Below are 62,271 nucleotides of genomic sequence, written 5' to 3'. Positions count from 1 at the left end.
TCCCCAAAATCGACCCCAAACCCCTCACGGGGGTCTCAAATCCCACATTGGGACCCCCAAACTGGGACCCCCCCAAATCCCAAAGTGACCCCAAACCCTCCATGGGGGGTCTCAGACCCCACTGGGAGTCCCTCACCCCACACGGAAACCCCCAAACCCCACACTGGGACCCCAAACCCCACACTGGGACCCCAAAATCGACCCCAAACCCCTCAATGGGACCCCCAAAACTGACCCCAAACCCCACACTGGGGCTCTGGGGCTGCCCCACATTCAGGGTCTCACACTGGGGGTCCCTCACCCCACACAGACTCCCCAAATTCGGCCTCACCCCAAATCAGGGACCCCCAAACATCTCACCCCAAATCAGGGACCCCCAAATCCCTCACCCCATTCTGAGGCCTTGAGGGTTCTCCCCACACCGAGGGGTCCCCAAACCCCACACAGGGACCCCCAAACCCCTCAAAGCCCCCTCACCCCAAATCAGGGACCCCTAAATCCCTCACAGCTCCTCACCCCAAATCTCTCAAAGCCCCTCACCCCAAATCAGGGACCCCCAAGTCCCTCAAAGCCCCCTCACCCCAAACCAGGGACCCCTCACCCCACAGAAAATCCCCCCCCGAGCCCCTGAGGCCTCCCCAGCCGCCCCCCCCCCCCCCATCCCCATCGTGTTTCCCTCAGCCCTCAGCGAACCCCCCCCCCCCCCCCCCAAACCCGGGGGTCCCTCGCCCCCTCCCCGCTCCCCCGTTACCGATCGCTCCCGGCCGGTCCCGGCGCTTCACGGGGGTTGAGGGGGAGCCGGAGGAGGAGGAGGAGGAGGAGGCGGAAGGACGGTAAAGGAGAGGGGGGGGCCCCGGGGAGGTGCCTCCGCTCCCGCTCCGCCTCCAACGCCAAATGGCGGCCGGGTGCCCCCCTCCCCCTGCTGGAGACCCCCCTCTACACCCCCAGAGCCCCCCCCTGGGCCCCCCCGAACCCCCCTCCGCCCCCTCTCCCTCAGGGCTCACGGGAAATGGAGTCCGGGGGCCTGAGGGAGACGCCGGCAAATGGCGGCGGCCTCGCGCGCGCCCGGCCAGATCTCGCGAGAGCGCAACGCTTCGCCAATGGGCGCTCTCGCGAGATCTCGCACCGCCCCCCCCACTACTCCCGCCTTTCCTCTTTCCCGCCCTCTACACCCGCCCCCCCTCAAATCTCGCGAGATCTCCCATTGAAAGGCATTGAGATCTCGCGAGGTCGAGTTCCCCCTCCAGGTTCCTCGCTCCTCCTTCCCGCCCTCCCGCCACGCCAAATATCGCGAGACCTCCCATTGAGTCGCACTGCGATCTCGCGATATCTCGCTCCTCCTGCCCCCCCCCCTTAACGCCCCTCCACCAAGCCAAGTCTCGCGGGACCGCGGCGCGTATGAATGGGCGCTCTCGCGAGACTTCGGCCCTCCCCTCACTCCGCTCGCCTTCCCGGCTCGCTACTCCATCCCGCCCTGACGCCACGCGAATTCTCGCGAGATTGTAACGATTCCCTATGGGCGCTATAGCGGAATTTTTGCCCCCTCTTTCCTCCCCTCTCTTTCAGGCCTTCCTCCTCCTCCCTCGTCCCCCTCCCTCCAAACGACGTCTCGCGAGATCATACCGCTTTTCTAGGGGCTCCCTCGCGAGATTTCACCACCCCCCACAAAACTGAGGCTCGTCCCTCGCTCCCGCCTCCTTCCCGCCCTTCATGCAAGTCTCGCGAGATCGCCGTGCGTCTCAATGGGTGTTCTCGCGAGATTTCTCCCCACCTTTCCCTCGCTCCCCTTGTTCCCGCCCTCCCGCCGCGTCAATTCTCGCGAGACCTCTGCGCGTTTCAATGGGTTGTCTCGCGAGATTCGACTCCCTCCACTCGTTCTGCCCCGCCAACTCTCGCGAGTCCGTAACGCATCTCGGTGGGAGCTCTCGCGAGATCTTACCCCCTCCTTCCCGCCTTCCCGAGTTTCGCGAGACCCTTAAAACTTCTGAATGGGAACTCTCGCGAGATTCCGCTTTTATCCAACCACCTCCCCTTTCCCACCCTTCCCGCGCGCTCTCGCGAGATTTGACGTGAAGGGAAGGAGCCAGCTCAGTGCCGCGGTCTGCCCCGCCCCTTTGTGGGCGTGGCTTACTGAAAAGAGGCTGTGGCCGACCCATCACGTCATTTGCTTGTCTCCACTTCCGCTCTGCACCGGCACTTCCGGCCTGCAGGCCGCCATCTTGGACCACCGGGCACGCGTGACTGCGCGCCGCCATCTTGGCCCCGCGGGCGCCGCCATCTTGGCCGTACCTCAGAGCAGGACGGGATTCACCCTCCCACCCATCCCCAAATTCCCGAAACGTTTTTTGGGCTTTTTTGATTTTTTTTATCCAAACGGAGCCAAAACGGAGCGGAAAACACAAAAAAAAAAAAAAAAATTCCCCGTTTTCGCCCCAAAAACGCGCGCGGGGGGGGGGGGGGGGGGGGGGGGGGAGGGAGGAGGTGGGGTTGGGGGGGGGTCCCCAAAGGTCACCTGGGGGGGTCACCCTGAAGGTCACGGGGGTCATCAGGCCTCCCCCATGTCCTGGTGACCCCAGGTGAGCTCAGGTGTGGCACCAGCTGTGAGCCCAGGTATGTCCCAGATACCCCCAGGTAGGTCCTAGGTACCCCCAGGTGTGCCCAGGTATGTCCCAGCTACCCTCAGCTGTGTCCCAGGTACCCCCAGGTACGTCCCAGGTACCCCTAAGTATGCCCAGGTACCCCTAGGTGTGGCCAGGTATGTCCCAGGTGTGGCCAGGTATGTCCCAGGTACCCCCAGGTGTGCCCAGGTATGTCATAGGTACCCCCAGGTAAGTCCCAGGTACCCCCAGGTATGTCCCAGTTACCTTCAGGTGCATCCTGGGTACCCCCAGGGTAACCTCAGGTGACTTTGGCTGTCCCCAGGTGTGCCCAAGTATGTCCCAGGTACCCCCCAGGTATGTCCCAGGTACCCTCAGGTGCGTCCTGGGTACCCCCAGGTGACTTTGCATGTCCCCAGGTGTGCCCAGGTGACCCCAGAACAACCTCAGCAGCGCCAGGTGCGTCCCAGGTGTACCCCGGCCATACCCAGGTGCGTCCCAGGTGTGCCACAGGTAACCCCCAGATAGATCCCAGGCCCCTCCCGGTGACCTCAGGTGACCCCCACAGCCAGACCTGGGCACCCCCAGGTGTACCCAGGTGTGTCCCAAGCGTCCCCAGGTGTCCCCAGGTGTGCCCAGGTGTGCCCAGGTGTGTCCAGGTGTGTCACAGGAAGTAATCGGCCACGGGTTTCTTGGCGGGGATCCCGCGCGTCTCCTGCGGCGCCGCCTCGAAGATGATGAATTCCTTCTGCAGGTGCTCGTCCAGCTCCAAGATGGCCGCCACGTTCCCCGCACCTGCCGGGAACCCGCAGCTCATTTGCATCTCATTAAATATTATAATGAAGGGTTTTTGCAGTGTTCTCACCTGTGCCGCTCACCTGGAGGCCACAAACTCAGCCGAGACTCACCTGGCTGCGCCCAGCTCAGCCCCCTTGGTGTCCTGGCCCAAATTTGCATCTCATTTGCATCTCATTTTGCATATCATTTGCATATCGTTTGCATATTGAGAACGATTCTCAGGAAGGTTTTTTGCAGCGTTCTCACCTGTCCCGCTCACCTGGAGCCCCTCAGGCTCACCTGAGCCCCTTCATCGCAGCCCTCTCCAGGTCCCAGCGCACACCTGTACCTCATTTGCATCTCATTTGCATCTCATTAAGAGTTTATAGAGCAGTTTTTAATCAAGGACTCACCTGTGCCGCTCACCTGGAGGTCCCAAACCCAGCCCAGACTCACCTGGCTGCGCCCAGCTCGGCCCCCTTGGTGTCCCGGCCCAAATTTGCATCTCATTTACATCTCATTTGCATATCATTAAATATTCTCATGAAGGTTTTTTACAGCGTTCTCACCTGTCCGGCTCACCTGGAGCCCCTCAGGCTCACCTGAGCCCCTTCATCGCAGCCCTCTCCAGGTCCCACTGCACACCTGTACCTCATTTGCATCTCATTTGCATCTCATTAAGAATTTATAGAGCAGTTTTTAATCAAGGACTCACCTGTGCCGCTCACCTGGAGGCCCCAAACCCAGCCCAGACTCACCTGGCTGGCCCCAGCTCGGCCCCCTTGGTGTCCCGGCCCAAATTTAAATCTCATTTGCATCTCATTAAATATTCTCATGAAGGTTTTTGCAGTGTTCTCACCTGTCCTGCTCACCTGGAGGCCACAAACCCAGCCCAGACTCACCTGGCTGCCCCAGCTCGACCCCCTTGGTGTCCCGGACCTAATTTGCATCTCATTTACATCTCATTTGCATATCATTTGCATATTGAGAACGATTCTCAGGAAGGTTTTTTGCAGCGTTCTCACCTGTCCCGCTCACCTGGAGCCCCTCGGGCTCACCTGAGCCCCTTAATCCCAGCCCCCTCCAGGTCCCACTGCACACCTGTACCTCATTTGCATCTCATTTGCATCTCATTTGCATTTCATTTACATCTCATGTACATATCAAGGATTCACCTGTCCCGCTCACCTGGCGGCCCCAAACCCAGCCCAGACTCACCTGGCTGCGCCCAGCTCGGCCCCCTTGGTGTCCCGGTCCTCATTTACATCTCATTTGCATCTCATTTGAATCTCATTTGCATCTCATTTGCATCTCATTAAGACTTTATAGAGCAGTTTTTAATCAAGGATTCACCTGTCCCGCTCACCTGGCGGCCCCAAACCCAGCCCAGACTCACCTGGCTGCGCCCAGCTCGGCCCCCTTGGTGTCCCGGTCCTCATTTACATCTCATTTGCATATAATTTGCATCTCATTTAGAGTTTTGGACCCAGTTTTTAATCAAGGACTCACCTGTGCCGCTCACCTGGAGGCCACAAACTCAGACCAGACTCACCTGGCTGTGCCCAGCTCGGCCCCCTTGGTGTCCCGGCCCTAATTTGCATCTCATTTGCATCTCATTTGCATATCGAAAGCATTTATAAGGGAGGTTTTTGCCACGTTCTCACCTGTCCCGCTCACCTGGAGCCCCTCAGGCTCACCTGAGCCCCTTCATCGCAGCCCTCTCCAGGTCCCAGCCCACACCTGTACCTCATTTGCATCTCATTTGCATCTCATTTGCATCTCATTAAAGATTGTCATGACGGTTTTTGCTCAATTCTTACCTGTTTCACTCACCTGGAGCTGCAGGTAAAACCCGGCCTCACCTGTCCCCCAGGTAACCCCCAGGTCACCTCCATTGGATCCCGACCCCCCTCATTAGCGGCTAATTAGCATCTCATTAGCATACCGGAAGTGGTGATTGGACACCAGTCCCACACTCCCATCCATCACCTGGGCGCCATCGCTTCCTGTACAGGTGTGTCCGAACCTCACCTGTTCCTGATATAACTGCCATGTAAATCATACTTAATTAGCGGCTAATTAGCATCTCATTAGCATACCGGAAGTGGTGATTGGGCTCCAGTCCCACCCTCAAATCCACCTCCAGAGTCGCTCACCTGCACTCCAGCACTTCCTGTACAGGTGTGACTAAACCATACCTGTACCTGATATAACTTCCACCTAATTAGCAGCTAATTAGCATCTAATTAGCATCTCATTAGCATACCGGAAGTGGTGATTGGACACCATTCCCACGCTCCCATCCATCACCTGCACTCCATCACTTTCCATACAGGTGCGCCCCAACCACACCTGTACCTAATACACCTACCACTTAATTAGCACTTAATGAGGGGTTAATGAGGGGTTAATTATCATCTAATTATCATACCGGTAGCAGTAATTGGGCGCAGACCAGACGGTGAGCACGGTCTCCCCGAAGTGCCACTTGTAGCCCTCCATGACGAGCTGGTGGGCGCGGCAGATCATGGACACCTCGTTGGCCGCGTTGAACTGAGCCACCACGTCGGAGCCGAACAGGTAACCCGCGCCCCGCGGGGACACGCCCCAACCTGTGGTGTCTGACAGGTGAGATACAGGTGAGACACAGGTGAGATACAGGTGAGGGACAGGTGAGACACAGGTGAGACACAGGTGAGACACAGGTGAGATACAGGTGAGGGACAGGTGAGACACAGGTGAGACAGGTGAGATACAGGTGAGATACAGGTGAGAGACAGGTGAGATACAGGTGAGAGACAGGTGAGACACAGGTGAGACACAGGTGAGACACAGGTGAGAGGTGAGACACAGGTGAGACACAGGTGAGGGACAGGTGAGCTCAGGTGAGAGACAGGTGAGACACAGGTGAGACAGGTGAGAACAGGTAACCCGCGCCCCGCGGGGACACGCCCCAGCCTGTGGTGTCTGACAGGTGAGAACAGGTGAGATACAGGTGAGACAGGTGAGAACAGGTAACCCGCGCCCCGCGGGGACACGCCCCAGCCTGTGGTGTCTGACAGGTGAGACACAGGTGAGACACAGGTGAGACACAGGTGAGACACAGGGGAGACACAGGTGAGACACAGGTGAGACACAGGTGAGACAGGTGAGAACAGGTAACCCGCGCCCCGCGGGGACACGCCCCAGCCTGTGGTGTCTGAGATACAGGTGAGACACAGGTGAGACAGGTGAGAACAGGTAACCCGCGCCCCGCGGGGACACGCCCCAGCCTGTGGTGTCTGACAGGTGAGACACAGGTGAGAGACAGGTGAGAACAGGTAACCCGCGCCCCGCGGGGACACGCCCCAGCCTGTGGTGTCTGACAGGTGAGACACAGGTGAGCTCAGGTGAGACACAGGTGAGATACAGGTGAGACACAGGTGAGACACAGGTGAGACACAGGTGAGACAGGTGAGACACAGGTGAGACACAGGTGAGAGACAGGTGAGACACAGGTGAGAGACAGGTGAGAGACAGGTGAGAGACAGGTGAGAACAGGTGGCACACAGGTGAGAACAGGTGAGAGACAGGTGAGACACAGGTGAGAACAGGTAACCTGCGCCCCGCGGGGACACGCCCCAGCCTGTGGTGTCTGAGACACAGGTGAGAGACAGGTGAGAGACAGGTGAGACACAGGTGAGCTCAGGTGAGCTCAGGTGAGCTGTGCTCACCTTGGGGGTGGGACCAGACCAGGTCACACCTGGGGCCGTCGAATTTGGGGATTTTTGGGGGGATTTTTTTAGGCTCCCCCCCTCACCTGTCCCAGCTCACCTGAGCTCACCTGAGCACACCTGGGCACACCTGAGCACACCTGGGGCCGTCAAATTTCGGAATTTTTTGGGATTTCTTTTATAATTTTCGGATTTTTGGGGAGGATTTTTTTCAGGATTTTTCTGGGGTGTCCCCCCTCACCTGTCCCAGCTCACCTGAGCACACCTGAGCACACCTGAGCACACCTGGGCCCGTCGAATTTTGGGATTTTTTGGGATTTCTTTTATAATTTTGGATTTTTGGGAGGATTTTTTTGGGGATTTTTTTCAGGATTTTTCTGGGGTGTCTCCCCTCACCTGTCCCAGCTCACCTGAGCTCACCTGAGCACACCTGAGCACACCTGAGCTCACCTGAGCACACCTGAGCACACCTGGGGCCATCCCATTTGGGGATTTTTGGGGATTTCTTTTATATTTTGGGGATTTTTGGGAGGATTTTTTCTGGATTTTTTGGGGGAATTTTTCTGGGGTGTCTCCCCTCACCTGTCCCAGCTCACCTGAGCTCACCTGAGCTCACCTGAGCACACCTGGGACCGTCGAATTCTGGGATTTTTTGGGGGATTTCTTTTACATTTTGGGATTTTTTGGGAGGATTTTTTTGGGGATTTTTTTCAGGATTTTTCTGGGGTGTCTCCACTCACCTGTCCCAGCTCACCTGAGCTCACCTGAGCTCACCTGAGCACACCTGGGGCCGTCAAATTTTGGGATTTTTTGGGATTTTTTTGCAGATTTTCATTTCTATTTGTGGGATTTTTCTGGGAATTTTTGGGGGATTTTTTGGGAATTTTTTTGGGGTGTCTCCCCTCACCTGTCCCCGCTCACCTGAGCTCACCTGAGCTCACCTGAGCACACCTGGGCCCGTCGAATTTTGGAATTTTTTGGGGGATTTCTTTTATATTTTGGGATTTTTTGGGAGGATTTTTTTGGGGATTTTTTTCAGGATTTTTCTGGGGTGTCTCCACTCACCTGTCCCAGCTCACCTGAGCACACCTGGGCACACCTGAGCTCACCTGGGGCCGTCAAATTTTGGGCTTTTTTGGGATTTTTTTGCAGATTTTCTTTTATATTTGTGGGATTTTTCTGGGAATTTTTGGGGGATTTTTTTGGAATTTTTTTAGGCTCCCCCCCTCACCTGTCCCAGCTCACCTGAGCTCACCTGAGCTCACCTGAGCACACCTGAGCTCACCTGAGCTCACCTGGGCCCGTCGAATTTTGGAATTTTTTGGGGGATTTCTTTTATATTTTGGGATTTTTTGGGAGGATTTTTTTTGGGGATTTTTTTTTTAATTTTTCTGGGGTGTCTCCCCTCACCTGTCCCCGCTCACCTGAGCTCACCTGAGCTCACCTGAGCTCACCTGGGGCCGTCAAATTTTGGGATTTTTTGGGATTTTTTTGCAGATTTTCTTTTATATTTTGGGGAATTTTTCTGGGAATTTTTGGGGGATTTTTTGGGAATTTTTTTGGGGTATCTCCCCTCACCTGTCCCAGCTCACCTGAGCTCACCTGAGCTCACCTGAGCACACCTGAGCCCATCGAATTTGGGGATTTTGGGGGGATTTCTTTTATATTTTGGGGAATTTTGGGGGGATTTTCTTCGGGATTTTTTTGGGAATTTTTCTGGGGTTCTCCCCTCACCTGTCCCAGCTCACCTGAGCTCACCTGAGCTCACCTGAGCACACCTGGGCCCGTCGAATTTTGGAATTTTTTGGGGGATTTCTTTTGTAATTTGGGATTTTTTGGGAGGATTTTTTTGGGGATTTTTGGGGAATTTTTTTGGGGTGTCTCCCCTCACCTGTCCCAGCTCACCTGAGCACACCTGAGCACACCTGAGCACACCTGAGCACACCTGGGACCATCAAATTTTGGGATTTTTTGGGGGATTTCTTTTATATTTTGGGGAATTTTGGGGGGATTTTCTTCGGGATTTTTTTGGAATTTTTTTAGGCTCCCCCCCTCACCTGTCCCAGCTCACCTGAGCTCACCTGAGCACACCTGAGCACACCTGAGCTCACCTTCGGGGTCGGACCAGAGCAGGTCACACATGGGGCCGTCGTGGGGCACCTCCTGCTTGCGGTCGATGGTTCTGATCTGATCCAGGGTCTGGATGGACGGAGAGAGGCCCCCGTGGACACAGAAAATCTGGAAATTTGGGAAAATTTGGGTGAAATTTGGGAAAATTTGGGTGAAATTGGGGAAATTTGGGGGATTTTGGGTGAAATTTGGGTGAAATTCGGGTGAAATTTGGGGGATTTTGGGGGAAATTTGGGGGAAATTTGGGTGAAATTCGGAGGATTTGGAGGGAAATTTGGGGAAACTTTGGGGAAATTTTGGGAAAATTGGAAAAATCTGGGGGATTTTGGGTGAAATTTGGGTGATTTTTGGGGGATTTTGGGGCCAGGGTCTGGATGGACGGCGAGAGGCCCCCGTGGACACAGAAAATCTGGAAATTTGGGAAAATTTGGGAAATTTGGGAAAATTTGGGGGATTTTGGGGGATTTTGGGGGAAATTTGGGTGAAATTTGGGTGAAATTCGGGTGAAATTTGGGGGATTTGGGGGGAAATTTGGGGAAAATTTTGGGAAATTTTGGGAAAATTGGAAAAATTTGGGGGATTTTGGGTAAAATTTGGGGGATTTTGGGGCCAGGGTCTGGATGGACGGGGAGAGGCCCCCGTGGACACAGAAAATCTGGAATTTGGGAAAATTTGGGTGAAATTTGGGAAATTTGGGGGATTTGGGGTGAAATTTGGGGGATTTTGGGTGAAATTTGGGAAAATTTGGGTGAAATTTGGGGGATTTTGAGACATTTTTGGGTGAAATTTGGGTGAAATTTGGGGGATTTTTGGGGCATTTTGGGGGATTTTGGGTGGTTTTGAGGCCCCCGTGGACACAGAAAATCGGAAAATTTGGGAAAATTTGGGTGAAATTTGGGAAAATTCGAAAATTTGGAAAAATTTGGGGGATTTTGGGTGAAATTTGGGTGAAATTTGGAGGATTTTGGGTGAAATTTTGGGGGAATTTGGACTTCAGGACATTTGGGGACATTGGTGTCCCACCCCCCCACCTGCCCCAGGTGTATCCCAGGTGTTCCCAGGTGTCCCCAGGTGTGTCCCAGGTGTATCCCAGGTGTCCCCAGGTGTGTCCCAGGTGTATCCCAGGTGTCCCCAGGTGTATCCCAGGTGTCCCCAGGTGTGTCCCAGGTGTGTCCCAGCTGTACCCAGGTGTATCCCAGGTGTCCCCAGGTGTATCCCAGGTGTCCCCAGGTGTGCCCAGGTGTGCCCAGGTGTGCCCAGGTGTATCCCAATCCCCTCCAGCTGCCCCCAGGTGTATCCCAATCCTCCTCAGGTACCCCCAGGTGTATCCCAGGTGTATCCCAGGTGTATCCCAGGTACCCCCAGGTGTACCCAGGTGCATCCCAATCCCCTCCAGCTGCGCCCAGGTGTATCCCAGGTGTGTCCAGGTGTATCCCAATCCCCCTCAGGTGTCCCCAGGTGTCCCCAGGTGTACCCAGGTGTGTCCCAATCCCCTCCAGGTGCCCCCAGGTGTGCCCAGGTGTATCCCAATCCCTTCCAGGTGTGCCCAGGTGGATCCCAATCCCCTCCAGCTCTGCCCAGGTGGATCCAAGGTGTCCCCAGGTGTCCCCAGGTGTCCCCAGGTGTATCCCAGGTGTATCCCAATCCCTTCCAGGTGTCCCCAGGTGTATCCCAGGTGTGCCCAGGTGTATCTCAGCTGTCCCCAGGTGTGCCCAGGTGTGTCCCAATCCCCTCCAGGCGCCCCCAGGTATATCCCAGGTGTATCCCAATCCCCTCCAGCTGTGCCCAGGCATATCCCAGGTGTGCCCAGGTGTGCCCAGGTGAGCTCACCTTCCCATCGATGATGGCCGACAGGCTCAGGTAGTCGAGAATCTCAGTGCCCCACCTGTCCCAGGTGTATCCCAGGTGTCCCCAGGTGTGCCCAGGTGTCCCCAGGTGTATCCCAATCCCTTCCAGGTGTCCCCAGATGCCCCCAGGTGTGTCCCAATCCCTTCCAGGTACCCCCAGGTGTATCCCAGGTGTATCCCAGGTGTATCCCAGGTGTGCCCAGGTGTGCCCAGGTGAGCTCACCTTCCCATCGATGATGGCCGACAGGCTCAGGTAGTCGAAGATCTCGGTGCAGTAGCGCCACACGGTGACCGAGCCGTACTTGCGCAGGCACTCGTCGTAAAACCCGTACACCTGAGTGATCTGCCGCGACTCGTGGTTACCTCTGATCAGCGTGATCCGGTCTGGGTACCTCACCTGGACAGGTGACACACACCTGAGTCAGGTATAACACACCTGGGCACAGGTAATAACAGATACAGCGTCACCTGTCCAGGTGTGTCCCTACACCTGAGTGATCTGCCGCGACTCGTGGTTACCTCTGATCAGCGTGATCCGGTCTGGGTACCTCACCTGGCCACAGGTAACACACCTGAGTCAGGTATAACACACCTGGGCACAGGTAATAACAGATACAGCGTCACCTGTCCAGGTGTGTCCCCACACCTGAGTGATCTGCCGCCACTCGTGGTTACCTCTGATCAGCGTGATCCGGTCTGGGTACCTCACCTGGCCACAGGTAACACACCTGAGCACACCTGAGCACACCTGGGCACAGGTAAGCATCCATAGATAGAGATACAGCGTCACCTGTCCAGGTGTGTCCCTACACCTGAGTGATCTGCCGCCACTCGTGGTTACCTCTGATCAGCGTGATCCGGTCTGGGTACCTCACCTGGACAGGTGAGACACACCTGAGCACACCTGAGCACACCTGAGCACAGGTAACTATCCCTAGATACAGATACAGCATCACCTGTCCAGGTGTGTCCCCACACCTGAGTGATCTGCCGCCACTCGTGGTTACCTCTGATCAGCGTGATCCGGTCTGGGTACCTCACCTGGCCACAGGTAACACACCTGAGCACACCTGGGCACACCTGGGCAGGTGAGGGGACATTGGGGACACGCCCAAGGTGCGCAGGTGAGGGGTGTTGTCACACCTGGCCTTCACCTGCTCTGAGTCTCTGTCCCTCACCTGTCTCACCTGTCCCAGGTAAAACACCTGTCCCACCCCTATCCCTTACCTGTCTCACCTGTCCAGGTGAGCTCAGACCTGTCCTACACCTGTCCCAGGTAACACACCTGTCCCTTACCTGTGCACACCTGTCCAGGTGAGCTCACACCTCTACCACACCTGTCCCAGGTAACACACCTGTCCCTTATCTGTGCACACCTGTCCAGGTGAGCTCACACCTGTCCCACACCTGTCCGAGGTAACACACCTGTCCCACACCTGTCTCACCTGTCCAGGTGAGCTCACCTTGAGCGTCACCAGCAGCAGGAACATCTCCACACTGACACACCTGTCCCAGGCTACACACCTGACCCACACCTGTCCCTTACCTGTGCACACCTGTCCAGGTGAGCTCTCACCTGTCCCACACCTGTCCCAGGTAACACACATGTCCCTTACCTGTCCCTTACCTGTCCAAGTGAACTCACACCTGTCCCACCCCTGTCCCTTACCTGTCTCTTACCTGTCCCACCCGTCCAGGTGAGCTCACACCTGTCCCACACCTGTCCCAGGTAACACACCTGTCCCACACCTGTCCCTTACCTGTCTCACCTATCCAGGTGAGCTCTTACCTGTCCCTTACCTGTCCAGGTGAGCTCACACCTGTCCCAGGTGGCACACCTGTCCCACACCTGTCTCACCTGTCCAGGTGAGCTCACACCTGTCCCACACCTGTCCAGGTGAGCTCACACCTGTCCCTTACCTGTCCCTTACCTGTCTCACCTGTCCAGGTGAGCTCACCTTGAGCACCACCAGCAGCAAAAACATATCCACACTGACACACCTGTCCCTTACCTGTCCAGGTGAGCTCACCTTTAGGGCCAGCAGCAACAGAAACGTCTCCACACAGACACACCTGTCTCAGGTAATACACCTGTCCCACCTGTCCAGGTGAGCTCACACCTGTGCACACCTGTCCCAGGTAACACACCTGTCCCACCCCTATCCCTTACCTGTCTCACCTGTCCAGGCGAGCTCACACCTGTCCCACCCCTGTCTCTTACCTGTCTCACCTGTCCAGGTGAGCTCACACCTGTCCACACCTGTCTCAGGTAACACACATGTCCCACACCTGTCCCTTACCTGTCCAGGTGAGCTCTCACCTGTCCCAGGTGACACACCTGTCCCTTACCTGTGCACACCTGTCCAGGTGAGCTCTTACCTGTCCCTTACCTGTCTCACCTGTCCAGGTGAGCTCACACCTGTCCCTTACCTGTCTCACCTGTCCAGGTGAGCTCACACCTGTCCCACACCTGTCCCAGGTAACACACCTGTCCCTTACCTGTCCCTTACCTGTGCACACCTGTCCAGGTGAGCTCACACCTGTCCCACCTGTCTCAGGTAACACACCTGTCCCTTACCTATCTCTTACCTGTCCAGGTGAGCTCACACCTGTCTCTTACCTGTCTCACCTGTCCAGGTGAGCTCACACCTCTCCCTTACCTGTCTCACCTGTCCAGGTGAGCTCTTACCTGTCCCTTACCTGTTCACACCTCTCCAGGTGAGCTCAAACCTGTCCCACACCTGTCCCTTACCAGTCTCACCTGTCCAGGTGAACTCACACCTGTCCCACACCTGTCCCAGGTAACACACCTGTCCCTTACCTGTGCACACCTGTCCAGGTGAACTCACACCTGTCCCACACCTGTACCAGGTAACACACCTGTCCCTTACCTGTCCCTTACCTGTCTCACCTGTCCAGGTGAGCTCACACCTGTCCACACCTGTCCCAGGTAACACACCTGTCCCTTACCTGTCCCTTACCTGTGCACACCTGTCCAGGTGAGCTCACACCTGTCCCACACCTGTCCCAGGTAACACACCTGTCCCTTACCTGTCCCTTACCTGTGCACACCTGTCCAGGTGAGCTCACACCTGTCCCACCTGTCTCAGGTAACACACCTGTCCCTTACCTATCTCTTACCTGTCCAGGTGAGCTCACACCTGTCCCACACCTGTCCCAGGTAACACACCTGTCCCTTACCTGTGCACACCTGTCCAGGTGAGCTCACACCTGTCCCACACCTGTCCCAGGTGACACACCTGTCCCTTACCTGTCCAGGTGAGCTCACACCTGTCCCTTACCTGTCTCACCTGTCCAGGTGAGCTCACACCTGTCCCACACCTGTCCCAGGTGACACACCTGTCCCTTACCTGTCTCACCTGTCCAGGTGAGCTCACACCTGTCCCTTACCTGTCTCACCTGTCCAGGTGAGCTCACACCTGTCCCTTACCTGTCTCACCTGTCCAGGTGAGCTCACACCTGTCCCTTACCTGTCTCACCTGTCCAGGTGAGCTCACACCTGTCCCTTACCTGTCTCACCTGTCCAGGTGAGCTCACACCTGTCCCTTACCTGTCTCACCTGTCCAGGTGAGCTCACCTTTAGGGCCAGCAGCAGCAGGAAGGTCTCCACGCTGTAGAAGCCGCGGTCGACGAAGTCGCCCATGAACAGGTAATTGGTCTCAGGTACATCCCCACCCACCTGCACAGGTGAGACACAGGTGAGAGACAGGTGAGACACAGGTGAGACACAGGTGAGACACAGGTGAGACAGAGGTGAGAGACAGGTGAGACACAGGTGCATCCCAGGTGTGCCCAGGTGTCCCCAGGTGTATCCCAGGTGTGCCCAGGTGTATCCCAGGTGTATCCCAGGTGTGCCCAGGTGTATCCCAGGTGTGTCCAGGTGTGCCCAGGTGTGTCCCAGGTGTATCCCAGGTGTATCCCAGGTGTCCCCAGGTGTATCCCAGGTGTATCCCAGGTGTGCCCAGGTGTATCCCAGGTGTATCGCAGGTGTATCCCAGGTGTGTCCCAGCTGTCCCCAGGTGTGTCCAGGTGTGTCCCAGGTGTGCCCAGGTGTGTCCAGGTGTGTCCCAGGTGTGCCCAGGTGTATCCCAGGTGTGCCCAGGTGTGCCCAGGTGTGCCCAGGTGTGCCCAGGTGTATCCCAGGTGTGCCCAGGTGTATCCCAGGTGTGCCCAGGTGTGCCCAGGTGTGCCCAGGTGTATCCCAGGTGTCCCCAGGTGTGCCCAGGTGTGCCCAGGTGTCCCCAGGTGTATCCCAGGTGTGCCCAGGTGTGCCCAGGTGTGTCTCTCACCCTGAAGAGCTCCTTGAGGTCGTAGAATTGTCCGTGGATGTCCCCGCACACCTGGGGGGGCAAAGACACCAAACGTCCCCAAAAATGGCCCCAAAAATGGCCCCAAAAATATCCCAAAAATTTCCAAAAAATCACCCAAATTATCCCAAAAATGGCCCCAAAATTTCCCCAAAATTTCCCAAAAAATATCCCAAAAATCACCCAAAATGTCCCAAAAATATCCCAAAAATTACCCCAAAAATGGCCCCAAAATTTCCCCAAAAATATCCCAAAAATGGCCCAAAAATGACCCAAAAATGGCCCCAAAATTTGACCAAAATATCCCAAAAAATATCCCAAAAATCCCCCAAAATGTCCCAAAAATATCCCAAAAATTACCCCAAAAATGTCCCCAAAAATAAAAAAATATCCCAAAAAATACCCCAAAATCCACCCAAAATATCCCCCAAAATGTCCCCAAAAATTACCCAAAAATGACCCAAAATAAACCAAAAAATCCCCAAAAATCATCCCAAAAAATCCCCAAAAAATCCCCAAAAAAATCCCAAAAAATCCCCCAAAAATCCCCAAAAAATAAAAAAAAAATCCCCAAAAAATCCTCCAAGCCCCCCAAAATTTTCCCTATTTTTCCCCAAAAATTCCCCAAAAATTCCTAAAAAAACCAAAAAAAAAAATCCCAAAAAATTATAAAAAATCCCCCCCAAAAAATCCCAAAAAATCCCCCAAAAATCCCCAAAATCCCTAAAAAATCAGAAAAAAATCCCCAAAAAATCCCAAAAAAATCCGAAAAAAATCCAAAAAAATCCCCAAAAAATCCCCAAAAAATCCCCCAAAAATCCAAAAAATCCCCCAAAAATCCCCCCAAAAAATCGCAAATAATCCCCAAAAATTCCCAAAAAAATCCCCAAAAATCCCCCAAAAAATAAAAGAAAAACATATAAAAAAATCCTCTAAAAATCCAAAAAAAATCCCAAATTTTTCCCAAAAATTCCCCAAAAATTCCCCCCCAAAAATCCCGAAAAAATCTCAAAAATACCCAAAAATTCCCCCCAAAATGCCAAAAAATCCACAAAAAATTCCAAAAAATTCCCAAAAAAATCCCAAAATAAATCCCAAAAAATCCAAAAAAAATCCCTAAAAAAATTCCAAAAATTCTGCCAAAAAAATCCCCAATCCTGAAAAAAATCCCAAAAAAATCCCCAAAAAATCAGAAAAAAATCCCCAAAAATAAAAAAAAAAATCCTTAAAAAACCCTAAAAAATCCCCAAAAAATCCCCAAAAATTCCAAAAAAATCCCAAAAAAATCCCAAAAAAAAAAAAAAAAAAAAAAAAAAAAAAATCAAAAAAAATCCTGAAAAAAATCCCAAAAAATCCCCAAAAAATCCTTAAAAAATCCTAAAAAGTTCCCAAAAAAATCCCCAAAAATCCTTAAAAAGTAAGCAAAAAAATCCCAAAAAATCCCAAAAAAATCCCCAAAAAATCCCCAAAAAAATCCCCAAAAATCCCCAAAAAATCCCAAAAAATCCCCAAAAAAATCCCCAAAAATCCCCAAAAAATCCACCTAAAAAATCCCAAAAAAATCCCTAAAAAATCCCAAAAAATCCCAAAAAAATCCCTCAAAAATCCCTAAAAAATCCCCCAAAAATCCAAAAAATCCCAAAAAATCCCCCAAGAAATCCCCAAAAAATCCACAAAAAATCCCAAAAAATCCCAAAAAAAATCCCAAAAAACCCCCAAAAAATCCCCCAAAAAAATCCCCAAAAAATCCCCAAAAAAAATCCCCAAAAAATCCCTAAAAAATCCCAATAAATCCCAAAAAAATCCAAAAAAAATCCCCAAAAAATCCACCAAAAAAATCCCCAAAAAATCCCCAAAAAATCCCAAAAAATTCCCTTAAAAATCCCCAAAAAATCCCCCAAAAATCCCTAAAAAATCCCAAAAAATCCCCAAAAAATCCCTAAAAAATCCCAAAAAATCCCCAAAAAATCCCCAAAAAATCCCAAAAAATCCCCAAAAAATCCCCAAAAAATCCCCAAAAAATCCACAAAAAATCCCAAAAAATCCCAAAAAAAATCCCAAAAAACCCCCAAAAAATCCCCCAAAAATCCCCAAAAAATCCCCAAAAATCCCCAAAAAATCCACAAAAAATCCCAAAAAATCCCAAAAAAATCCCCAAAAAATCCAAAAAAATCCCCCAAAAGTCCCAAAAACTCCCCAAAAAATCCAAAAAAATCCCCAAAAAATCCAAAAAAATCCCAAAAAATCCCCCAAAAATCCCCAAAAAATCCTCAAAAAATCCCTTAAAAATCCCAAAAAAATCCCAAATAAATCCCAAAAATCCCCAAAAAATCCCCCAAAAATCCCCAAAAAATCCCTAAAAAATCCCAATAAATCCCAAAAAAATCCAAAAAAAATCCCCAAAAAATCCACCAAAAAATCCCCAAAAAATCCCTAAAAAATCCCAATAAATCCCAAAAAAATCCAAAAAAAAACCCCAAAAAAATCCCAAAAAAATCCCCAAAAAAATCCCCAAAAAATCCCCAAAAAATCCCTCAAAAATCCCTCAAAATTCCCTTAAAAATCCCAAAAAATCCCAAAAAAATCCCCAAAAAATAAAAAAAATCCAAAATAATCCCCAAAAAATCCCCAAAAAATCCCCCAAAAAATCCTTAAAAAACCCTAAAAAGTCCCCAAAAAAATCCCCAAAAAATCCCAAAAAATCCCCCAAAAATCCAAAAAAATCCCCAAAAATCCCAAAAAATCCCCAAAAAATCCCCAAAAAATCCCAAAAAAATCCCAAAAAATCTCCAAAAAATCCCTCAAAAATCCCTAAAAAATCCCCCAAAAATCCAAAAAATCCCAAAAAATCCCCCAAGAAATCCCCAAAAAATCCCCAAAAAATCCCCCAAAATCCCCAAAAAATCCTAAAAAATCCCAAAAAAAATCCCCCAAAAATCCCTAAAAAATCCCTAAAAAATCCAAAAAAACCCCAAAAAATCCCCAAAAAATCCCCAAAAAAATCCCCAAAAAATCCCCAAAAAATCCCCAAAAAATCCCCAAAAAATCCCCAAAAATCCCCAAAAAATCCCCAAAAAATCCCTAAAAAATCCCCAAAAATCCCCAAAAAATCCCCAAAAAATCCCAAAAAATCCCCAAATAATCCCCAAAAAATCCCCAAAAAATCCACAAAAAATCCCAAAAAATCCCAAAAAAAATCCCAAAAAACCCCCAAAAAATCCCCCAAAAATCCCCAAAAAATCCCCAAAAATCCACAAAAAATCCACAAAAAATCCCAAAAAATCCCAAAAAAATCCCCAAAAAATCCCCAAAAAATCCAAAAAAATCCCCAAAAAATCCCCAAAAATCCCAAAAAATCCCCCAAAAATCCAAAAAATCCCAAAAAATCCCCCAAGAAATCCCCAAAAAATCCCCAAAAAATCCCCCAAAATCCCCAAAAAATCCTAAAAAATCCCAAAAAAAATCCCCCCAAAATCCCTAAAAAATCCCTAAAAAATCCAAAAAAACCCCAAAAAATCCCCAAAAATCCCCAAAAAATCCCCAAAAAATCCCAAAAAATCCCAAAAATCCCCAAAAAATCCCCAAAAAATCCCCAAAAAATCCCCAAAAAATCCCTAAAAAATCCCCAAAAATCCCTAAAAAATCCCCAAAAAATCCCCAAAAAATCCCCAAGAAATCCCCAAAAATCCCAAAAAATCCCAAAAAATCCCCAAAAAATCCCCAAAAAATCCCCCAAAAATCTCAAAAAATCCCCAAAAAATCCCCAAAAAATCTCAAAAAATCCCCAAAAAATCCCCAAAAAATCCCTAAAAAATCCCCCAAAAATCCCAAAAAATCCCCAAAAAATCCCAAATTTTCCCCAAAATCCCCAAACCCCCCAAAAAATCCCCAAAAATCCCCAAAATTCCCCGCAGACCGTGACGGGCGAATCCACTCTCTGCACGTTGCTCTCCTCCACCAGGATCTCCCTGCAACCACAACAACAACAAAACCCCATCAATCCCTCCATTAACGCCCTAATTAACCAATTAACGAGCTAATTAATGGATTAATTAATGATTAATTACCGGGCCTTGGCGCACAGGGCCTTGACCTCGCTCTCCTTGATGAGCTCGCAGCGTCTCAGTTGCTCGATCTGTCGGTCCAGGTCACTCAGCTCCCCCATGGCCGCCCCAATTAACCCCTAATTAATTCATTAACACCCTCGTTAATTGATGGACCTGACCCTGGGACTAATTAACCCGTGGCAGAGGTAATTAATGAAGCCTGGGGGTAATTAATTATCAATTTCTCATCAATAACTAAGGGAAAAGTGGATTGGAAGGGGTTAAAACCCTCCTGCATGAATTAATTATCCCCTTAATTAATTAATTAAGACCCTCGTTAATTGATTGACCAGATCCTGGGACTAATTAACCCGTGCCAGAGGTAATTAATGAGCCCTGGGGGTAATTAAGCCCAAATTTGCCATTAAAAAGTGGATTGGAAGGGGTTAAAAGGATCCTGGACGGGTTAATTAACCCATTAATTAATTAATTATCACCCTAATTAATTGATTAACCTGGTCGTGGAACTAATTAACCCATTCCAGGGGTAATTAATGAGCCCTGGGTAATTAATTAAGTCTCAATTTCTCATTTAAAAAAGTTTGGAAGGGGTTAAAACCCTCCTGGATGAATTAATTATCCCCTTAATTAATTAATTATCACCCTCATTAATTGCTTGACTTGATCCTGAGGGTAATTAAGCCCTGCCAGGGGTTATTAATGAGCCCTGGGTAATTAATTAAGCCTCGATTTCCCATTAATAAGGTGACTGGAAAGGGTTAAAACCCTCCTGGATGGGTTAATTGTCCCCCGAATTAGTTAATTAAGACCCTCATTAATTGATGGACCTGACCCTGGGACTAATTAACCCCTGCCAGAGGTAATTAATGAAGCCTGGGGGTAATTAATTATCAATTTCTCATTAATAACTCTGGGAAAAGTGGATTGGAAGGGGTTAAAACCCTCCTGGATGGGTTAATTAATCCTTTAATTAATTAATTAAGACCCTCATTAATTGCTTGACTTGATCCTGAGGGTAATTAAGCCCTGCCAGGGCTAATTAATGAGCCCTGGGTCATTAATTAAGCCTCGATTTCTCAATAATAAGGGGACTGGAAGTGGTTAAAACCCTCCTGGATGGGTTAATTAACCCCTTAATTAATTAATTAAGACCCTCATTAATTGATTACCCTGATCCTGGGACTAATTAACCCATGCCAGAGGTAATTAATGAGCCCTGGAGGTTATTAATTATCAATTTCTCATTAATAACTCTGGGAAAAGTGGATTGGAAGGGGTTAAAACCCTCCTGGATGAGTTAATTAACCCCTTAATTAGTTAATTAAGACCCTCATTAATTGCTTGACTTGATCCTGAGAGTAATTAAGCCCTGCCAGGGCTAATTAATGAGCCCTGGGTAATTAATTAAGCCTCGATTTCTCATTAATAAGGGGACTGGAAGGGGTTAAAACCCTCCTGGATGAGTTAATTAACCCCTTAATTAGTTAATTAAGACCCTCATTAATTGATGAACCTGACCCTGGGACTAATTAACCCGTGCCATGGGTAATTAATGAGCCCTGGGGGTAATTAATTATCAATTTCTCATTAAAAACTCTGGGAAAAGTGGATTGGAAGGGGTTAAAACCCTCCTGGATGAGTTAATTAATCCTTTAATTAATTAATTAAGACCCTCATTAATTGCTTGACTTGATCCTGAGGGTAATTAAGCCCTGCCAGGGGTTATTAATGAGCCCTGGGTCATTAATTAAGCCCCAATTTCCCATTCAAAAGTGGTTTTGAAGGGCTTAAAACCCTCCTGGATGGGTTAATTATTCCCTTAATTAATTAGTCAGCACCCTAATTAATTGATTAACCTGGTCGTGGAACTAATTAACCCATTCCAGGGGTAATTAATGAGCCCCGGGTAATTAATTAAGTCTCAATTTCTCATTAAAAAAAGTTTGGAAGGGGTTAAAACCCTCCTGGATGGGTTAATTATCCCATTAATTAATTAATTATCACCCTCGTTAATTGATGGACCTGATCCTGGGGGTAATTAACCCCTGCCAGGGGTAATTAATGAGCCCTGGGTAATTAATTAAGCCCAAATTTCCCATTAAAAAGTGGTTTTGAAGGGGTTAAAACCCTCCTGGATGAGTTAATTGTCCCCCTAATTAATTAATTAAGACCCTCATTAATTGATTAACCCGACCCTGGGACTAATTAACCCCTGCCAGGGGTAATTAATGAGCCCTGGGTCATTAATTAAGCCTCGATTTCTCATTAATAAGGGGACTGGAAAGGATTAAAACCTTCCTGGATGGGTTAATTATCCCCCTAATTAATTAATTAAGACCCTCATTAATTGATGAACCTGACCGTGGGACTAATTAACCCGTGCCAGAGGTAGTTAATGAGCCCTGGGGGTAATTAATTAACAATTTCTCATTAATAACTAAGGGAAAAGTGGATTGGAAGGGGTTAAAACCCTCCTGCATGAATTAATTATCTTTTTAATTAACTAATTAAGACCCTCATTAATTGCTTGACTTGATCCTAAGAGTAATTAAGCCCTGCCAGGGGTCATTAATGAGCCCTGGGTAATTAATTTAGCCTCGATTTCTCATTAATAAGGGGACTGGAAGGGGTTAAAACCTTCCTGGATGAGTTAATTAACCCCTTAATTAGTTAATTAAGACCCTCATTAATTGATGAACCTGACCGTGGGACTAATTAACCCGTGCCAGAGGTAATTAATGAACCCTGGGGGTAATTAATTATCAATTTCTCATTAAAAACTCTGGGAAAAGTGGATTGGAAGGGGTTAAAACCCTCCTGGATGGGTTAATTAATCCTTTAATTAATTAATTAAGACCCTCATTAATTGCTTGACTTGATCCTGAGGGTAATTAAGCCCTGCCAGGGGTAATTAATGAGCCCTGGGTCATTAATTAAGCCTCGATTTCTCAATAATAAGGGGACTGGAAGGGGTTAAAACCCTCCTGGATGAGTTAATGAACCCCTTAATTAGTTAATTAAGACCCTCATTAATTGATGAACCTGATCCTGGGACTAATTAACCCGTGCCATGGGTAATTAATGAACCCTGGGGGTAATTAATTATCAATTTCTCATTAAAAACTCTGGGAAAAGTGGATTGGAAGGGGTTAAAACCCTCCTGGATGGGTTAATTAATCCTTTAATTAATTAATTAGCAACCTCAGCAATTGATGAACCTGACCCTGGGACTTTAACCCGTGCCAGGGGTAATTAATGAGCCCTGGGGGTAATTAATTATCAATTTCTCATTAATAATTAAGGGAAAGTGGATTGGAAGGGGTTAAAACCCTCCTGGATGGGTTAATTAATCCTTTAATTAATTAATTAGCAACCTCAGTAATTTATTTAAGTGATCCCTGGGGTAATTAGGCCCTGCTAGGGGTAATTAATGAGCCCCGGGTAATTAATTAAGTCTCAATTCCTCATTAAAAAAAGTTTGGAAGGGGTTAAAACCCTCCTGGATGGGTTAATTAATCCTTTAATTAATTAATTAGGGCCCTCATTAATTGATTAACCTGACCCTGGGACTAATTAACCCGTGCCAGAGGTAATTAATGAGCCCTGGGTAATTAATTAAGCCCAAATTTCCCATTAAAAAGTGGTTTTGAAGGGGTTAAAACCCTCCTGGATGAGTTAATTGTCCCCCTAATTAATTAATTAAGACCCTCATTAATTGATTAACCCGACCCTGGGACTAATTAACCCCTGCCAGGGGTAATTAATGAGCCCTGGGTAATTAATTAAGCCTCAATTTCTCATTAAAAAAAGTTTGGAAAGGGTTAAAACCCTCCTGGATGGGTTAATTAATCCTTTAATTAATTCATTAACATCCTCATTAATTGATTAACCTGATCCTGGGGGTAATTAACCCCTGCCAGGGGTAATTAATGAGCCCTGGGTAATTAATTAAGCCCCAGTTCCTCATTAACAAGGGGTGGAATCTCCATTAATGCATTCATTAAATCCCCCATTAATTAGTGACGTCATTAATTAACCCCCAACTGCTCCTCCCCCAAACAGAGACCCCAAAAAACCCCAAAAATTCCAACAAAATTCCCCAAAAAATTCCCAAAAAATCCCCAAAAAATTCCCAAAAAATTCCCAAAAAATCCCAAAAAATTCCCAAAAAATTCCCAAAAAAATAAAAAAAAAATTCCCCAAAAATTCCCCAAAAATTCCCCAAATTCCCCCAAAGTTTTCCCAAAATCCCCCCAAAAAATCCCAAATTTCCCAAAAATCCCCCCCTGAACCCTCCCCCAAAAAACCCCAAAATTCCTCAAAATTCTCCCAAAAAATTCCCCCCAAATTCCCGAAATTCCCCCCAAAAAAATCCCAAAAATTTCCCCTAAAAATTCCCCAAATTCCTCCTAAAAATTTTCCAAAAATTCCCTCAAAAATTTCCCCAAAATTCCTCCCAAATCCCCCTAAAAAATTCCCCAAAATTCCCCCAAATCCCCTAAAAAAATTCCCAAAATTCCCCTAAAATTTCTCCCAAATTCCCCTCAAAATTTCCCCAAAATTCTCCCAAAAATTCCCCAAAATCCCCTGAAAAATTCTCTCAAAATTCCCAAAAATCCCCCTAAAAAATCCCAAAAATTCCCCAAAAATTCCCCCAAAATTCCTCCCAAATCCCCTCAAAATTTCCCCAAAATTCCCCCAAATCCCCTAAAAAATTCCCCAAAATTCCTCCAAAATTCCCCCAAAAATTCCCCCAAATTCCCTCAAAAAATTCCCAAAAATTCCCCCAAATCCCCCTAAAAAAATCCCAAAATTCCCCCAAAAATTCCTCCCAAATCCCCTCAAAATTTCCCCAAAATTCCCAGAAAATTCCCCAAATTCCCTCAAAAAAATTCCAAAAAATTCCCACAAAAATCCCCCAAAATTCCTCCCAAAAATCCCCTCAAAATTTCCCCAAAATTCCCCAAAAAACTCAAAAAATTCCCCCAAATTCCCTCAAAAAATTCCCCAAAATTTCCCCAAATCCCCCTAAAAAAATCCCAAAGTTCCCCCCAAAATTCCTCCCAAATCGCCCTAAAAAATTCCCCCAAAATTCCCCCAAATCCCCTCAAAAAATTCCCAAAAATTTCCCAAAAAACCCAAAAAATTCCCCCAAATCCCTTCAAAATTCCCCCAAAATTCTCCCAAAATTCCCCCAAATCCCCAAAAATTTCTCCCAAATTCCCCAAAATCCCCCCAAAAATCCAAAATTTCCCCAAAAAACCCCAAAATTCCTCCCAAATCCCCCTCAAAAAATTCCCAAAATTCCCCCAAAATTCCCCCAAAAATCCCAAAAATTCCCCCAAATCCCCTCAAAATTCCCAAAATCCCCCCAAAATTCCCCCAAATTCCCTCACCAAACCCTCCGGAACCCCCAAAATTTCCCCAAAAATCCCCAAATTTCCCCTCAAAAATCCCCAAAAATCCCAAATTTTACCCCAAATTCCCCCTCAAAAATCCCCCAAAAATCCCAAATTTTCCCCCAAATTTCCCCCAAAATCCCAGCCCGGGACTCCCCCAACCCCCTCAGGATCCCCCAAACCCTTCCCGGAACCTCCCGGAAATCCCCAAAATTCCCCAAATTCCCCAAAATTCGCCCCAAAAAATGAAAAAAAAAATTAAATTTTGTTTAAAAACCCCAAGCCCGGACGCACCGCCGGCCCCGCCGCCGCCTGCGCGCGTCACTTCCGGTCACGCCCACCCCCGGAAGTCCGGAAGCGGAAGTGGCGAACCGGAAGTCGCGAGGGGAGGAGGAAGGAGGAGACAAAATGGCGGCGCGGGAGAAGCGGCGCGGAAATGGCGCTGAAGGGGCGGAAAAAAAAAATCGCAAAAATAAAAGGAAATTTTAATTAAAAAAAAGGGAAAAAATTCCCGGATTTTGGAAATTTGTGGGGAAAGGGATCGGGAAAGGTTCGGGGTCAATAAAATCGAGCGGGGAGGGAAAAAAAAAGACGCAAAATTCAGCCCGGGAAGGCGGAATTGAAGGGGAAAGAGACCAAAAATCATCCAAAAAATCGGAATTTGTGGGGGAAATGAACCCAAAATTACCCAAAATCCCAAAATCCAGGGGGAAAGGGACCCAAAATTACCCGAAATAAAAAATTTGGGGGGGAAAGGGACCCAGAATTATGAAAAATCCCAAAATTTGGGGGGAAAATGAACCCAAAATTATCAAAAAATCCGAAATTTGTGGGAAAAGGGACCCAAAAACCTCAAAATTTGGCATCAACCCCACCAAAATCCCCCCAAAATTTGGGTTGAACCTCCCTAAAAAAAAAAAGAAACCCCAAATTTGGGGTTTAAATGTCCCAAAAAATCCAAATTTGGGATCAAACCACCCCAAAATCAACCCAAAAGCCCCAAATTTGGGGTTGAAATGTCCCAAAATCCCCAAATTTGGGGTCAAAACCCCAAAACCTCCCAAAATTTTTGATCAAAGGTTCCCAAAATCGCCCCCAAAAAACCCAAATTTGGGCTCAAACCCCAAAACTTCCCAAAATTTCGGCTCAAATCACCCCAAAATCACCCCAAAAAACCCCAAATTTTGGATCCAAACTCCCAAAATCCCCAAATTTGGGTTCCAAACCCCCAAAATCCCCAAATTTTGGGTTCAAACCCCCCCAAATTTTTGTTTAAATGACCCAAATCCCCCAAATTTTGGGTTTCAACCCCCCAAAATTTCAGTTCCAAACTCCCAAAATCCCCAAATTTTGGTCCCAAAATCCCCAAATTTTTGGTTTCAAATCCCCCAAATTTCGGTTCCAAACTCCCAAAATCCCCAAATTTTTTTTCCAAACCCCCCAAATTTTGGTTTCAAGCCCCCAAAATCCCCAAATTTTGGGTTCCAAACCCCTCAAGTTTTTGTTTAAATCACCCAAATCCCCAAATTTTGGGTTTAAAATCCCCCAAATTTCGGTTCCAAACTCCCAAAATCCCCAAATTTTGTTTCCAAAATCCCCAAATCCCCTAAATTTTTGTTTAAATCACCCAAATCCCCCAAGTTTTAGTTTCAAACCCCCCAAATTTTGGGTTCCAAACCCCCCAAATTTCATTCCAAACTCCCAAACCCCCCAAATTTCAGTTCCAAACCCCCCAAAATCCCCAAGTTTTGGTCCCAAATCCCCCAAATTTTGGTTTCACGCTCCCAAAATCCCCAAATTTTGAGTTCCAAACCCCTCAAGTTGTTTAAATCACCCAAACCCCCCAAATTTTGGGTTCCAAACTCCCCAAATCCCCAAATTTTGGTTTAAATCGCCCCAACCCCCACAAATTTCGGGTTTCAAACCCCCCAAATTTCGGTTCCAAACACCCAAAATCCCCAAATTTTCTTTCCAAGCACCCCAAAATCCCCAAATTTTTGGATCCAAACCCCCCAAATCCCCAAATTTCGGTTCCAAACCCCCCAAAACTCCAAAATTTTTATTCCAAACCCCCCAAATTTCGGTTCCAAGCCCCCAAAATCCCCAAATTTTTGGTTTCAAACTTCCAAAACCCCAAATTTTGGTCCCAAACCCCCCAAATTTTGGTTCCAAGCCCCCAAAATCCCCAAATTTTGGGTTCCAAACCTCTCAAGTTTTTGTTTAAATCACCCAAATCCCCCAAATTTTGGGTTTCAAACCCCCCAAATTTCGGTTCCAAACTCCCAAAACCCCAAATTTTGGTCCCAAATCCCCCAAATTTTCGTTCCAAGCTCCCAAAATCCCCGAATTTTGGTTCCAAACCCCCAAATTTCGGTTTCAACCCCCCAAAATCCCCAAATTTTGGGCTCCAAATTCCCCCAAACCCCCAAATTTTGGTTCCAAACCCCCAAATTTCGGTTCCAAACCCCCCAAAACTCCCAAATTTTGGGTTCCAAAACCCCAAATTTTGGTTTCAAACCCCCCAATTTTTATTCCAAACACCCAAAACCCCCAAATTTTCTTTCCAAGCTCCCAAATCCCCAAATTTTGGTTCAAAACCCCCCAAATTTCGGTGCCACCCCCCCCCCCCCAAATTTTGGTTTAAATCACCCAAACCCCCCAAATTTCGATCCCAAACTCCCAAACCCCCTAAATTTCGGTTCCAAACCCCCCAAAACTCCAAAATTTTTATTCCAAACCCCCCAAATTTCGGTTCCAAGCCCCCAAAATCCCCAAATTTTGGGTTTCAAATCCCCCAAATTTTGGATTCCAAACCCCCCAAATTTCGGTTCCAAACACCCAAAACCCCAAATTTTATTTCTAAACTCCCCAAATTTCGGTTCCAAGCTCCCAAAATCCCCCAAATTTTGGGTTTCAAACTCCCAAAATCCCCAAATTTTGGTCCCAAATCCCCCAAATTTCGGTTCCAAATTCCCAAATCCCCCAAAATTTCAGTTCCAAACACCCAAAATCCCAAAATTTTGGTTCCAAACCCCTAAATTTCGGTTCCAAACCCCCCAAAACCCCCAAATTTTTGGTTCCAAACCCCCAAATTTCAGTTCCAAACACCCAAAACCCCCAAATTTTTATTCCAACCCCCCCAAATTTCGGTTTCAAATCCCCCAAATTTTGGTTTCAAACCCCCCAAATTTTGGTTCCAAGCTCCCAAAATCTCCCAAATTTCGATCCCAAACTCCCAAAATCCCCAAATTTTGGGTTCCAAACCCCCCAAATTTCGGTTCCAAACCCCCAAAACTCCAAAATTTTTATTCCAAACCCCCCAAATTTCGGTTCCAAACACCCCAAATCCCCAAATTTTGGTCCCCAAATCCCCCAAATTTTGGGTTCCAAACCCCCCAAATTTCAGTTCCAAACTCCCAAAATCCCCAAATTTTGTTTCCAAAATCCCCAAATCCCCTAAATTTTTGTTTAAATCACCCAAATCCCCCAAATTTTAGTTCCAAACCCCCCAAATTTTGGGTTCCAAACCCCCCAAATTTCATTCCAAACTCCCAAACCCCCCAAATTTCAGTTCCAAACCCCCCAAAATCCCCAAGTTTTGGTCCCAAATCCCCCAAATTTTGGTTTCACGCTCCCAAAATCCCCAAATTTTGAGTTCCAAACCCCTCAAGTTGTTTAAATCACCCAAACCCCCCAAATTTTGGGTTCCAAACTCCCCAAATCCCCAAATTTTGGTTTAAATCGCCCCAACCCCCACAAATTTCGGGTTTCAAACCCCCCAAATTTCGGTTCCAAACTCCCAAAATCCCCAAATTTTGGGCTCCAAACTCCCCAAATCCCCAAATTTTGGGTTTCAAATCCCCCAAATTTCGGTTCCAAACACCCAAAATCCCCAAATTTTCTTTCCAAGCACCCCAAAATCCCCAAATTTTTGGATCCAAACCCCCCAAATCCCCAAATTTTGGATTCCAACCCCCCCCAATTTTGGTTCCAAACCCCCCAAAATCCCCAAATTTTGGGTTTCAAATCCCCCCAATTTTGGATTCCAAACCCCCCAATTTTGGTTCCAAACTCCCAAAATCCCCAAATTTTGGATTCCAAACCCCCCCAAATTTCGGTTCCAAACACCCAAAATCCCCAAATTTTGTTTCCAAACCCCCCAAATTTTAGTTCCCACCCCCCAAATTTCGGTCCCAAACTCCCAAACTCCCCAAATTTTGGGTTCCAAACCCCCCAGATTTTTGTTTAAATCACCCAAATCCCCAAATTTCGGGTTTCAAACCCCCCCAAATTTCGGTTCCAAACTCCCCAAACCCCCAAATTTTGGTTTAAATCGCCCCAACCCCCCCAAATTTTGGGTTTTAAAGCCCCCAAATTTTGGTTCCAAACCCCTCAATTTCAGTTCCAAACACCCAAAATCCCCAAATTTTGGTCCCAAAATCCCCAAATTTTTATTCCAACCCCCCAAATTTCGGTTCCAAATTCCCAAATCCCCCAAAATTTCGGTTCCAAACACCCAAAATCCCCAAATTTTGGTTCCAAGCTCCCAAACCCCCAAATTTTGGGTTTAAAATCCCCCAAATTTTGGTTCCAAACCCCCCAAATTTTTGTTTAAATCACCCAAAATCCCCCAAGTTTTCATTCCAAACCCCCCAAATTTTGGTTTCACGCCCCCAAAATCCCCAAATTTTGGGTTCCAAACCCCCCAGATTTTTGTTTAAATCACCCAAACCCCCCAAATTCTGGGTTTCAAAACCCCAAATTTCGGTTCCAAGCTCCCCAAACCCCCAAATTTTGAGTTCCAAATCCCCCAAATTTTGGTTTCAAGCCCCCAAATCCCCCAAATTTTGGGTTCCAAACCCCTCAAGTTTTTGTTTAAATCACCCAAATCCCCAAATTTTGGGTTTCAAATCCCCCAAATTTCGGTTCCAAACTCCCCAAATTTCGGTTCCAAACTCCCCAAATCCCAAAATTTTGGTTTAAATCGCCTCAACCCCCCCAAATTTTGGGTTCCAAATCCCCCAAATTTTGGTTCCAAACTCCCAAAATCCCCAAATTTTGGTTCCAAATCCTCCCATTTCTGTTTAAATCACCCAAATTTCGGTCCCAAACACCCAAAATCCCCAAATTTTGGATTCCAAATCCTCCAAATTTTGGTTCCAAATCCCCCAAACCCCCAAATTTCGGTTCCAAGCCCCCCAAAACCCCCAAATTTCGGTTCCAGCCCCCCCAGTTCCGGCGCCCCTCCCCCACAATGGCTCCGACTCTCGGCGCTGCATCCGCGACTCTTTAATGGGGGAGGGGCCGGGGCCACCGGGGGGGAGGGGACAGTGGCCACCGGGGGGGGGGGGAGAGGACAGTGGCCACCAGGGGGTCACCAGGTGGGCACCAGGTGTTCAGTGAGTTGTCACCAGGTGGTCTCCAGGTGTTCAGTGGTCACCAGGTGTTGTCACCAGGTGTTGAGTGGGTGTTCAGTTGTCACCAGGTGTTGAATTGTCACCAGGTGTTGTCACCAGGTGTTCAGTGGTCACCAGGTAGGCACCAGGTGTTGTCACCAGGTGGTCTCCAGGTGTTCAGTGGTCACCAGGTGGTCTCCAGGTGTTCAGTGGTCACCAGGTGTTGTCACCAGGTGTTGAGTGGTGGTCAGTGGTCACCAGGTGTTGAGTTGTCACCAGGCAGTTGCCAGGTGTTGAGTGGTCACCAGGTGTTGTCACCAGGTGTTCAGTGGTCACCAGGTGGTCACCAGGTGTTGTCACCAGGTGGTCTCCAGGTGTTGAGTGGGTGGTCAGTGGTCACCAGGTGTTGTCACCAGGTGTTCAGTGGTCACCAGGCAGTTGCCAGGTGTTGTCACCAGGTGGTCTCCAGGTGTTGAGTGGTCACCAGGTGGTCACCAGGTGGGCAGATGCCACCAGGTAGGCACCAGGTGTTCAGTGATCACCAGGTGTTGAATTGTCACCAGGTGTTCAGTGAGTGGTCACCAGGCAGTTGCCAGGTGTTCAGTTGTCACCAGGTGTTCGGTGGTGACCAGGTGGTCACCAGGTGTTGAATTGTCACCAGGTGTTGAGTAGTCACCAGGTGTTGTCACCAGGTGGGCACCAGGTGTTGAGTGGTCACCAGGTGTTGTCACCAGGTGTTGAGTGGGTGTTCAGTGATCACCAGGTGTTCACCAGGTGTTGAGTGGGTGTTCAGTGGTCACCAGGTGTTGAATTGTCACCAGGTGTTCAGTGAGTGGTCACCAGGTGTTCTCCAGGTGTTCAGTGAGTGGTCACCAGGTGGTCACCAGGTGGTCAGATGCCACCAGGTGGGCACCAGGTGTTGAGTGGTCACCAGGTGTTGTCACCAGGTGTTCAGTGAGTCATCACCAGGCAGGCACCAGGTGTTGTCACCAGGTGGTCTCCAGGTGTTGAGTTGTCACCAGGCAGTTGCCAGGTGTTCAGTGGTCACCAGGTGTGGTCACCAGGTGTTGAGTGGGTGGTCAGTGGTCACCAGGTGTTGAATTGTCACCAGGTGTTGAGTAGTCACCAGGTGTTGTCACCAGGTGGGCACCAGGTGTTGAGTGGTCACCAGGTGGTCACGAGGTGGTCAGTTGCCACCAGGTGGGCACCAGGTGTTCAGTGGTCACCAGGTAGGCACCAGGTGGTCATTTGCCACCAGGTGGTCTCCAGGTGTTGAGTGGTCACCAGGCAGTTGCCAGGTGTTCAGTGAGTGGTCACCAGGTGGTCACGAGGTGGTCAGTTGCCACCAGGTGTTCACCAGGTGTTGAATTGTCACCAGGTGTTGAGTGGTCACCAGGTGGTCACCAGGTGGTCAGATGCCACCAGGTGGGCACCAGGTGTTGAGTGGTCACCAGGTGTTGTCACCAGGTGTTCAGTGGTCACCAGGTGTTCAGTGGCCAGCAGTGCTCAGTGGGTGGTCAGGGAGTGTCCCCAGGTGTTATCCAGGTGTTATCCAGGTGTTATCCAGGTGTGTCCAGGCAGTCAGCGGATGCTCGTGGGTCAGTAGCCACAAGCCCAGGGTCAGTAGCCACAGGCCCGGGGTCAGTAGCCACAGCCCCGGGGTCAGTAGCCACAGGCCCGGGGTCAGTAGCCACAGCCCCGGGGTCAGTAGCCACAGGCCCACGGTCGGTAGCCACAGCCCCGGGGTCAGTAGCCACGGGCCCAGGGTCAGTAGCCACAGGCCCAGGGTCAGTAGCCACGGGCCCAGGGTCAGTAGCCACAGCCCCGGGGTCAGTAGCCACGGGCCCAGGGTCGGTAGCCACAGGCCCGGGGTCAGTAGCCACAGGCCCAGGGTCAGTAGCCACAGGCCCAGGGTCAGTAGCCACAGCCCTGGGGTCAGTAGCCACGGGCCCAGGGTCAGTAGCCACAGCCCTGGGGTCAGTAGCCACGGGCCCAGGGTCAGTAGCCACAGCCCCGGGCTCGGTAGCCACGGGCAGGCTCAGTAGGCGTGGTTGGACACGAACAGGGACTCGCTGGCCGCCGCCCCCGCTGGCCCACTCGGGGTGTACTTGCCCTGGCACGCCAGAGAGTTCGCCTGGGGACAATGGGGACAATGGGGACAATGGGGACAATGGGGACAATGGGGACAGTTGGGGACAATGGGGACAATGGGGACAATGGGGACAATGGGGACAATGGGGACAATGGGGACAATGGGGACAGTTGGGGACAATGGGGACAATGGGGACAATGGGGACAATGGGGACAATGGGGACAGTTGGGGACAATGGGGACAGTTGGGGACAATGGGGACAATGGGGACAATGGGGACAATGGGGACAATGGGGACAGTTGGGGGCGTTGGTGTCCCCAAGTGTCACCTCCCCAATCCTTCACCTGTCACCCCCATCATTGCCACGAGGTGTCCCCAAGGTGTCCCCAAAGTGTCCCCAAGGTGTCCCCAAGGTGTCCCCAAGTGCCACCTACCAGCGCCCTCTTCACGTGCTCCTCCTGGGCCGCCTTGGTGTTGTGTCCTTGTGTCCCCAAGGTGTCCCCAAGGTGTCCCCAATGTCTTCCCCCATATCCCAATGTCCCCAAGGTGTCCCCAAGGTGTTCCCAATGTCTCAGAACTGTCCCCAGAGTGTCCCCAAGGTGTCCCCAAGTGCCACCTACCAGCGCCCTCTTCACATACTCCTCCTGGGCCGCCTTGGTGTTGTCCCTGTCCCTGTGTCCCCCATATCCCAATGTCCCCAAAGTGTCCCAAAGGTGTCCCCAGGGTGTCCCAAATGTCCCCAAGGTGTCCCCAAGGTGTCCCCAAGGTGTTCCCAATGTCTCAGAACTGTCCCCAAGGTGTCCCCAAGGTGTCCCCAAGGTGTTCCCAATGTCTCAGAACTGTCCCCAAGGTGTCCCCAAGGTGTCCCCAAGGTGTCCCCAGAGTGTTCCCAACGTCCTCAAGGTGTTCCCAATGTCTCAGAACTGTCCCCAGAGTGTCCCCAAGGTGTCCCCAATGTCCTCCCCTGCATCCCAATGTCCCCAAGGTGTCCCCAAGGTGTCCCCAAGGTGTCCCCAAGTGCCACCTACCAGCGCCCTCTTCACGTGCTCCTCCTGGGCCGCCTTGGTGTTGTGTCCTTGTGTCCCCAAAGTGTCCCCAAGGTGTCCCCAATGTCCTCCCCTGTATCCCAATGTCTCAGAACTGTCCCCAGAGTGTCCCCAAGGTGTCCCCAAGTGCCACCTACCAGCGCCCTCTTCACGTACTCCTCCTGGGCCGCCTTGGTGTTGTCCCTGTCCCTGTGTCCCCCATATCCCAATGTCCCCAAAGTGTCCCCAAGGTCCTCCCCTGTATCCCAGTGTCCCCAAGGTGTCCCCAAGGTGTCCCCAACGTCCCCAGAGTGTCCCCAAGGTGTTCGCAATGTCTCAGAACTGTCCCCAAAGTGTCCCCAAAGTGTCCCCAAGGTGTCCCCAATGTCCTCCCCTGTATCCCAATGTCTCAGAACTGTCCCCAAAGTGTCCCCAAGGTGTCCCCAAGTGCCACCTACCAGCGCCCTCTTCACGTGCTCCTCCTGGGCCGCCTTGGTGTTGTGTCCTTGTGTCCCCAAGGTGTCCCCAAAGTGTCCCCAATGTCCTCCCCCGTATCCCAATGTCCCCAGAGTGTCCCCAAGGTGTCCCCAAGGTGTCCCCAATGTCCTCCTCTGTATCCCAATGTCCCCAAAGTGTCCCCAAGGTGTCACAAAGTGTCCCCAAGGTGTCCCCAAGTGCCACCTACCAGCGCCCTCTTCACGTGCTCCTCCTGGGCCGCCTTGGTGTTGTCCCGGTCCCTGTGTCCCCCATATCCCAATGTCCCCAAAGTGTCCCAAAGGTGTCCCCAAGGTGTCCCAAATGTCCCCAAAGTGTCCCCAAAGTGTCCCCAATGTCCTCTCCTGTATCCCAATGTCTCAGAACTGTCCCCAAAGTGTCCCCAAGGTGCCCCCAAGGTGTCCCCAAAGTGCCCCCGAAGTGTCCCCTAAGTACTCCCCTGTATCCCAATGCCCCCAAAGTGTCCCCAGAGTGTCCCCAAGGTGTCCCCAATGTCCCCAAGGTGTCCCCAAAGTGTCCCCAAGGTGTCCCAAATGTCCCCAAGGTGTCCCCAGAGTGTCCCCAAGGTGTCCCCAATGTCTTCCCCCATAATCCCAATGTTCCCAAGGTGTCCCCAAGGTGTTCCCAATGTCTCAGAACTGTCCCCAAAGTGTCCCCAAGGTGTCCCCAAGTGCCACCTACCAGCGCCCTCTTCACGTACTCCTCCTGGGCCGCCTTGGTGTTGTCCCTGTCCCTGTGTCCCCCATATCCCAATGTCCCCAGAGTGTCCCCAAGGTGTCCCCAAGGTGTCCCAAATGTCCCCAAAGTGTCCCCAAAGTGTCCCCAATGTCCTCCCCTGTATCCCAATGTCTCAGAACTGTCCCCAAAGTGTCCCCAAGGTGCCCCCAAGGTGTCCCCAAAGTGCCCCCGAAGTGTCCCCTAAGTACTCCCCTGTATCCCAATGTCCCAGAACTGTCCCCAAGGTGTCCCCAAGGTGTCCCAAATGTCCCCAAGGTGTCCCCAAGGTGTCCCCAAGGTGTCCCCAAGGTGTCCCCAAGTGCCACCTACCAGCGCCCTCTTCACGTACTCCTCCTGGGCCGCCTTGGTGTTGTCCTTCTTGCCCGCCCAGGCCTTGAGGGCCGAGGCCTGCAGGGCTCGCCCGTACGAGAAGGTGAGAGCCCAGGGCCGGGCCAGGGGACAGCGATTGATGGCGTTGAGGTTCAGCGACGCCTCCTCCTCGCTCTGACCCCCCGACAGGAACGTGATCCCTGTTTGGGGACACCAAAGGGACAGTGTGACCTCGCTGTGACGTCACTGTGATGTCACAGGACAGCCCGGGGACGTTGGGGACAGCGATTGATGGCGCTGAGGTTCAGCCACGCCTCCTCCTCGCTCTGACCCCCCGATAAAAACGTGATCCCTGTTTGGGGACATGGGGACATCAGTGTGACGTGGCTGTGACGTCACAGGACAGCCCGGGGACGCTGGGGACATAGTGTGACATTGCTGTGACATTGCCATGACATGGCTGTGACAGGCCAGACACAGCTCGGGGACATTGGGGACATTGGGGACATCACTGTGACATGGCTGTGACGTCACAGGACAGCCCGGGGACGTTGGGGACATCAGTGTGACATCACTGTGACATTGCTGTGACAGCCCAGACACAGCTCAGGGACGTTGGGGACATTGGGGACATCAGTGTGACATGGCTGTGACATGGCTGTGACAGCCCAGACACAGCTCGGGGACATTGGGGACATCAGTGTGACATCGCTGTGACATCGTCGTGGCAGCCCAGACACAGCTCGGGGACACTGGGGACATTGGGGACATCAGTGTGACATTGCTGTGACACGGCTGTGACATCACAGGACAGCCTGGGGACACTGGGGACAGCGATTGGTGGCATTAAAGGAACAGTGACAACAGCAGGGTGGCACCGTGTGGCACACACAGGTGACACACACAGGTGACAATGACACAGGTGACACAGGTGACACACACAGGTGACACTGACCTGGCACGGCGGGTGGCACTGTCCTGCGCAGCGCTGTCACCGTTGCCATGGCACACACACACACACACAGGTGACACAGGTGACACAGGTGACACTGACCTGGCACGGCGGGTGGCACTGTCCTGCGCAGCGCTGTCACCGTTGCCGTGGCACACACACACACACACAGGTGACACAGGTGACACACACAGGTGACACTGACCTGGCACGGCGGGTGGTACTGTCCTGCGCAGCGCTGTCACCGTTGCCATGGCACACACACACACACAGGTGACACACACAGGTGACACAGGTGACACTGACCTGGCACGGCGGGTGGCACTGTCCTGCGCAGCGCTGTCACCGTTGCCATGGCACACACACACACACACAGGTGACAATGACACAGGTGACACACACAGGTGACACTGACCTGGCACGGCGGGTGGCACTGTCCTGCGCAGCGCTGTCACCGTTGCCATGGCACACACAGGTGACACACACACAGGTGACACAGGTGACACTGACCTGGCACGGCGGGTGGCACTGTCCTGCGCAGCGCTGTCACCGTTGCCATGGCACACACACACACACACAGGTGACACAGGTGACACACACAGGTGACACTGACCTGGCACGGCGGGTGGCACTGTCCTGCGCAGCGCTGTCACCGTTGCCATGGCACACACACACACACAGGTGACACACACAGGTGACACTGACCTGGCACGGCGGGTGGCACTGTCCTGCGCAGCGCTGTCACCGTTGCCATGGCACACACACACACACACAGGTGACACACACAGGTGACACTGACCTGGCACGGCGGGTGGCACTGTCCTGCGCAGCGCTGTCACCGTTGCCGTGGCACACACACACACACAGGTGACACAGGTGACACACACAGGTGACACTGACCTGGCACGGCGGGTGGCACTGTCCTGCGCAGCGCTGTCACCGTTGCCATGGCGCACACACACACACACAGGTGACAATGACACAGGTGACACAGGTGACACTGACCTGGCACGGCGGGTGGCACTGTCCTGCGCAGCGCTGTCACCGTTGCCATGGCGATCTCCTCGGGGCTGTACTTGGTGGCACAGGCGTGTCCCGCTGTCACCATGTTGGGTTTCAGCAGGGTCCCCTCCAGGTACACGTGGTGGTCGCTGAGGGCTTTGTACACGGCGGCCAGCACCTGGGGACAGCGGGGACAGCGTGGGGACACCTTGGGGACATCGTGGGGACAGCGTGGGGACATCTTGGGGACATTGGGGACATCTTGGGGACACCACTGGGGACATCAGGGATTCACCGGGGATGCACAGGGACAGCCCTGGGGACATCGGGGACATCTTGGGGACATCTTGGGGACATTGGGGACATCAGGGATTCACTGGGGATGCACAGGGACAGCCCTGGGGACATTGGGGACATCTTGGGGACATTGGGGACAACCCTGGGGACATTGAGGACACTTGGGGACATCAGGGACATTCAGGGGACAGCCCTGGGGACATCGGGGACATCTTGGGGACACCACTGGGGACATCAGGGATTCACCAGGGACACACGGGGAGAGCCCTGGGGACACTTGGGGACATCGTGGGGACATTGGAGACGCTCAGGGGACGGCCCTGGGGACATTGGGGACATCGTGGGGACATTGGGGACATCTTGGGGACACCACGGACACTTGGGGACATCAGGGAGTCTCAGGGGACAGGGCTGGGGACACACCAGGTGCCACCAAACCCCCCCCCAGGTGCCACCTCTGAGTGTCACCCTCCTGTCTGGAACCCTCCCCACACCCCAGGGTGACACTGGGACACGTTGGGGACACTGGAGGTGACACTGGGACAGGTTGGGGACACCAGGAGGTGACACTGGGACAGGCTGGGGACACTGGGAGGTGACACTGGGACATGTTGGGGACACTGGAGGTGACACTGGGACACGTTGGGGACACCGGGAGGTGACACTGGGACAGCTGGGGACACTGCAGGTGACACTGGGACACGCTGGGGACACCGGGAGGTGACACTGGGACACGTTGGGGACACTGCAGGTGACACTGGGACAGTTGGGGACACCGGGAGGTGACACTGGGACATGTTGGGGACACCGGGAGGTGACACTGGGACAGTTGGGGACACTGGAGGTGACACTGGGACACGTTGGGGACACCAGGAGGTGACACTGGGACAGGTTGGGGACACTGCAGGTGACACTGGGACAAGTTGGGGACACCGGGAGGGGACTCAAAGCCACCCAGGTGCCACCAAACCCCCTCCAGGTGCCACCTGCCGGTGCCACCCTGTGAAGTGGGGACCTCAGGACACCCAGGGGACACCCTGGGGACACTTGGGGACACTTGGGGACACCTGGGGACAGGACAGGTGGCACTCACCTTCTCGGTGACGTACTGGCACGTCTTGAGGTCGTGGTCACCATCCGGGAGGATCTCGGGCTCCACGATGGGGACAATGCCATTCTGGGGACATTGGGGACATCGGGGACACCTCAGTGACAGCGGCGACAGCACCAGGGGACACAGGGGCACGGAGGGGCCACCAAACCCTCCCCAAGTGCCACCAAATGCCACCCAGGTGCCACCAAACCCCCCCCCAATGCCACCAAACCTCCTCTGATGTCACCAAACCCTCTCAAAGTGCCACCAAATGCCACCCAGGTGCCACCCCGAGGTGTCACTGTCCCGTGGGACAGCTGGAGGTGACCCAAGGGGACAGAGGTGCCACCAAAGACTGTCCAGGTGTCACCAAACTCCCTCTGATGTCACCAAGGCTCCTCTGATGTCACCAAATCCTCTCTAAGTGCCACCAAACCCTGTCTAGATGCCACCAAGCCCCCTCTAATGTCACCAAACCCCCTCTAATGTCACCAAACCCCCCAAAGTGCCACCACACCCCCTCTAATGTCACCAAGCCCCCTCCAGGTGCCACCAAACCCCGCCTAAGTGCCACCAAACCCTGTCTAGATGCCACCAAACCCCCTCTGATGTCACCAAACCTCCTCAGAGTGCCACCAAACCCCCCAAAGTGCCACCAAAACCCCTCTAATGTCACCAAAGCCTGTCTAGATGCCACCAAACCTCCTCCAGATGCCACCAACCTCCCCAAAGTGTCACCAAACCCCCTCCAGGTGCCACCAAACCCCCTCCAGATGTCACCAAACCCCCTCCAGGTGCCACCAAACCCTGTCCAGATCCCACCAAACTCTTTCTTAGTGCCACCAAACCCCATCTGATGGCACCAACACCCCCAAAGTGCCACCAAACCCCCTCCAGATGCCACCAAACCCCCTAAGTGCCACCAAACCCCCTCCAGGTGCCACCAAACCCCTCTCAAATTGCCACCAAATCCTAAGTGCCACCAAACCCCCTCCCGATGCCACCAAACCCCTCTAATGTCACCAAACGCCCTCAAAGTGTCACCAAACCCCCTCCAGATCCCACCAAACCCCATCTGATGGCACCAACACCCCCAAAGTGCCACCAAAACCCTCTAATGTCACCAAACCCCCTCAAGGTGTCACCAAACCACTCTAATGTCACCAAACCCCCTCAAAGTGCCACCAAACCCCCTCTAATGTCACCAAACCCCCTCCCGATGCCACCAAACCCCCTCTAATGTCACCAAAGCCCCTCTAAGTGCCACCAAACCCTGTCTAGATGTCACCAAACCCCCTCTAATGTCACCAAACCCCCTCCAGGTTCCACCAAACCCCCTCAAAGTGCCACCAAACCCTGTCTAGATGCCACCAAACATCCTCCAGATGCCACCAACCTCCCCAAAGTGCCACCAAACCCCCTCCAGATGCCACCAAACCCCCTCTAATGTCCCCAAACCCCCTCTAAGTGCAACCAAACCCTCCCAAAGTGCCACCAAACCCTGTCTAGATGCCACCAAGCCCCCTCTGATGTCACTAAACCCCCTCCAGGTGCCACCAAACCCCCTCTAATGTCACCAAACCCCTCTAAGTGCCACCAAACCCCCTCCCAACCCCCACCAACCCCCACCCACCCGCCCACCACTCCCCGATCCCCCCCTCCATCAATGCCAGACCCACACCCCCCCCCCCGACCCTCAGGGACCCTCAGGGACCCTCGGGGACAGCCGGGGACAGCCGGGGACCCTCGGGGACAGTCGGGGACAGCCGGGGACAGCCGGGGACAGCCGGGGACAGCCGGGGACAGTTGGGGACAGTTGGGGACAGTTGGGGACAGCCGGGGAGAGCTGGGGACAGCCGGGGACAGCCGGGGACAGTTGGGGACAGTTGGGGACAGCCGGGGAGAGCTGGGGACAGCCGGGGACAGTTGGGGACAGCCGGGGAGAGCTGGGGACAGTTGGGGACAGTTGGGGACAGCCGGGGACAGTCGGGGACAGCCGGGGACAGTCGGGGACAGTCGGGGACAGTCGGGGACAGCCGGGGACAGTCGGGGACAGTTGGGGACAGTCGGGGACCCTCGGGGACAGTCGGGGACCCTCGGCGACCCTCGGGGACAGCCGGGGACAGTCGGGGACCCTCGGGGACAGTCGGGGACCCTCGGGGACAGTCGGGGACAGCCGGGGACAGTCGGGGACAGCCGGGGACAGTCGGAGACAGCCGGGGACAGTTGGGGACAGCCGGGGACAGTCGGGGACAGCCGGGGACAGTCGGGGACAGTTGGGGACAGCCGGGGACAGTCGGGGACAGCCGGGGACAGTCGGGGACAGTCGGGGACAGCCGGGGACAGCCGGGGACCCTCGGGGACAGCCGGGGACAGCCGGGGACAGCCGGGGACAGCCGGGGACAGCCGGGGACAGTCGGGGACAGTTGGGGACAGTCGGGGACAGCCGGGGACAGTTGGGGACAGTCGGGGACAGCCGTGTCACCTGCTGGCAGATGCTGGCGTAGCGGGCCAGCACGTTGGCGTTCTCCATGACCGCCAGGCGCGTGGGCGTGTGCGCCGTGATCTTGAGCACGCAGCGCCACTTGGCAAAGTCGGCGCCGTCCTTCTTGTACTGGGCACAGCGCTCCATGAGGCCATCGAGCCCTGGGGACAGCGGGGACACTCAGGGGACACTCAGGGGACATTGGGGACATTGGGGCCACTTGGCAAAGTCGGCGCCGTCCTTCTTGTACTGGGCACAGCGCTCCATGAGGCCATCGAGCCCTGGGGACAGCGGGGACACTCAGGGGACACTCAGGGGACACTCAGGGGACATTGGGGACACTCAGGGGACACTCAGGGGACATTGGGGACACTCAGGGGACATTGGGGACACTCAGGGGACACTCAGGGGACACTCAGGGGACATTGGGGACACTCAGGGGACACTCAGGGGACAATCAGGGGACACTCAGGGGACACTCAGGGGACACTCAGGGGACTCTCAGGGGACACTCAGGGGACATTGGGGACACTCAGGGGACACTCAGGGGACACTCAGGGGACACTCAGGGGACACTCAGGGGACACTCAGGGACACTCAGGGGACACTCAGGGGACACTCAGGGGACACGTCTGTGACAATGACAGTGACACACAGGTGACAATGACAATGACACACGGGTGACATTGGGGACACGGCTGTGACAGTGACACAGTGACACACAGGTGACAATGACAATGACACAGTGACACACGGGTGACATTGGGGACACAGTGACACAGTGACACACGGGTGACATTGGGGACACGGCTGTGACAATGACACAGTGACACACGGGTGACAATGACAATGACACAGTGACACACGGGTGACATTGGGGACACAGTGACACACGGGTGACATTGGGGACACGGCTGTGACAGTGACACAGACACACAGGTGACAATGACAGTGACACAGTGACACACGGGTGACAATGACAATGACACAGTGACACACAGGTGACAATGACACAGTGACACACGGGTGACATTGGGGACACGGCTGTCACTCACCCTGGGTCGTGGTCTCTCCGTTGGTGCCAGCCAGGGGCACCACGCCCTTGTCAACCTGGGGGACAGCAACAGGGTCACCAGGGCCACCAGGGCCACCAAGGCCACCAGGGCCACCGGGGCCACCAGGGTCACCAGGGTCACCAGGGCCACCAGGGCCACCAAGGCCACCAGGGCCACCAGGGCCACCAGGGCCACCAAGGCCACCAGGGCCACCAGGGCCACCAGGGCCACCAGGGCCACCAAGGCCACCAGGGTCACCAGGGCCACCGGGGCCACCAGGGTCACCAGGGCCACCAGGGCCACTGGGGCCACCAGGGTCACCAGGGCCACCGGGGCCACCAGGGTCACCAGGGCCACCAGGGCCACCAAGGTCACCAGGGGGCCACCAGGGCCACCAAGGCCACCAGGGTCACCAGGGTCACCAGGGCCACCAGGGCCACCAGGGTCACCAAGGCCACCAGGGCCACCAGGGCCACCAAGGTCACCAGGGCCACCAAGGTCACCAAGGCCACCAGGGCCACCAGGGCCACCAAGGTCTCCAAGGCCACCAGGGTCTCCAAGGCCACCAAGGCCACCAGGGTCACCAGGGTCTCCAAGGCCACCGGGGTCACCAGGGTCACCAAGGTCACCAAGGCCACCAGGGTCACCAGGGCCACCAGGGCCACCAGGGTCACCAGGGCCACCAAGGTCACCAGGGGGCCACCAGGGCCACCAGGGCCACCAGGGCCACCCATGCCCGTGTCCCCCTCCAGGTCCCCACCCTGAGGTGACCGAGCTGGGTCACGGAACAACAGCCAAGCCCCAAATGTCCCCAAGGTGTCCCCAAAACCCTCAAATGTCCCCAAGGTGTCCCCAGGGTCCCCAAAGTGTCCTCAATGTCCCCAAGATGTCCCCAAGGTGTCCCCAATGTTCCCAATGTCCCCAAGGTCCCCCCAAGGTGTCCCCAAGGTCCCCAATGTCCCCAAGGTATCCCCAATGTTCCCAATGTCCCCAAGGTGTCCCCAAGGTCCCCAATGGTGTCTCCAATGTCCCCAATGTCCTCAAAGTGTCCCCAAGGTCCTCAAGGTGTCCCCAAGGTGTCCCCAAGGTCCCCAAGGTGTCCCCAAGATCCCCAAAGTGTCCCCAATGTCTCCAAGGTGTCAATGTCCCCAAGGTGTCCCCAAGGTGTCATCAATGTCCTCAAGACGTCCCCAAGGTCCTCAAGGTGTCCCCAAGATCCCCAAAGTGTCTCCAATGTCCCCAAGGTTTCAATGTCCCCAAGGTGTCCCCAGGGTGTCCCCAAAGTGTCCCCAAGGTCCTCAAGATGTCCCCAAGGTCCTCAAGATGTCCCCAAGGTCCCCAAAGTGTCCCCAAGGTCCCCAAGGTGTCTCCAATGTCCTCAGTGTCCCCAAGGTGTCCCCAGTGCCCCCAAGGTCCTCAAGGTGTCCCCAAGGTCCTCAAGATGTCCCCAAGGTCCTCAAGGTGTCCCCAAGGTCCCCAAAGTGTCCCCAAGGTCCTCAAGGTGTCCCCAAGGTCCCCAAGGTCCTTAAAGCATCCCCAATGTCCCCAAGGTGTCCCCAATGCCCCCAGAGAGTCCCCAATGTCCTCAAAGTGTCCCCAAGGTCCTCAAAGTGTCCCCAATGTCCCCAAGGTGTCCCCAGGGTGTCCCCAATGTCCCCAAGGTCCCCAAGGTGTCCCCAATGTCCCCAAGGTCCTCAAGGTGTCTCCAATGTCCTCAAGGTGTCCCCAAGGTCCCCAAAGTGTCCCCAAGGTCCTCAAAGTGTCCCCAATGTCCCCAAGGTGTCCCCAAAGTGTCCCCAAGGTGTCCCCAAGGTCCTCAAGGTGTCCCCAATGTCCCCAGTGTCCCCAAGGTCCTTAAAGCATCCCCAATGTCCCCAAGGTGTTCCCAAGGTGTCCCCAGTGTCCCCAAGGTCCTCAAAGTGTCCCCAATGTCCTCAAGGTGTCCCCAAGGTCCTCAAAGTGTCCCCAATGTCCTCAAGGTGTCCCCAAGGTCCCCAATGCCTCCAAGGTGTCCCCAATGTCCCCAATGTCCTCAAAGTGTCATCAAGGTCCCCCCAAGGTCCCCAGGGTGTCCCCAAGGTCCTCAATGTCCCCAGGGTGTCCCCAATGTCCCCAAGGTGTCCCCAAGGTCCCCAGGGTGTCCCCAGAGCCCACCTTGATGCCGACCAGCGCCCCCTTGTCTCGGATGACCCGGGGGAAGGGGCGCCCGTCGTCGGCTTTGACCCAACCCCACATCCCCCCCCTGCTTTGTGTCCCAATGTCCCCAAGGTGTCCCCAAGGTGTCCCCAAGATCTCCAAGGTCCTCAAAGCGTCCCCAATGTCCTCAAAGCGTCCCCAAGGTCCCCAATGTGTCAATGTCCCCAAGGTGTCCCCAATGTCCCCAAGGTGTCCCCAAAGTGTCTCCAATGTCCTCAAGGTGTCCCCAAGGTCCTCAAGGTGTCTCCAATGTCCTCAAGATGTCCCCAATGTCCCCAAGGTGTCCCCAAGGTGTCCCCAGTGCCCCCAAGGTCCTCAAGGTGTCTCCAATGTCCTCAAGATGTCCCCAAGGTCCTCAAAGTGTCCCCAAGGTCCCCAATGCCTCCAAGGTGTCCCCAAGATCCCCAAGGTCTTCAAAGTGTCCCCAATGTCCTCAAAGTGTCATCAAGGTCCCCCCAAGGTCCCCAGGGTGTCCCCAAGGTCCTCAATGTCCCCAGGGTGTCCCCAAGGTGTCATCAATGTCCCCAAAGTGTCCCCAATGTGCCCAAGGTGTCAATGTCCCCAAGGTGTCCCCAAGGTGCCCCCAGGGTGTCCCCAAGGTGTCCCCAATGTCCCCAAGGTGTCCCCAAGGTCCCCAAGGTGTCCCCAATGTCCCCAAGGTGTCCCCAATGTCCCCAAGGTGTCCCCAAGGTCCCCAGGGTGTCCCCGGAGCCCACCTTGATGCCGACCAGCGCCCCCTTGTCTCGGATGACCCGGGGGAAGGGGCGCCCGTCGTCGGCTTTCTGGTACATGGTCTCGTGGAACAGGATGACGCCGCCGATGCACGGCTCCACGCGCTTGTCGGCCGTGAAGAGCAGCTGCCGGTACCAGCGCCGGTTCTCCTCCGTGTTCTCGGCCCCCACCGAGCTCAGACGCTTGGCAATGCTGCCTGGAGGGGACAGAAACCAGTATGGACCAGTATAGACCAGTATGAACCAGTATAGACCAGTATAGACCAGTATGAACCAGTATGGATCGATATAAACCAGTATGGACCGGCCGGTTCTCCTCCGTGTTCTCGGCCCCCACCGAGCTCAGACGCTTGGCAATGCTGCCTGCAGGGGGCACAGAAACCAGTATGGACCAGTATAGACCAGTATGGACCATTATAGACCACTATAGACCAGTATAAACCAGTATAAACCAGTATGGACCAGTATGGACTGGTTGGTTCTCCTCCGTGTTCTCGGCCCCCACCGAGCTCAGACGCTTGGCAATGCTGCCTGGAGGGGGGTAGAGACCAGTATGGACCAGTATAGACCAGTATAGACCAGTATGGATCTCTATGGATCAATATAAACCAGTACGGACCAGTATAGACCAGTATGGACCAGTATGGGCCAGTATGGACCATTATAGACCAGTATGGACCAGTATAGACTCGTATGTATTAATATAAACCAATACGGGCCAGTATGGGTTAATATAGACCAATATAAACCAGTATAGACCAGTATGGACCAATATAGACCAGTATGGAGCACTATAGATCAGTATGGGCCAGTATAAACCAGTATAAACCAGTATGGCCCAGTATGGATCAACACAGACCAATATGCAGCACTGTGGATCAGTATGGCCCAATATAAACCAGTATAAACCAGTATGGATCAATATAGACCAGTATGGAGCACTATAGATCAGTATGAACCAGTATGGCCCAGTATAAACCAGTATGGACCAATATAGACCAGTATGCAGCACTATGAATCAATAAGGCCCAGTATAAGCCAGTATGGGTCAATACAGACCAGTACAAACCAGTATAGACCAGTACAGACCAGTATAAACTAGTACAAACTGGTATAGACTCATATAAACCAATACAGACCAGTATAAACCAGTATGGATCAATATAGACCAGTATGGAGCACTATGAATCAATAAGGCCCAGTATAAACCAGTATGGGTCAATACAGACCAGTATAAACCAGTATAGACCAGTACAGACCAGTATAAACTAGTACAAACTGGTATAGACTCATATAAACCAATACAGACCAGTATAAACCAGTATGAACCAGTATAGACTGGTATGGACTAATATAGACCAGTATAAACCAGTATGGACCAATATGCACCAGTATAGACCAGTATGGACTGGTACAAACTAGTTAGAGCCAGTATCACCAACTCAGAACCAGTACAAACCAGTACAAACCAGTACAGACCAATCAGAACTATTACAGACCAGTATAAACCAGTATAAACCAGTAACACCCACTGGTCTCCTTTCGCTGCCCCAGTAGCTCCCAGTAGCTCCCAGTTCACCCTCAGGAGGTCCCAGAGGTTTCCCCAGGCCCCCAGGTGCCATCCCAGTATAAACCAGTACAAACCAGTATGGGCCAGTATAAACCAGCAACTCCCAACCAGGCTCCTGGTGTTGCCTCGGTGCTTCCCAGTCCCTCCCAGTCCATTCCCAGTTTGTCCCAGTCACTCCCAGTTCAATCCCAGTCCATTCCCAATTTGTCCCAGTCCATCCCAGTCCATTCCCAGTTTGTCCCAGTCACTCCCAGTCCCTCCCAGTCCATTCCCAGTTTGTCCCAGTCACTCCCAGTTCAATCCCAGTCCATTCCCAATTTGTCCCAGTCACTCCCAGTTCATTCCCAGTTTGTCCCAGTCACTCCCAGTTCAATCCCAGTCCATCCCAGTCCATTCCCAGTTTGTCCCAGTCACTCCCAGTTCAATCCCAGTCCATCCCAGTCCATTCCCAGTTTATCCCAGTCCCTCCCAGTTCTCTCCCAGTTTGTCCCAGTCACTCCCAGTCCATTCCAGTTCTATCTCAGTCCCTCTCAGTTTGTCCCAGTCCCTCCCAGTCCATCCCAGTCAATCCCAGTTCAATCCCAGTCCCTCCCAGTCCAATCCCAGTCCCTCCCAGTCTATCCCAGTCCCTCCCAGTCCCCCCCAGTTCAATCCCAGTCCAATCCCAGTCCATCCCAGTCCAATCCCAGCCCCTCCCAGTTCAATCCCAGTCCCTCCCAGTTCAATCCCAGTTCAATCCCAGCCCCTCCCAGTTCAATCCCAGTCCCTCCCAGTCCAATCCCAGTCCCTCCCAGTCCCTCCCAGTTCAATCCCAGTCCATACCAGCCCTTGCCGGGGGCCACGATGCGCTGGGCAATGGACGCCAGCCCCTCCCAGTTCAATCCCAGTCCATCCCAGTCCCCCCCAGTCCAATCCCAGTCCCTCCCAGTCCAATCCCAGTCCCTCCCAGTTCAATCCCAGTCCAATCCCAGTCCCTCCCAGTCCAATCCCAGTCCCTCCCAGTCCCTCCCAGTCCATCCCAGTCCATACCAGTGGACTCATCGGCAGCCAGGATGCCCTTGCCGGGGGCCACGATGCGCTGGGCAATGGACGCCAGCCCCTCCCAGTTCAATCCCAGTCCATCCCAGTCCATCCCAGTCCCTCCCAGTTCAATCCCAGTCCCTCCCAGTCCAATCCCAGTCCCTCCCAGTCCAATCCCAGTCCATACCAGTGGACTCATCGGCAGCCAGGATGCCCTTGCCGGGGGCCACGATGCGCTGGGCAATGGACGCCAGCTCCTCCCAGTCCAATCCCAGTCCCTCCCAGTTCAATCCCAGTCCAATCCCAGTCCATCCCAGTCCATACCAGTGGACTCATCGGCAGCCAGGATGCCCTTGCCGGGGGCCACGATGCGCTGGGCAATGGACGCCAGCCCCTCCCAGTCCATCCCAGTCCCTCCCAGTTCAATCCCAGTCCCTCCCAGTCCAATCCCAGTCCCTCCCAGTTCAATCCCAGTCCATCCCAGTCCATACCAGTGGACTCATCGGCAGCCAGGATGCCCTTGCCGGGGGCCACGATGCGCTGGGCAATGGACGCCAGCTCCTTCTTCTGCTCGGGGGTCAGGGCGGGCACGGGCGGTGACATCTTGGTGGCACTGAGGGGACACGGTGACGTCAGCGGTGACGTCAGCGGGGCGGGGACACGGCCACGCCCCAGGGTGTTCCCAGAGAGGGGAGTGAGGGGCACTGGGAGGGACTGGGAGGGACTGAGAGTAAACTGGGATGGACTGGGAGGGGAGTGAGGGGCACTGGGAGGGACTGGGAGGGACTGAGAGTAAACTGGGATGGACTGGGAGGGGAGTGAGGGGCACTGGGAGGGACTGGGAGGGACTGAGAGTAAACTGGGATGGACTGGGAGGGGAGTGAGGGGCACTGGGAGGGACTGGGAGGGACTGAGAGTAAACTGGGATGGACTGGGAGGGGAGTGAGGGGCACTGGGAGTGGACTGGGGACACTGGGAAGGACTGGGAATGAGTTTGGGACACTGGGAGGGGACCGGGAATGGACTGGGAGTGACTGGGGTGGACCGGGAGGAGACTGAGAGGGAACTGGGATTCACTGGGAGGGACTGGGAATAAACTGGGAGTGGACTGGAGACGCTGGGAAGGACTGGGAGTAGGATGGGACCACTGGGAGGGGAACAGGAATGGACTGGGAATGAACTGGAGGGGACTGGGGACACTGGGAAGGACTGGGAATGAGCTCGGGGCACTGGGAGGGGACCGGGAATGCACTGGGAATGAACTGGGAGGGACTGGGATGGAATGCAAAGGGACTGAGAGGGAACTGGGAGTGACTAGGAGGGACTGGGAATGAACTGGGAGGGACTGGGGACACTGGGAAGGACTGGGAATGAGCTCGGGGCACTGGAAGGGGACCGGGAATGGACTGGGAGTGACTGGGGTGGACTGGGAAGGGACTGGAGAGGATCAGAGGTTACTGGGAGTGGACTGGGGGCACTGGGAAGGGACTGGAGAGGATCAGAGGTTACTGGGAGTGGACTGGGAGTGGACTGGGGGCACTGGGAAGGGACTGGAGAGGATCAGAGGTCACTGGGAGTGAACTGGAATGGACTGGAGAGGATCAGAGGTCACTGGGAGTGAACTGGAATGGACTGGGAATGGACTGGAGAGGATCAGAGGTTACTGGGAATGGACTGGGAGTGGACTGGGGGCACTGGGAATGGACTGGAGAGGATCAGAGGTTACTGGGAGTGGACTGGGAGTGAACTGGAATGGACTGGAGAGGATCAGAGGTCACTGGGAGTGGACTGGGAGTGGACTGGGGATACTGGGAATGGACTGGAGAGGATCAGAGGTCACTGGGAATGGACTGGAAGGAACTGGGAATGGACTGGGAGTGGACTGGAATGGACTGGGAGTGGACTGGAATGGACTGGAGAGGATCAGAGGTCACTGGGAGTGGACTGGGAGTGGACTGGGGATACTGGGAATGGACTGGGAATGGACTGGGAGCACTGGGAGTGAACTGGGAGGGCACTGGGGGGGGGGAGAATCCCAAGATTTTGAGAAGAATCCCAAAATTTTTAGGTGAAAAAATCCAAAATTTCAAGAGAAAAATGCCAAGATTTTAAGAAAAAATCCCCAAATTTTAAAGAAAAACCCCAAAATTTCAAGGGAAAACCCCCAAAAATTTAAGGAAAAACCCCAAAATTTAAAGGGAAAAACCCCAAGACTTTAAGGAAAAAAACAAAACTTTCAGGAAAAAAAACCCAAAATTTTAAGGAAAGAAGCAAAGACTTCGATGAAAAAAAAAAACCTCGAATTTTCAAGGATAAAACCCAAAATTTCAAGGAAAAACTCCAAGACGTTAAGGAAAAACCCCAAAATTTCAAGGAAAAACCCCAAGACTTTAAGGAAAAACCCCAAAATTTCAAGAAAAAAAAACCCAAAATTTCAAGGAAAACCCCAAAACTTCAAGGAAAACCCCCAAAATTTTAAGGAAAAGCCCCAAAATTTCAAGGAAAAACCCCAAAATTTCAAGGAAAAACGCCAAGACTTTAAGAGAAAACCCCAAGACTTTAAGGAAAAAAAACTCCAAGACTTTAAGGAAAAACCCCAAAATTTCAAGGAAAACCCCCAAGATTTCAAGGAAAACCCCAAAACTTCAGGGAAAACGCCAAAACATCAAGAAAAACCTCAAAATTTTTACGAAAACCCCCGAAATTTGTAGGAAAAAACCCCCAAATTTTTTAGGAAAAAACCCAGGATTTGTGGGACGGGAATTTGAGGAGGAATTTTCTGGGGGGGGGGGGAGTCACTGACCGAGTGTCCGGGAGTGTCCGAAAGTTTCCGAGAGTGTCCGAAAGCGTCCGGAGTGTCCGGGAACGTCCGGGAGTGTCCGAAAGTGTCCGGAAATGTCCGGGAGGGTCCGAAGGTGTCCGGGAGGGTCCGAGGGTGTCCGGGAGTGTCCGAGGGTGTCCGGGAGTGTCCGAAGGTGTCCGGGAGGGTCCGAAGGTGTCCGGGAGTGTCCGAAGGTGTCCGGGAGGGTCCGAAGGTGTCCGGGAGTGTCCGGGGAGCTGCGCGAGCAGAGCCGGGAATGTCCCGGGAATGTCCCGGGAATGTCCCCGCCCCCACCCAAGGGCGTTTCAAGGGGAGGAGGAGGAGGAGGAGGAGGAGGAGGAGGAGGAGGAGGAAGGAGAAGCAGGAAACAGCCCCGCCCCTCCCCCCCCCCCCCCCGGGCGGTTTGCACCCCAAAATCCGCCCTTGGGGAGACCCCAAAATTCGAGTTTTTCACCGTCAAAATCGACTTTTGCACCCCAAAATCCGATTTATTCCCCATAAAATCCGCCTTTTGCACCTCAAAATCGACTTTTACACCCCAAAATCCGCATTTTGCACCTCAAAATCCGATTTATTCCTCATAAAATCCGCATTTTGCACCCCAAAATCGACTTTTGCACCCCAAAATCCGATTTATTCCCCATAAAATCCGCCTTTTGCACCCCAAAATCGACTTTTCCACCCCAAAATCCGATTTATTCCTCATAAAATCCACATTTTGCACCCCAAAATCCGATTTATTCCCCACAAAATCCGCCTTTTGCACCCCAAAATCCGATTTATTTCTCATAAAATCCACATTTTGCACCTCAAAATCCGATTTATTCCCCATAAAATCCGCCTTTTGCACACCAAAATCGACTTTTGCACCCCAAAATCCGATTTATTCCGCATAAAATCCGCATTTTGCACCTCAAAATCGACTTTTTCAGCCCAAAATCCGATTTATTCCCCATAAAATCCACATTTTGCACCTCAAAATCCGATTTATTCCTCATAAAATCAACATTTTGCACCTCAAAATCCGATTTATTCCTCATAAAATCAACATTTTGCACCCCAAAATCCGATTTATTCCTCATAAAATCAACATTTTGCACCCCAAAATCCGATTTATTCCTCATAAAATCCACATTTTGCACCCCAAAATCCGATTTATTCCCCATAAAATCAACATTTTCAGCCCAAAATCCGATTTATTCCTCATAAAATCCACATTTTGCACCCCAAAATCCGATTTATTCCCCATAAAATCAACATTTTCAGCCCAAAATCCGATTTATTCCCCATAAAATCCACATTTTGTACCCCAAAATCCGATTTATTCCCCATAAAATCAACATTTTCAGCCCAAAATCCGATTTATTCCCCATAAAATCCACATTTTGAACCCCAAAATCCGATTTATTCCCCACAAAATCCACATTTCGTGCCCCAAAATTCGACTTTTTCACCACAAAATTCAACTTTTTGTGCCCCAAATCCACCTGTTGCACCCCCAAATTCGACATTTGGACCCCAAAATTCCACTTTTTTACCCCAAAATTCGGCTTTTTCACCCAAAATTCGACTTTTTCACCCACGAATTCGACTTTTGGGCCCCAAAATTTGAATTTTGGACCCAAAATTCGACTTTTTCACACCAAAAATCGACTTTTTCATCATTAAATCCACCTTCATCCCAAAAATCTCCCTCAGACCCCAAAATCTGCATTTTTTCCCTCAAAATCTTCACTTTTTACCTCAGGATTTCCTCCCAATCCCCAAAATTCACAATTTTAACCTCAAAATCGAATTTTTTCACTGCAGAATCCGCATTTTTTTACCTCAAAAATCCGCATTTTTACCTCAAAATCTGCATTTTTTACCTCAAAATCGACTTTTTTTACTCAAAATCTTCACTTTTTACCTCACGATTTCCTCCAAATCCTCAAAATCCGAATTTTTCACCCAAAATCTCCATTTTTTACCTCAAAATTTGCTTTTTTTTACTCAAAATCTTCACTTTTTACCTCACGATTTCCTCCCAATCCCCAAAATCTCCTTTTTTCACCCAAAATCTGCATTTTTAAACTCAAAATTTGCTTTTTTCTCTCAAAATCTTCACTTTTTACCTCACGATTTCCTCCCAATCCTCAAAATCTGATTTTTTTTACCTCAAAATTCGCTTTTTCCCTTCAAAATCCTCACTTTTTACCTCACGATTTCCTCGAAATCCCCAAAATTTACGATTTTTTACCTCAAAATCTGCATGTCACCCCCAGGATTTCCTCTCAATCCCCAAAATTCGCAATTTTAACCTCAAAATCTGCATTTTTTACCTCAAAATCTGCTTTTTTTTCCTCAAAATTCGCTTTTTCCCCTCAAAATCTTCACTTTTTACCTCACGATTTCCTCCCATCCCCCAAAATCCGCTTTTTTCACCCCAAATCTCCATTTTTTTACCTAAAAATCGGCTTTTTCCCCTCAAAATCTTCACTTTTTACTTCAGGATTTCCTCCCAATCCTCAAAATCTGCATTTTTTTACATCAAAATTCGCTTTTTTCTCTCAAAATCTTCACTTTTTACCTCACGATTTCCTCCCATTCCCCAAAATCCGCTTTTTTCACTCCAAAATCTGCATTTTTTACCTCAAAATTCGCTTTTTCCCTTCAAAATCCTCACTTTTTACCTCACGATTTCCTCCCAATCCTCAAAATCTTAATTTTTTACCTCAAAATCGACTTTTTTTACTCAAAATCTTCACTTTTTACCTAAGGATTTCCTCCCAATCCTCAAAATCTGATTTTTTTTACCTCAAAATCTGCTTTTTTCTCTCAAAATCTTTACTTTTTACCTCACGATTTCCTCCCAATTCCCAAAATTCGCATTTTTAACCTCAAAATCTGCATTTTTTACCTCAAAAATCTGCATTTTTTCCTCAAAATCGACTTTTTTTACTCAAAATCTTCACTTTTTACCTCACGATTTCCTCCCATTCCCCAAAATCTCCTTTTTTCACCCAAAATCTCCATTTTTACCTCAAAATCTGCTTTTTCCCCTCAAAATCTTCACTTTTTACCTCACGATTTCCTCGAAATCCCCAAAATCCGCTTTTTTCACCCAAAATCTGCATTTTTTACCCCAAAATCTGCTTTTTTCCCCTCAAAATCTTCACTTTTTACCTCACGATTTCCTCCCAATTCCCATAATTCACAATTTTAACCTCAAAATCTGCATTTTTTACCTCAAAAATCTGCATTTTTTACCTCAAAATCGACTTTTTTTACTCAAAATCTTCACTTTTTACCTCACGATTTCCTCGAAATCCCCAAAATTTACGATTTTTTACCTCAAAATCTGCATTTCAACCCCCAAAATCTGTAATTTTTACCTCAGGATTTCCTCTCAATTTCCAAAATTCTCAATTTTAACCTCAAAATCTGCATTTTTTACCTCAAAATCTGCTTTTTTCTCTCAAAATCTTCACTTTTTACCTCACGACTTCCTCCCAATCCCCAAAATCTCCTTTTTTCACCCAAAATCTGCATTTTTAACATCAAAATTTGCTTTTTCCCCTCAAAATCTTCACTTTTTACCTCACGATTTCCTCGAAATCCCCAAAATTTACGATTTTTTACCTCAAAATCTGCATTTCACCCCCAGGATTTCCTCTCAATCCCCAAAATTCGCAATTTTAACCTCAAAATCTCCATTTTTTACCTCAAAATCTGCTTTTTTCTCTCAAAATCTTCACTTTTTACCTCAGGATTTCCTCCCAATCCCCAAAATCCGCTTTTTTCACCCCAAATCTGCAATTTTTTACCTCAAAATCTGCTTTTTTCTCTCAAAATCTTCACTTTTTACCTCACGATTTCCTCCCAATCCCCAAAATCCGCTTTTTTCACTCCAAAATCTGCATTTTTTACCTCAAAATTCGCTTTTTCCCTTCAAAATCCTCACTTTTTACCTCACGATTTCCTCCCAATCCTCAAAATCTTAATTTTTTACCTCAAAATCGACTTTTTTTACTCAAAATCTTCACTTTTTACCTAAGGATTTCCTCCCAATCCTCAAAATCTGATTTTTTTTACCTCAAAATCTGCTTTTTTAACTCAAAATCTTCACTTTTTACCTCAGGATTTCCTCCCAATTCCCAAAATTCGCAATTTTAACCTCAAAATCTGCATTTTTTACCTCAAAAATCTGCATTTTTTCCTCAAAATCGACTTTTTTCCTCAAAATCTTCACTTTTTACCTCACGATTTCCTCCTATTCCCCGAAATCTGCTTTTTTTCACCGAAAATCTCCATTTTTACCTCAAAATTCGCTTTTTCCCCTCAAAATCTTCACTTTTTACCTCACGATTTCCTCCCAATCCCTAAAATCCGCTTTTTTCACCCAAAATCTCATTTTTTTTTACCTCAAAATCTGCTTTTTTCTCTCAAAATCTTCACTTTTTACCTCACGATTTCCTCCCAATTCCCAAAATTCGCAATTTTAACCTCAAAATCTCCATTTTTTACCCCAAAATCGACTTTTTTCTCTCAAAATCTGCAGTTTTTACCTCACGATTTCCTCCCAGTCCCCAAAATCCGCTTTTTTCACCCCAAATCTCCATTTTTTTCCTCAAAATTTGCTTTTTCCCCTAAAAATCTTCACTTTTTACCTCACGATTTCCTCCTATTCCCCAAAATCTCCTTTTTTCACTCCAAAATCTCCATTTTTTACCTCAAAATCTGCTTTTTTCCCCTCAAAATCTTCACGTTTTACCTCAGGATTTCCTCCCAGTCCTCAAAATTCACAATTTTAACCTCAAAATCTGCATTTTTTACCTCAAAATCTGCTTTTTTCTCTCAAAATCTTCACTTTTTACCTCACGACTTCCTCCCAATCCCCAAAATCTCCTTTTTTCACCCAAAATCTGAATTTTTTACCTCAAAATTCGCTTTTTCCCCTCAAAATCTTCACTTTTCACCTCACGATTTCCTCGAAATCCCGAAAATTTACGATTTTTTACCTCAAAATCTGCATTTCACCCCCAGGATTTCCTCTCAATCCCCAAAATTCGCAATTTTAACCTCAAAATCTGCATTTTGTACCTCAAAATCTACTTTTTAAACTCAAAATCTCCACTTTTTACCTCACGATTTCCTCCCAATCCCCAAAATCCGCTTTTTTCACCCCAAATCTTCATTTTTTACCTCAAAATCTGCTTTTTCCCCTCAAAATCTTCACGTTTTACCTCAGGATTTCCTCCCAGTCCTCAAAATCCACAATTTTAACCTCAAAATCTGCATTTTTTACCTCAAAATCTGCTTTTTTCTCTCAAAATCTCCACTTTTTACCTCACGATTTCCTCCCCCCACCACCAAATCTGCCCCAGATCCCAAATCTGCATTTTTCACCTCCAAACCTGCACTTTTCACCTCCAAATCTTCACTTTTTAACTTCACCACTTCCTCCCAATCCCCAAAATCCGCCTTTTTCACCCCAAAATTCGCAATTTTAACCTCAAAATCCTCATTTTTTACCTCAAAACCCGCACTTTTCCCCCTCCCCACCGCCCGTTTCCCCTCACTCCAACTTCCTCCAACCCCCAAAACGTTCCCCCCCGCCCCCAAAAACTCCACTTTTCCTCCTCAAATCTCGCCTTTTCACCCCAAATTCCGCTTTTTTCACCCCAAACTCATCCCCTTTTCCCTCAAACCTCCCTGCCCGACCCCAAAATCTCCTTTTTTTACCCCAAAAAATCTCCTTTTTTTTAACCCCAAAATTCCGCTCCCCTCAAATCCCGACCTGGGCTCCGCCGCGGCCCTCGCGCGTGTGGGCGGGGCTTTGGGGAGTGACGTCACCTCGCCCCGCCCCTGAGTGGGCGGAGCCTTAAAAGGGCAACGCCGCGAGCTGAGTCACGGTGGGGCCCACCCGGAATTTTGGGGGGTCCCTTGGGGGGGGGGGGATTTTTGGGGGTTCCCGGGAGGATTTTGGGGTGACCTTGAGATTTTTGGGGTGTCCCAGGGGTTTTGGGGGTTCGGGGTTCATTTTGGGGGCATCGTTTTTGGGGTTCCGGGTGATTTTTGGGGTTCGGGGTCAATTTTTGGGGTTGGGGGGGGTGAGTTTGGGGTTTTTTGGGGGGGAGATTTTTGGGGTCCAGGGTGAATTTTGGGGGTCCGGAGTCAATTTTTGGGGGGGTTCAGGATCAATTCTGGGGTTCAGAGGGATTAATTTGGGGGTTCAAGGTCAGTTTTGGGGTGCCCGGGATCGATTTTGGGGTCGGGATTTTGGGGTCCAAAGGGGGGGGGGGGGGGGGGATTTGGGGACAATCCCGGGGGGGATTTTTGGGGTTCAGGGAGGATTTGGGGACAATCCCGAAAAATATTTTGGGGTCCGGGGGGGGATTTGGGGACAATCCCGGGGGATTTTTGGGGAATTTGGGAAAAATCTCGGGGGATTTTGGGGTTTTGGGGATTTTTTGGGACAATCCAGGGGGGATTTTTTGGGTTTTTTTTTAGGATTTGGGGCCAATCCCGGGAGAATTTTGGGGGTTTTGGGGGTGGATTTTTGGGGGTCCGGGGTGGATTTGGGATTTTTGGGGTCCGGAGAGAATTTGGGGCCATTCCTGGGGAGAATTTTGGGGGTTTTGAGGGGGATTTGGGGGAGTTTTTAGGATTTGGGAAAAATCTCGGGGGGTTTTGGGAATTTTTGGGACAATCCAGGGGGGATTTTTGGGGTTTTTTTTTAGGATTTGGGGCCAATCCCGGGAGAATTTTGGGGGTTTTGGGGGTGGATTTTTGGGGGTCCGGGGTGGATTTGGGATTTTTGGGGAATTTGGGAAAAATCTCGGGGGGTTTTGGGGATTTTTTGGGACAATCTCGGGGGGATTTTTGAGTTTTTTTTAGGATTTGGGGCCAATCCCGGGAGAATTTTGGGGGTTTTGGGGGTGGATTTTTGGGGGTCCGAGGTGGATTTGGGATTTTTGGGGAATTTGGGAAAAATCTCGGGGGGTTTTGGGGATTTTTTGGGACAATCTCGGGGGGATTTTTGGGTTTTTTTTAGGATTTGGGGCCAATCCCGGGAGAATTTTGGGGGTTTGGGGGGTGGATTTTTGGGGGTCCGGGGTGGATTTGGGATTTTTGGGGTCCGGAGAGAATTTGGGGCCAATCCTGGGGGAATTTTTGGGGTTTTGAGGGGGATTTTTGGGGGAGTTTTTAGGATTTGGGAAAAATCTCGGGGGGTTTTTGGGGTTTTGGGAATTTTTTGGGACAATCCAGGGGGGATTTTTGGGGTTTTTTTTTAGGATTTGGGGCCAATCCCGGGAGAATTTTGGGGGTTTGGGGGGTGGATTTTTGGGGGTCCGGGGTGGATTTGGGATTTTTGGGGTTCGGAGAGAATTTGGGGCCAATCCAGGGGGAATTTTGGGGGTTTTGAGGGGGATTTGGGGGAGTTTTTAGGATTTGGGAAAAATCTCGGGGGGTTTTGGGGTTTTTGGGGTTTTTGGGACAATCCAGGGGGGATTTTGGGGTTTTTTTTTAGGATTTGGGGCCAATCCCGGGAGAATTTTGGGGGTTTTGGGGGTGGATTTTTGGGGTCCGGAGAGAATTTGGGGCCAATCCCGGGAGAATTTTTGGGATTTTGGGGGGAGATTTTTGGGATCCAAGGAGGATTTGGGATTTTGGGGGATTTTTAGGATTTGGGGCCAATCCCGGGTGAAATTTTTGGGGGATCCCAAAGGGAATTTGGGGTCAACCCCCCCCCCCCCCCACCCCATTCCCGTCAGATTTTTGGGGGGATTTTCTGGGAATTTTGTGACTCTCCCCCCCCCTCCCCCTCCCCAGGCCGATTTTGGGATTTTTTTGGGGGTTTTTTTTTTTGGGGGGGGGGGGTTCACTCACCGTGGGGGTGTCCGGGGGGCGGCTCGGGGGGTTCTGGGGGCTCCCCCTTATATCGGGGTGGGGACCCCCCCCCCCCCCCTCCCTTCCCGTGACCTTCTCGGGTCCCCTTTGGCCTTTCGGGATCCCAAAATAGCCCCGCCCCTCCCCCACCCCTGCTCGGGGACGGGTGGGGGAGGGGCGAGGCCTCCCCTCCCCCCCCAAAAGCGATTTTGGGGACCCCCCCCCCACTTTTATTTACCCCCCCTCCCCAATTTTGTTTTTTTTTTTTTTTTTTTCTCTTTTTTTTTTTGGAACCCCAAATTTTGGGAAGCTCCCCCTCCCCCCCCCCCCCCCCCCCGATTTTGGGGACCCTCCCCCAAATTTTTTGGGGACCCTTTTACATTTTTAGGGCCTCAAATTTGGCCCCTCCCCCCTTTTTTTTTGGCCCCCTCCTCAATTTTCCTCCCCCCCCCCCCCCCTTTTTTGGAACCCCCTCCCCGAATTTTGGGGCCCCCTCCTCATTTTGGGACCCAAATGCGGCCCCTCCCCCACCTTTTTGGGACCCCAAATTTTAGGGGCCCCTCCCCCAATTCCTTCCCCCCCCCTCTCCCCCTTCTGCCCCTCCCCCCCCCCCCCTTTTTGGGACCCCAAATTTTGGGCCCCTCCCCCCCAATTTTGGGCTCCCATCCTTGGGGGGGGGGGGGGGTGTCTTAATGAGGGGGCGTGGCCTCGGTGGCGCGAGGGGCGGAGCCACCTCCCGTTTATCATTAAAAGTTCATTAATATTCATGTCTTTAATCGTTATTATGCTAATTATCCCAGCACAGCCCCGCCCAGCTCATTCATATGCAACCAAAAATGGCGCCGTCGCCATGGCAACCCCTCCCCGCGCGCTCCCATTGGCCGCCCGCTCCTTAAGCCCCGCCCTCCTCCTCTCGACCAATCAGCGCCGCTGTCTTTGCCCCCCCTCAGCCAATCAGCGCCGCCCGCGACGCCCTCGCTCTGCCCGGCAACGCCCTCTGATTGGCTGCCGCTCTCTGCCAATCAGCGCGCGCGGCGTTCCCGCCGTTGCTGTGGAGACGCCGCGGCCTGAGGGCAGGGGGGGGAGGTCCCGCCGGCGAACTGAGGAAAATTTATGCAAATTTATGTAAATGAGCGGCGGGAAGGCCGCGCTGAATATTCATGAGGCGCTGAGGGAGGCCGCGGACCCGCCCGGGTGACGGTGAGGGGGAGATTTATGCAAATGAAGCGTGGGGGGGAGGACAGAGGGATTGGAGGGGAGGGTGTCAGGTGTAGGCCCTCCCCTTTGTCTTCAAGCCACGCCCCCTTTGTCACCTCACCCTCAGGCCACGCCCCCTTAGCCCCTCATAGACAGAGACAAGCCCCACCCCCACCCCAGGCCACGCCCAATTCCATTATTGACTCCTCCCATTAAGCCCCGCCCCCTCCAGCCCTCAATCCCCTCCCCATTCCCAAAGCCCCGCCCCCTCCATTCATCCCCAGTGCCCTCCTTGTCCCCTCCCCTCCAAGCCACGCCCCTTTCCCAAACCCACGCCCACACCCCAAACCACGCCCCTCCTTTCATTCCCTTCCCCTTAAGGCCCCACCCCTTAGGCCACGCCCCTACCAATAAGCCCCGCCCCCACCCGAGCCTTCCCAGCATCCATTTGTCCCCTCCCCCTTAAGCCACGCCCCTTTGCCCCGTCCCCCTTAAGCCACGCCCCTTCGTCCATCCCTTCCCGTTGTTCCGTTGTCCCCTCCCCTTAAGCCCCGCCCCTTAGGCCACGCCCCCTCCATATCTTCCCCTTGTCCCCTCCCCCTTAAGCCACGCCTCCTTAGGCCACGCCCCCTCCATATCTTCCCCTTGTCCCCTCCCCCTTAAGCCACGCCCCCTTAGGCCACGCCCCTCCGTCAATTGTCCCCCTCCCCTTAGGCCACGCCCCTTCATCCATCCCTTCCCGTTGCCCCCTTGTCCCCTCCCCCTAAGCCACGCCCCCTTAGGCCACGCCCCCTTCCATATCTTCCCCTTGTCCCCTCCCCAAGCCCCGCCCCTCCCCAAGCCCCGCCCCCTCCGGCCATGCCCGCTCCCATCACTGTCCCCTCACTGTCCCCTCGCTGTCCCCTCGCTGTCCCCTCGCTGTCCCCTCGCTGTCCCCTCTCTGTCCCCTCCGTGTCCCCTCGCTGTCCCCTCCGCCCATCCCCCCCTGACGCCCCTCCCCCCCGGGCAGGCCCCGCCCCTCCCGGCCATGCCCGGGGACTCGCTGTCGCCGGTGTCGCCGCTGTCGCCGCTGTCGCCGCTGTCGCCGGTGTCGCCGGCCGTGTCGCTGCCGCTCTTCCCGTCCTTCCCGGTGTGGCTACTGTGGCTACCGGGGCTCTTCTTCTTCCCGGGGCTCTTCGTGCTGGCCCGCGGAGCGCTGGTGGCCCTGGGCGGCTGTCCCCGCGGCAGGGCCACCGTGCTGGCAGCCAGGTGACACCGCCAGGGGACACGGGGGACGGCGGGGGGAGGGGACAGGGACGGGGACAGCGATGGGGACAGGGAGGGGGGAGGGGACGGGGATGGGGACAGGGATGGGGACAGGGAGGGGACACGGGAGGGGACAGGGAGGGGGACAAGAGGGGACAAGGAGGGGACAGAGATGGGGACATGGAGGGGACAGGGATGGGGACAAGAGGGGACAGGGAGGGGACAAGAGGGGACAGGGATGGGGACATGGAGGGGACAAGGAGGTGGCACTGGGCCAGGGAGGTGACACGGAGATGGGACAGGGATGAGACAGGGATGGGGACAAGAGGGGACATGGAGGGGACAGGGATAGGGATGGAGGTGACACGGGGATGGGGACAGGGATGGGACAGGGAGGGGACAAGGAGGGGACAAGGAGGGGACAGGGATGGGGACAAGGAGGGGACATGGAGGGGACAGGGATGGGGATGGAGGGGACACGGGAGGGGACAGGGATGGGGACAGGGGACAGGGATGGGGACAAGAGGGGACAGGGATGGGGACAGGGAGGGGGGAGGGGACGGGGATGGGGACAGGGATGGGGACAAGAGGGGACAAGAGGGGACAAGGAGGGGACAGGGATGGGGACAAGGAGGGGACAGGGAGGGGACAGGGAGGGGACAGGGGATGGGACAGGAGGGGACAAGGAGGGGACAGGGAGGGGACAGGGAGGGGACAGGGATGGGACAGGGGACAGGGATGGGGACAAGGAGGGGACATGGAGGGGACAGGGAGGGGACAGGGAGGGGACACGGGAGGGGGGGGGAGGGGACATGGAGGGGACAGGGATGGGGACAAGAGGGGACAGGGAGGGGACAGGGAGGGGGATGGAGGGGACACGGGGATGGGGACAGGGATGGGGGACATGGAGGCGACAAGGATGGGTGGCACTGGGCCAGGGAGGTGACACGGAGATGGGACAGGGATGAGACAGGGATGGGGACAAGAGGGGACAGGGAGGGGACAGGGATGGGGACAAGGAGGGGACAGGAGGGGACAGGGAGGGGACAGGGAGGGGACAGGGATGGGGACACAGGGATGGGGACAGGGGATGGGGATGGGGACATGGAGGGGACAGGAGGGGACAGACATGGGGACAGGGAGGGGACAGGGATGGGGGATGGGGACAAGGATGGGGACAAGAGGGGACAGGGAGGGGACAGGGAGGGGACAGAGATGGGGACATGGAGGGGACAGGGATGGGGACAAGAGGGGACAGGGAGGGGACAGGGATGGGGACAGGGGACAGGGATGGGACAAGGAGGGGACAAGGAGGGGGACAGGGATGGGGATGGAGGGGACCGAGAGGGGACAAGGAGGGGACATGGAGGGGACAGGGATGGGGACAAGGAGGGGACAGGGAGGGGACAGAGATGGGGACAAGGATGGAGAAAGGAAGGGACAAGAAGGGGACAGAGCATGGTGACAAGAGGGACAAGGAGGGGACAGGGAGGGGACAGGGAGGGGACAGGGATAGGGACAAGGAGGGGACAAGGATGGGTGGCACTGGGCCAGGGACGGTGACACGGAGATGGGACAGGGAGGGGACAGCGATGGGGACAGGGATGGGGACACTGCGGGCACAGCGATGGGTGGCACTGGGCCAGGGAGGTGACAGAGCCGGGGATGGAGGGTGACACCGGGAGGTGACACCGGGAGGGGACACCGGGAGGGGACAGTGCCACATGCAGGCCTGGCACGGGCGACAGGGACAGCGACAGTGACAAGGCCAGGCCAGGCCGGGGGGGGAGGGGCGGCTTGGGGACACGCCAGGGGGGGGATC

The 62,271-nt window shown here is 52.1% G+C and overlaps 3 protein-coding genes and 1 long non-coding RNA gene across 9 annotated transcripts in view; 2 read left to right on the top strand and 2 right to left on the bottom strand.

Moving 5' to 3' along the window:
• Window positions 1–2,728: 2,728 nt before the first annotated feature.
• PPP4C (protein phosphatase 4 catalytic subunit) lies at window positions 2,729–25,170 on the bottom strand. Its single transcript, XM_088157586.1, has 9 exons — window positions 25,153–25,170; window positions 19,460–19,575; window positions 19,309–19,360; window positions 15,375–15,425; window positions 14,663–14,764; window positions 11,288–11,461; window positions 9,199–9,325; window positions 5,806–5,995; window positions 2,729–3,409 (listed from the first exon to the last, which is right to left on the bottom strand). Exons 2-9 carry the CDS (start codon window positions 19,555–19,557, stop codon window positions 3,262–3,264), a joined length of 942 nt encoding a protein of 313 aa, XP_088013712.1. The 5' UTR covers window positions 19,558–19,575; window positions 25,153–25,170; the 3' UTR covers window positions 2,729–3,261.
• Window positions 25,171–30,705: 5,535 nt separating this feature from the next.
• LOC148219443 (uncharacterized) lies at window positions 30,706–31,841 on the top strand. 4 transcript variants are annotated; one of them, XR_015799780.1, is made up of 4 exons: window positions 30,706–30,770; window positions 30,947–31,075; window positions 31,288–31,347; window positions 31,740–31,841. It is a non-coding gene; the product is annotated as an uncharacterized LOC148219443 (long non-coding RNA). The 4 variants fall into 4 exon arrangements; XR_015799781.1 differs by lacking the exon at window positions 31,740–31,841 and adding an exon at window positions 31,397–31,484 and having other exon boundaries at window positions 31,288–31,365; XR_015799782.1 differs by lacking the exon at window positions 30,706–30,770 and adding an exon at window positions 30,825–30,915 and having other exon boundaries at window positions 31,029–31,075.
• On the bottom strand, window positions 31,561–55,929 carry ALDOA (aldolase, fructose-bisphosphate A). Of its 3 annotated transcripts, XM_088157585.1 has the most exons (10): window positions 55,915–55,929; window positions 50,118–50,371; window positions 47,806–47,927; window positions 44,710–44,921; window positions 41,798–41,852; window positions 40,743–40,903; window positions 38,258–38,341; window positions 36,871–37,045; window positions 34,914–35,113; window positions 31,561–32,388 (listed from the first exon to the last, which is right to left on the bottom strand). In XM_088157585.1, exons 3-10 carry the CDS (start codon window positions 47,915–47,917, stop codon window positions 32,293–32,295), a joined length of 1,095 nt encoding a protein of 364 aa, XP_088013711.1. In that variant the 5' UTR covers window positions 47,918–47,927; window positions 50,118–50,371; window positions 55,915–55,929; the 3' UTR covers window positions 31,561–32,292. The 3 variants fall into 3 exon arrangements, 1 of the variants encoding a protein (XP_088013711.1); XR_015799778.1 differs by lacking the exons at window positions 34,914–35,113; window positions 36,871–37,045; window positions 38,258–38,341; ... (4 more) ...; window positions 50,118–50,371; window positions 55,915–55,929 and adding an exon at window positions 33,530–33,616; XR_015799779.1 differs by lacking the exons at window positions 34,914–35,113; window positions 36,871–37,045; window positions 38,258–38,341; ... (4 more) ...; window positions 50,118–50,371; window positions 55,915–55,929 and adding an exon at window positions 32,781–33,095.
• Window positions 55,930–59,034: 3,105 nt separating this feature from the next.
• TLCD3B (TLC domain containing 3B) overlaps window positions 59,035–62,271 on the top strand; it is a 13,889-nt gene continuing 10,652 nt past the window's right edge. The window contains 2 exon segments of the mRNA XM_088157581.1: window positions 59,035–59,207; window positions 60,214–60,452. Coding sequence (XP_088013707.1) covers window positions 60,232–60,452 — 221 coding nt within the window. The 5' untranslated portion in view covers window positions 59,035–59,207; window positions 60,214–60,231.

This window comes from Sturnus vulgaris, unplaced genomic scaffold (genome assembly GCF_052056855.1).
Source record: "Sturnus vulgaris isolate bStuVul1 unplaced genomic scaffold, bStuVul1.hap1 Scaffold_1138, whole genome shotgun sequence".
NCBI classification, from domain to species: Eukaryota; Metazoa; Chordata; class Aves; order Passeriformes; family Sturnidae; genus Sturnus; species Sturnus vulgaris.
Note: the sequence above shows the minus strand (reverse complement) of the source record. Positions and strands in the feature narration are given on the sequence as shown.

Coding starts and splice junctions, on each gene's coding strand:
- PPP4C (XM_088157586.1), bottom strand. CDS start 19,557: ATGGGGGAGCTGAGTGACCTGGACCGACAGATCGAGCAACTGAGACGC. Junction 9,326..11,287: donor CGGCCATCATCGATGGGAAG/GTGAGCTCACCT, acceptor CCAAATTTCCAG/ATTTTCTGTGTCCACGGGGG. Junction 3,410..5,805: donor GCGCCCAATTACTGCTACCG/GTATGATAATTA, acceptor GATGCAAATGAG/CTGCGGGTTCCCGGCAGGTG.
- ALDOA (XM_088157585.1), bottom strand. CDS start 47,917: ATGTCACCGCCCGTGCCCGCCCTGACCCCCGAGCAGAAGAAGGAGCTG. Junction 41,853..44,709: donor GGGCGCTGGTCGGCATCAAG/GTGGGCTCCGGG, acceptor GCTGTCCCCCAG/GTTGACAAGGGCGTGGTGCC. Junction 37,046..38,257: donor GCCAGTACGTCACCGAGAAG/GTGAGTGCCACC, acceptor CGCTGTCCCCAG/GTGCTGGCCGCCGTGTACAA.